A 72,089-nucleotide genomic window follows, 5' to 3' on the forward strand; every position below is an offset into this window, starting at 1 on the left:
CTTTAAACAGGCACTTCATCTCGGGGTGTGTGTGGGCTGCTCTCTCTCCCAACTGGCATCTGGCTTACTCTTAAATCCGTCTGCAACTCTCACTGTAATAACACACAGCTGTCATAGACAATCATTGCCAGGTAATGATCTTTACCGTTCTCATCTCCCGATCTTGCTCTCCATTCACAAGCCAGCACTCAACCATGCTCCCACCACCAAGTATTACTGATATTAATTTAAATATTAAATATTTCTATACAACAGTAATATTTTTCTGTCTTAAAGTCTTCAATTTCACACATACAGTTAAACAGAACTTTTATTTTGGCGGAGCTTTTATTTTGACGGACTTTTGAGATCCTCCTGTGTGGTAGTTTTTAATTAGGTCCATATTCTAAATAAAATGCTGAAATAATGAGATCTCAGGGCAGCACCGGTGGAGTTTGTGTGAGTGTTCAAAGCCGCTCAAACACTAAACACACCACATTATGTGCATCACGTTTGATCTGTTTGTGTATGTGTGTGTAAAGTATGACAGAGAGCACAGCGGCACCTCTCATTCATTCTGAAGCATGCAGTGTATGTAGACTTCATATTATTTAATTCAATGACATCCTTACGCTGTTTAATGATTACACTTGGCCATATCAAGATTTTAATTTGATTAATTGTCAAATTGTCATTGATTTCATCACAAAATGTCACATCCCATAAAATATCACACTGTATCACATTGTAGTATGGTACCAAATTACAGTTTTTAATTTTTTGGTGTTGCGATATTTCGTTAGTACCTACCGATATAACGCGCAACCGTAATATATATTAGAGCTGTCAAAATGAGCACATTAACACATGCGATTAATTTAAAAAAGTTTAACTCGTTCATTTTTCTTAATCACGACTAATACATTTACAGTTAATACAGCATAAACCAGCATAAAACACAGGTTGAAAGGACGGAACCTTTTCTAGCGTCCGCCCAGAGTCATTACACTAACGCACACACCACAACACACACACAGCAGTGATTCGTGTCAAAGTTAAATTGATGAGGAAAGGAGCTCTTAACGCTATTTGTTGTACAAAACAAGCCTAGATGGAACTTGTGACAGTATTTTTCAGCCTAAGAAAGGCACATTTTAATTACCACAGAAGCATGCCAAGTCTTAACTATCACCAAAACTTAGAATGAAATGTTTTTGTCTGCAAGCGCTTTTCATGTGGAGTTCAAAGTGATGCTGGTTATGATGCCCGGATGCCCTGATTTGAATCATGAACACGGCTTCACGATTGCTGTAACAAAGCGGATAGCCACAGTCTGCTGGCTGATTAATATTGTGGAAGAAGAAATTTTAAGATATTTAATGCCCATTGCAATGAATATGTAACCTACTGTATGTGGGGTTTAGTTCTTTCAATTAGTCAAACTCCCACTTAGACTTTGGGAACATTTACTGTTACTTCAATTGGTGATATTTTTGTGTATTTCTATCTTTATACAGTGGAAAGCTTTGTTTTGAAAATCTATTAAAGCATTATATTGTTAAATATTTTTGTTGTTGTTGTTGTTTTGTTTGTTTTTTACTTAGAAGGAAATAAATGCATTTTGATAAGAAAAGAAGTATATTTAGAGTCAAATTTCAGGACTTTCAAAATCTGCAATTAATCGCGATTAACTACGAAATATTATGTGATTAATCGCTATAAAACAAATCAATCTACTGACAGCAATTATATATATGCTTAATTAGAAAAACAACGACAACTCAGCCTGCCAAAAGAACAAACCTAAACATTCCAGTTGTTTTAGGCACAGTATAAAAAAAGAGGAACAGCTTTAGGCAGTTCTCCATAGATCCAAAGACCTCTACAGGCCTCTACCTGCAAAAGCATGTATTAGAGAGGCTATGTAAGCATGTGGTGGAAACATTACAAACTGTCCTCATAAATTAACACAACACCCCCATCTCATCTTTCTATACGCTGTCTTTATTTTGCCCTGAACTCTGATAAAGTAATGCTGTGTCAATTTTTGACATCTACGAGGTTGAAGTATATGATTAAAGGTGAATTGTGTAATTTTTTTGATATTAAAATACTTTCTAATCTAATATACAGAGAGGTTGAAAAAGGGTATATACTGTTGAGGTATCAAAACATTGCTCTGTTTGTTTGATCATCCAAACTAGCCCGACATAACAACATTGATCTCAAAGTGAAATCAGAAACAGCACGTTGACTTTTCTTTAAGTAAAATCGGTCTGTGCTTACTGAAATTTGAAATACTGCCCCCAGTGGCCAAAGAGTTGTTGGGGCATATGTGCTCGTGTGAGCTCCATTTTCCAGGTGTAATTTCCACATAGGAGAGCCAAAATTGAGTTGTGAATCGAGTTGTTTTAGGACAAAACTGAAAATCTGTTGTTATCAAACTTTGATCTCATCTCTTTTTACATGCATACATATCGGTCAAATTTGCAGAAAACAATTCCAGTTTATTAGTTGCTAATTTGCAATTACTTTGCTAACACATATTATCTCATAATAACGTAAGCAGCTGTGAACTCCTGAACCGAGACCCCCTGGTATAATCCAAAGAATTTCATGTAAAGAGCCAGTGCCAAACCAGTGCTCGTGACCCAAGAGAGAAAGCATATCCACAACAGCTGTTTTTTATGAGGACAGCATGCTGCTGTCAAGGTGAACAGTTTCTCTTGTGGAAATCAATTAGAGTCTCTGCTCTCCAGATGTAAAATCATTGGCAGGACCTATAGTGATTCTTCCTGAACTTCTATTAATAATCTAGAACTGTTCTAGAAACGGATTGGGGCATTGTGGTTTGGAACAAATGGTGATGGTGAAACAATTCCATCACACAGCAGTGAATTCATTTTAATTGTCTGGAATCATCTAGAGCCAAGGTCAAGATCAGTATAGATTGGGTCTGGCGAGATCAAGGTCAGTAACTACCTTGATCTAATGTATTTTTGGCCAATTATAGTTTTGCCATGTTTAATGCTGGCATTTGGTCTAATTGATGAACAAAGCACAGAGAGCACAAGTTGCTGTTCAAAATCAATTAGATCAACCACAGGACAGAAACTTTGGCAGAGACTTTGATATGACTCAAAGCCACCAAAAGGCAAAAATGCATTAAGGGCAGTGTGTTATACCACCATTGTCCTCAACATAACACAGCCATGACTCAGATTTTGCATTTAAAGAGCCATTAAGCTCAATTCACTCTCTAAATCCACAGCACACCTTCACTCGCACATACAGGATACAATGTACATACACAAATAAGCCTTATAAGTTCTCTACATGAAATAGCAACTTGGGGATAACTTGCTGTAATCTTCATTTCAAATTTTCTTTTATTAAATTCATTATGAAAAGTGAAGGGAATTTTTGAGGACTAAAAAGTATGATGAGTAAAACAGCATCACTCTTTCTACACCTGGCTCAATTACAAAACACAAATCTGTCTGTGTGATTTGTTGTGACAGAAAAATAAATTGACAATGGGGAAAAAATAATTTCAACAGCCTAACTGCACATTATTAAAAGTTATAGCTTTATTTTTCAAATATTTGCTGAGTCTCTAACAATAGTTAGTGAGTGTGTTTTGTTCAGGTTCATCCTTTTTTAAAGTGTGCATCTATTCTAAAACATTGGGTTGAATTCTATGGTTTGTTTGAAAATAAACAGAAAGAACACACAGTAAATGTCATTCTGTCTCGTCTTGCCTTAATATGCAATCACACCAAAACCAGACTTCAAGAAGTAGGTCAGTGCAGACGATGGAAACTTGAGTAAAAAAAAGCTTCAGGACAAAGATGCGAAGAAAACGCTAACTTGTCCACGAAGATTGTATGCATTCAAGGACAATCATTCACTTTGGGACATAAAACATTGCTTTTGGTGCATAATGAAATTCAGTTATAACATAAGTTGCACAAAATATAAAACTCTCTCACCTTACTGGAGAAGTAGTATTGGAATTCATTGATCGAAGGTCTGGGGTGATGCGTCCCGATGACAAAAGAGATCCTCTTTCAGACGGACGTCCTTCACTGTGCTTTATAAAGTTAATCTGTAAATAAATTTTGATGCTGAGTCTTACTCCCAAAGTGGTCGTTAAACTACTATGCGCGTAATCACTCGCTGTATAAACAATATGCACTGAAGAGCGCGCGACGGTGACAGAATGGCAAGACAATCGAGTCGCGGGTGTGAGAGGAGTGGGTGCGCGCTCATGCCTACTGTTTTCTTTCCCTCCCACTGTTTATGCCTTTGTATATTTGAAGAGTCTGTTTAACAGCTTGGAAACATAACTTTGTAAATAAGCTATTAACAAACATTATATAACACTTAACAGATAAGAAATTGGTGTAGGCTACAGCGAGGTAAAGTTGTTTGCAATTTCGATATTCGTTAGATATTCGCCTATGGTGTTTAAGGGACCGTCTGGAAACTCCACACACTGCGCTAAAACGTCACGGGCGTCTGAGCATTCATTGAAATTGACTTGCACGTTCTATCGTGAAAACACTGCTGTTGGACAGACTGATTTACTACAGATGAAATTATTACAGTATTACGTATCATATGAGGACAGTAATCAATTAATTTAGAAATAAAATAATAAAAATACAACAAAATTATATTTTCATTTTGAAAGGTTGTAGTAAGCTGCTATTGGACAGACTGACTTACTACAGATTAAATTATTACAGTATACCTTATCATATGAGTACAGAAATCAATTAATTTAGAAAAAAAATGATAAAATTCAACAAAATGATATTTTCACATTATAAAGGTTGTAGTAAGCTGCTATTGGACATACTTACTACAGGTGAAGTGGTGAAGTTATTACAGAATTTCCTATCATATGGATTGGAAAAAGATGAAAAACAGCTATAACAGTTCATGATTCCTGTACTACAGGCTCAACAGTAGAGGAGGTATACAAAATTCTGATCAAAGTGGACAGGAAAGATCTCAGGTATCACTTCCTAGAGCAATGTGCTCTAAGAAACATTGTTGTGCAGAGGATGCTGTAACAACCTCTTATCTTCCACTGACTCCAGTTAATTTAAAAGTCCAGTTGTGCAGTTGTCTTTCCTCATCATGTTCTTCACACATTCTGAATCATCTGCTCTGATGTACTGTTGCCTCCTGTGCCTGGCTAATAATCAGACTCAGGTTGTCCTTTTCCCTTCAAAATTTACCACCTGCACTTTTATGTTTGTGATATTCAGCTACCGGTGGTTCTCACTAAAACACTAGACATAGTAATCTATCTACCTTCTTTTTGTTTTCAGAGTCAGCTCCATTTTCAATCATGCATCCTGTTGAAGAATAATATTAATACAAGAACTTAATACAAGCGATTACTCTTTAATACAACAAACAAGTGTTGTTTTATGAGTAGTATCTCCGTTTCTGGAGATTTCACAGGACATTTAATTTTATTTCAAGTAAGATTTCACATAAAAGTTATTTTACTGTGAAAATGCCTAGTAATAAATAAAAAATATCACAGTTATGTTAATTAATGTTTGTATAGAGTAACTTGTAAAATGATTGAAGTTATCATGTTAATACTGTCATAAATTGTTTCAGAAATTCTCTCCTTTTCCCTTAATAAAATGTTCAAAATTTCCACCAACATGGCTTATCACACTTATTATGATTTTATTACTATTTAAAGACAATTTGAAATTCATTTGAGGTCTTTTTCAAAGAACATGTGGGACCAGTTTGGTGTTGTATGTAGTTTTGTTAGAGTAAATAACAGAATCAATTATTACAAATTAATGTTATTTGAGTGACATTATTTAAGGTGGTTACTGAAGAAATACAATGGCTGTTGTTTCAGTTAGGACTACTTCCATCAAGTGTATAACGTTATTGACAGCTGTAGCAATCTGTTGGATGTATGGTTCTGTTCTTGACCCTCCCTGTCCATCCATGCAGCCATGCAGGTTCTGTGTGAGGAGAGCAACCCCTCTGTCTCCACCCCCAGGGGTAACAGAACAGATCCAGCAGAATTATAGTACAACATGGTACAGATTGTTTCATTTGCATTTATGTACATTAATAAAAACAAAATTATCATTTGTTGACACTTCATATAACTCAGGTGCACATGGAGAGGGTACGCCAATTAACTACATGAATTTGTAGTGAAAGTCCAATCAGCAAGTGAAATGATGAAATCAGGGTAAGTAAAACATAGCAAGTGTCACAAAACAGGGGATATCACAGACTGAAATCATGACAAGATGTTAAAGGAATTTTGAATACACGTTAAGCTTAATCAACAGCATTTGTGTCATATTGTTGATTACCATAAAACATTATTTTGACTTGACACTCCTTTCCTTTAAAAAAATGATGAAATCACAGTGAGCCACTTAAAATGGAAGTGAAAGGAGGACAATTGGCAAACATTAAAAACTCACTGTTTCAAAGTTATAGCTATATATATGTAAAGAATATGCATGTTAACATGATTTTAGTGTGAGAAAATCGCTTACTTTGTGTGTGTGTGTGTGTGTGTGTGTGTGTGTGTGTGTGTGTGTGTGTGTGTGTGTGTGTGTGTGTGGTAAAGCAATATCCAATATAACACTGTTGCCATGAGGGCTTCATGCCGTAAACCCTAAAACCATGAAATTACCCAAACAATGACTGTTTAAACAACTTTATAGTTGTAAGAGCTTTCAAAAATGTTCAATCTTCACATTTTTGGAGCTCGACTTGATGCCATGCGAAGGGCAGACATGTGAGAGACAGCTCTGCGCACTTTGCTAGTTTTTTTTATTATTTTCATGATATAATCTGGTGAAATTCGATACACCCAGTTACACATTTGCTGTTTGATGTAAACATGGCAAAGAAGTCAAAATCATCGGGCTTTGGAGACATTAAAAGACACTTACGGGTTCAAGATGAAAGCCCAGACATGCCTGTGGACCGGGGACTCGATTTGGATGGCACAGCGGGAGAAGATTCCAGCGTCAACTGTCCAACATGTCGGTGATGTTGACGAAGAAACTTGCGGACTTGGAGGATCTCGCTGTAATACGTTGATCGATTACGGCGATGGAAAAAAAATTCTCTGAGTTAGTCACAAGAGTGACGGATGTTGAGAGACGAGACGATTGTTTGGAGTCACTGGAGAGGGAATTAGCCACTAATCCGCCCGTGACCAAAGTTGATTTGGAATGTGTTCTTGAAAAGCTTGAAGATTTTGAGAATAGAAGCCGCAGGAATAACATTTGAATTGTTGGAATTCCTGAGCATGAGGAGGGCAGAGATATGGTGAAATTCCTAGACGAGCTTTTCCCGAGTCTGCTCGACATAACAGGCCATAAACTGGAGGTCGAGCGAGCTCACAGAGTCCCGGCTCGCAGATCTGCTGAGGGAGACAGACCCCGATCGATCGTGGCCAAATTTCTGAGATCATCCGATAAAGATCTCGTGTTGCGCCAGGCGAGGAGCAAAGGAAAGCTTTTTTGGAAGAATCAAAATATTTTCTTGTTTCCGGACTTTGCGAACTCAACAAGAGTGAAACGCGATCGGTTCAAGGAATGCAAGAAACTCTTACATCAGCGGAAGATCGCTTTTGCACTGATGTTCCCTGCCAAACTGAGAATAAACATCAAGGACGGCTGCAAAGTATTTACATGTCCCAATCAGGCAATGTCTTTTATGGAAACAATGGGTGAGTAACCATTGGGTGTTTCTCTTGTGAGTGGATTGACTCATTGTACATACTCTGGCTTTCGGAGGAAGCTGGGTGCCACTTTTGTTTCTTTTTGCGTTGGCTCTGCCGAGCGGCTGGAGTTTGTTTTGTGGAATAACACTTTTCCTTAAAGAAACTTTTGCATTGACGGAAGATCACTTTTACAATGAAGTTCCCAGCCAGATTGAGAATAGACACTACGGATGACTGCAAAATATCTACATGCCCACACAAAGGATGTCTTTTATAAAGTTGGCGGACTGTGTAAGTCATGGGATATACTTTTATGCGGCCTCCGAGTGAATTGACTCTTGACCATCTGAGGGATGCGTGTTTCGTTTCCTTTTGTGCTGGTTCCGCTTAGGGGTTGGAGCTTGTTTTGTTAAATAACATTACTTCGGGACAGTTATGGATGAATCTGTCAGTTCCTTGTGCTTATGCCTCCTGCTGGCTGGAGTATGATTTGTGGAGTATTTTCATGAGACATTGGAATGATTATGTCATCTGCTGCACTCATCAGCTGGCTCACTGAAGATTTGTTTGTCTGACCGAGGAAACTGAACGGCTTTGTATCGGCTGGAATTTGTTTTGTGAAGGAACACACCTTTGAGACAGTTCTGTGAATTAGTCTACATGTTCTCTGTGTTTATTCTGCCTATTGGCTGGGGTTTGTTTTACAAAATATTTGGTGTTATGTAATTTTGCCTTACAAATTTGTGAGGCAAAATTGAGCAATCCGATGGCAAAGTTGTCGCGGGGGCTCTTGTAGGCGTACATGGATTCTTTGAGTTTAGAGGGATTGACGCTGGTTGGCGCTTTCATGCGTGGGGTTAATGCGCACGTTTTCTTTTTTTTTCCTTTTTTTTTTCAGGGGGAAGTTCGGGGTTCTATTGTTGAATTAATGTTGAAATGTGGTCTTCATAATTTTTTTTTTTGGCACACAGTTTATTTTTTCTATTATATCAAAATGCCAAATGTTAAAATGAGTGTACTATCTCTCTCCACATGGAATGTGAATGGGTTGGGGCACCCCATAAAAAGAAGGAAGGTTATTTCTTTTCTTAAACGTAAGAAATATGATATAGTGTTTCTTCAAGAAACGCACCTTTCCCCGCAAGATGCTGAAAAATTCGGGAAGATATGGGGTGGACATGTTTTCTTTAGTGCTGGCTCAAGTAAGAGCAGGGGAGTCATTAGATTGATAAGTAAACCTCTACAATTAAAATGTCTCAAACAGATTAAAGATATATTAGGGAGAGTCATTATTGTTTTAGCAGAAATTCAGGGGCAAAGTCTGATTTTGGCTAATATTTACGCACCTAACGCTGATGATCAGGGCTTTTTCATAGATCTTGAAGGGATGTTGCAAGCCGCTGGCACCCCTCATGATATAATATTGGGAGGAGACTTTAATCTATTGATGGACTCAGTCCTTGATCATAGTGAAGCAAAAAGTGTGTAAGCCCCCTAGAGCAACACTGATGCTTCACAGGATGTGTAAAAATCTTGGTCATACAGATATTTGAAGAATTTTTAACCCATCTGGTAGGGACTATACATTTTTTTCATCAGTCCATAAGATTTATTCTAGAATAGATTTTATATATATATATATATATATATATATATATATATATATATATATATATATATAAATCCCTCATTTCATCTGTTGTTGATTGCTCAATTGGAAACATTTTAGTCTCGGATCACGCCCTGGTGAGTTTAGAGGTGTTGCCACATATAGAGAAAAATAAATTATATAGCTGGCGCCTTACATTTAGATTAGATGCTTTTATCCAAATCAACTTACAGTGCACTTATTACAGGGACAATCCCCCTGGAGCAACCTGGAGTTAAGTGCCTTGCTCAAGGACACAATGGTGGTGGCTGTGGGGATTGAACCAGCAACTTTCTGATTACCAGTTATGTGCTTTAGCCCACTATGCTACCACCACCACACATATAGTTGGCACCTTAATGTTTCCCTTTTGCAAAATCCTGATTTCCAACAAATGTTAAAGACTTAAATCAGTGTTTATATGGAGACCAACTGGTCCTCAGTATCCTCTGTGGGCGTGGCTTGGGAGGCACTTAAGGCAATTCTTAGGGGCCGGATCATACAGTATGCCTCATTCACCAAAAAATCCAAGGCACGAGAACTCGTGGAGTTGGAAGGAAATACTAAAAGTGCAGAGGCAGAGCTGAAGCGCCATATGTCATCTGATGGCCTCAGAGAATTGACCTGATTGAAATACAGATATAATACTATTTTGTCATGGAAAGTGGAGTTTTGGTTATTCAGGGCAAGACAGTCATACTTGAGTTGGGGGACAAAGCAGGAAAGCTTTTGGCTAGATATATAAAGCAGAGAGAGAGTCTCTTTCTACCATTCCCTCAGTGAAATTTGCTGGTGGTGAAATTTTTACCTCGGCCATTGATATTAATAATGCCTTTAAAGAGTTCTACCTTGATCTTTACAGTTCCACGTCTTCGTCTGCTGATGAAGATATTAGAAACTTTGTGGAACCATTAGATCTTCCTAAACTGACAACTAAGCAAAAAAACTCTCTTGATTCTGAGATAACCTTGGAGGAACTTGACGAGGTAATTAAGTCCCTACCTACTGGCAAGGCTCTGGGGCCAGATGGTTTTGCCGCAGAATTTTTAAGATCCTGTGCTACAGAACTGGCTCCATTTTTGTTAGAAGTTTATACAGAATCACTAAAGAATGGAAAGCTTCCTCCAACCATGACACAAGCCCGGATCAGTCTGATTCTTAAAAAGGACAAAGATCCAAGCGAGTGTAAAAGTTACCGTCCAATTTCCCTGATCCAACTAGATGTAAAAATGTTGTCAAAACTTTTGGCTAACCGATTAAGTAAGGTTATGACATCTCTTATACATATAGATCAGGTGGGGTTGATTCGGGGCCGCAGCTCTTCTGATAACATCAGGCGTTTCATCAATATCATGTGGTCAGTAGCGAATGATCAGTCTCCGGTCGCTGCCATCTCACTTGATGCCGAAAAGGCGTTTGATTATGGTAGAATGGAATTATCTTTTTAAGATTTTGGAAATGTATGGGTTTGGGAGTACATTTATTGGTTGGATTAAGTTAATTTATAGACACCCTGTAGCAGCGGTACAAACAAATGGATTAATTTTAGATTATTTTACTCTGAACAGGGGCACTCGGCAGGGTTGCCCTCTTTCCCCATTATTGTGCTGTCTTGCCCTGGAGCCATTAGCAGCCATGATAAGAAAGGAGGATGATTTTCCAGGGGTGATTGCAGGAGGTGTGGCGCATAAGCTTCTGCTTTACGCAGATGATATTTTATTATTCATCTCCAACCCCACTTGATCTATGCCTTGCCTCCACAGAATTATTAATTCCTTTTCCAAGTTCTCAGGATACAAATTTAATTGGTCTAAATCTGAAGCTTTGGCTTTGACAGCGTACTGTCCAGTAACGGCCTTCCAGCTGGGCGCCTTCCAGTGGCCCAAACAGAGCATTGAGTATTTGGGAATTTTATTCCCAGCAAATTTGTCTGATGTAGTCAGAGTTAATTTTGATCCCTTAATAAAAAGGTTTTCGAATGATGTGGACAGGTGGGCTTCATTACACTTATCGATGATTGGGAAGGTTAATGTAATTAAAATGAACTGTATTCCAAAATTCAACTACCTGTTACAATCTCTCCCTATAGATGTCCCCCTCTCTTATTTCAAGCAATTTGATAGCATAGCGAAGTCCTTCATTTGGAATGGTAAGCGTGCCAGGTTAAATTTCAATAAGTTACATAGGCCGATTGACAAAGGTGGGTTAGGCCTACACAAGATTTTGTTTTATTATTATGCATTCGGTTTCAGACATTTGGCTCATTGGTCGCTTCCACCTGAGAGAGCCCCTCCCTGGTTTTGTATTGAAAAGGAAGCTCTTGCCCCTATCTTGCCTCTGCAAAGCCTTTCGATCAAATTAATTAGAGAAGTTAAGTCACACCCCATTATTTTGCATTTACACTCGATATGGACAAAAGTGTCCATAGTGTTTAATTTGGATATTTATTTAAACGTAACCTCGAGCTTATGGCAGAACCCTAAACTATGCATTAATCAGTCCCCTTTCTGTTGGTCAGAGTGGATTGTTAGGGGGGTTACTACACTCGGTGACCTATATGAGAGTGGAGTATTGAAACCTTTTGAAAATTTGGTTCAAAATTTTGGGATTCCCAGATCTTAATTTTATAAGTATTTACAACAGCGCCACCTACTCTGCACTGTTTTTGGGAGTGGCACGCACCCCCCTAGTGTGGCAGATACTCTGGGAGTGGTGATTACTGCTTTTGGAAAAGGTCATAAGGCATCAGTGTATTACTCCCTGCTAATTCAGAGTCTGGGGGATGGAGCTTTAAATTCCCTCAAAAGATTATGGGAGGAAGATTTAAATTTGTTTTTGGAGGAGGGAGTGTGGGCTAGGATTCTTAAAAACGTCAAGTCTGCATCTAGAAATGCAAGGGTGCGCCTTATGCAATTTAAGATTCTACACAGATTTTATTGGACCCCTTCTAAATTGTATAGGCTTGGTCTTAAGGACACACCCACCTGCTGACAATGCCATTCAGAAGATGGAGACACCACCCATGTTTTTGGGGGTATCGATACAGGACTTCTGGCTGAGGGTCCAGAATTTTATGGACGACGTATTGGATACTCGGATCTCCTTTTGCCCCAGGCTCTGTATTTTGGGTGACGGGGCAGTCATTGATGTAGGAGATAAGTACATGAAGAATTGGATCCTGGCCGGTGTTATGGTGGGCAGACAGGTTATCCTTAGAGGATGGAAGTTAGCTGGAGCCCCCTTGTTTCGTGAGTGGTGCGAGGAGATGGGCAGGGTGGCAGCTTGGAAAGAGTTGTCATATAGAAGGCTAGGCAACATGGATATGTTCATCAGGAGTTGGGGCAGCTATTTGGCCTTTTTGGAGGGCTCTCGGGAAGTGGCAGTGGAGGGAGACGTGTTGTTTTAAATTTGTATGTTGTAGCCTTTTTGTTTTTGAACATATACTTTTTTTAAACGTATTTCTAAATATTTTCTTCTGTTTTATTGTCTGTTTGTGTGTCTTTGTCAATTGTATTTGATCACTGGGGTATCTGTTTGTGCTGGGTGGTGGGGTGGTTAATGTTCGGGAGGAAGGGTTGTAAATAATATAATGTGATTCCAAATATTCTGTTATTTTTTATTATTATTTTTTTTATATATATGTTATATGGAATCAATAAAAACTTTTAATAAAAATAAATAAATAAATAAAAATCTTATACATAAATAACAAGTGAAAATCAATGTTTGTGGTAATTAATATTATGCCTCAAATGCTGTCAATTGATTTTAACTTGAATTGATAGGAAATACTGTAATAATTTTATCTGTAGTATGTCAGTCTGTCCTATAGCAACTTACTACAACCTTTGGACTGTAAAAATATAATTTTGTTGAATTTGTATGAATTTCTTTCTAAAATAATTGATTACTGTACTCATATCATAAGGCATACTGTAATAATGTAATTTTTAGTAAGTCAGTCTGTCCAATAGCAGCTTACCACAACCTTCATAATTTGAAAATAACATTTTGTTGATTTTTTGTGATTTTTTCCTAAAAGTAATTGATTACTGTACTCATATCATAAGGCATACTGTAATAATTTCACCTGTAGTAAGTCAGTCTGTCCAATAGCAGCTTACTACAACCTTAAGAATGTGAAAATAACATTTTGTTTATTTTTTTTTCTAAAATAATTAATTACTATACTCATTCTTTGGAATGTGAAAATGTGTTTTATTAGGTTTTTATGTATAGCTTGCACGTCAACGGAATGAATTTGCAGACGTTCCCTTACTATTGTTAAAGTTATCCCTTTACACCACAGACATCAACATTAGGGCATATTAGACACTTTCACAAAAGATTTTGCATTGGCTTTTAGACATTTTCTTTTCTATTTTATCATGATCTGGAAAGTTAAATTAAGGAATATTGCATATGTAAAAACCTTTTTATTCAAAACCCTTACAAAACTAGTCAGTTAAAAGTAATGAGGGAGTAAAATGGAATATTTAGGATTTGGAAAGTCAACAAAGAATCCCCCTCTCAAAATTACTATTCAGAATGTCATGCTCAAAAATAGAACTTAAGGCCAAAGAAAGATTAACAGCCATGATTGGTAAGCCATTGCATTGAAGGGTCTGTGAGAATGGTTTCCTGCTGCCTTTAATGATAAGTGACATACCAGGGCGTATTTCCCCTTCACATATCATATTTTTATTTTTTATTTTTCTCCCAATTTGGAATGCCCAATTCCCACTACTTAGTAGGTCCTCGTGGTGGCGTGGTTACTCACCTCAATCCGGGTGGTGGAGGACAAGTTTCAGATGCCTCCGCTTCTGAGACAGTCAATCTGCACATCTTATCATGTTGCTCGTTGTGCATGACACCGTGGAGACTCCCAGCATGTGGAGGCTCATGCTATTCTCTGCAATCAATGCACAACTTACCACGTGCCCCATTGAGAGCGAGAACCACTAATCGCAACCATGAGGAGGTTACCCCATGTGATTCTACCCTCTCTAACAACCGGGCCAATTTAGTTGCTTAGGAGACCTGGCTGGAGTCACTCAGCACACCCTGGATTCGAACTCATGACTCCAGGGGTGGTAGTCAGTGTCAATGCTCGCTGAGCTACTCAGGCCCCCCCGCCCCTTCACGTATCATATTATAAGATAACTCACTATAACATGGGAAATAATAGAGAATGAAGGAAAACAGAGTTTCCGTTTCACTCATACACTCAGCAAAAGATGGGCTGAGTCAGTTTTGGCATCAGCTTATCATTGGAACACAGGAGCTTCACTTGCACATTGCAGGTCTTGAAATTCCCCGGGTGATACAGTATATGTTTCCTTGTATAACTTCTTATTCTGAGAAAATCTTTGAAATAAAAATAAATCTTTCTTATGTGCCAAGCCTATTGCACTTCTCAAATGACTAAAAGGGCACTAAATGGCTTCTCTTTTACTAACAAGTAGGCCTTAGGGTAATTTGGGACATTTTTTTTTCACATTGTATTTTCGGCTTGCTTCTGAATTTTACTGTGATAGTCACCCGAACACTTTACATTCAAACCAACAAATGAGACTTCACAGAGTACCACATGACATTTTAGCTAGAATGTGGTAATGTTAACATAGACTTGTTTATGCTGGAGTTTTATATTATATTATATTATATTATATTATTGTGGCAGGGCGGAGGGCGGGGCCGGAGGGCGGGGCCGGGTCGTGATTCCGCACACCCGGCCCCTAATTAGGCTGATTAAGCCTGAGAGGGATAAGGCCAACCTGAGACGGCAGTGCAAGGGAGAGAGAGTTACGGACAGCTGTCCGACACCTGTGTGTGTGTTTGTCTTTTTGGTTAAGTTTATCATTAAACCTTTATTTATATTGTCAAGCCGGTTCTCGCCTCCTCCTTTCCATTTACCTTGTTACAATAATATTATATTATATATCTCTACATATATCATATATCACACAAGTCTTTAACTGTACATATGTCATACCCTGATTTCTTGCTTATTTGTGTGTATCTATTTATATTTATTTGTACGTAAGCAGCATCTGAGAATTGCTGTCCACTTCTTTCTTATTTTTTTATTTGATTTCTAATGTTATTGCTGAGTCAAATTCCAAAAGACAAAGGGCAATCTTAACTGGCAAATAAAACCTCCTCTGAATATAATCTTAAAGGGATAGTGCACCCAAAAATGAAAATTCTAAAGTCCTTTTTTACTCTAAATCTCCACATTCACTTTCACAACAGAAAGACACATGTGGCGTCTGCTTAGTTTCACTTTCACATCTGAAAGTGAAAGTGGAGATTTATAGCAACAAAGGACTTGAATATTGATCTGTTTCTTACCCACACCTATCATATCGCTTTTGAAGATATGGATTTAACCACTGGACACTGGATTACTTTTATGCTGCTTTTATCTGCTTTATTGACCTTCAGATTTCTGGCCACCATTCACTTGCATTGAAAGAACCAACAGACCTGAGATATTCTTCTAAAAATATTAGTTTGTGTTCTGCAGAAGAAAGAAAATCATACTCATCTAGCATGGCATGAATGCGAGAAAATTATGAGAGAATATAAATTTTTGGGTGAACTATCCCTTTAAATGTAATATGTAAATGTATATATTATGGTGACCTCTAGTGCTAAAACGAATTACTGCATTCCTCCATCTCTGTTGAATTTGTGAACAGAATGTGAAATAAAAAATCCCATCCTGTGTTGTAGCAGCAAGCGGAGATGTTTAAGCCTGTTTTGTTCCCTCAGTCTGTCTCCCCATTTATCAAACGCGAAGAACGGCGCATTTTCTGGACCTTCTGGCTGCCCATACATGTCCCTCAGCTCAGTAGCCCCTCGTGCTGCGGGGCCAACATCAGTTCAAGTTCACGCTCTTTCTCCCTTAATTAAGCTCATACCGGCCACCGACAAACGTCAAAATGCGCTTACCCTGGTCTTTCATTTTTCTAGTTTTTACTGCCTGCTGTTCGGAGGGCAGCGATGTGCTCGAGCTTGGAGATTCCGACTTTGATCAGGGCGCAGCCGGGCACGAGACTATGCTGGTGGAGTTCTTCGCTCCTTGGTATGTTCCAGTTACTACGTATTTGTATAATAAAATGTATTACAGTGTTCTTTTACCGTCAGGTGTGTTTAAGTTTTGCTGTCGTCAATGCCAGTGTTTTAATTGTATCTGACCGTCGGTAAAGCGTGAACCTGGTATATGTTGCATGGTTCTGTTGAGATGTGTGGATGTAAGTTGTGGTAAATTACCATAAGATGCATTGATTTAAGTTAGAATGCATGGTTGTGTTAAGGTAAATAAATCTAAATTATGGTGCACAATCCTCTGTAGAAAAACAAAACCCTAATATATATATATATATTTTTTCGTTTGCTCTTATAAGACACTATGTTTTGTAGTATGCTAAGGTTTTAAAACTAATACCTCACTTTAACCTGAAACTCTGTCTGCATTCGTGCAGTTTAGGCAGTTACATGGTAGAATGCTGTAATGCATCATTAACATCAGTCTTGTATGATGTTACCACAGGTGTGGACATTGCCAGAGGCTTGCTCCAGAATATGAGACTGCTGCCACAAAGCTGAAAGGGGCAGTACCTCTAGCAAAGGTGAGATGTGATACAGGTGATGGACCCATCAGTTCCTGTTACTCAGCTCAAGATCTGCAGTCTTCTTTAGAGTACATGAGTGAGATGTGAGATATTCCTAGTCCCAGACTTCTACTGTGTTAGTTCCTTGCTCTTGCGTTAGAATGCTTTTAACTGATGGTTGCTGAAGTAGATCAAGTACAATATAGTTGACTGCTGACAAAATGTACATTACTGTATAATGTGATATGACACATTACCTTACTTGTAAATAGTAAACATGTCTCTTTCCGTTTGTTCAGGTTGACTGCACAGTGAACTCTGAGACCTGTGAGCGTTTTGGAGTGAATGGATACCCCACCCTTAAAATCTTCCGCAATGGAGAGGAAGCTGAATCCTATGATGGCCCCAGAACAGCAGGTAGATGCTTTGTCTCCATAGGTTTTATTTGGTTGTTTTTTTTTTTGGCCTGTAAATATTTTAATAATTCACAGACTAATCTGTGTCTTGATCTGACACAGATGGAATTGTGAGCTATATGAAAAAGCAGGCAGGGCCAAGTTCTGTGGCTCTGCTCAGTGGAGCAGATTTGGATTCTTTTGTTGACAACTACGAGGCCAGTGTGGTGGGTGAGTTGAGTTTGCAATGCCTGCCAAAACATCTTTGCTTAAAGATCCCATGAAATCGTTTGACAAGTTCAGCTCCTTACCTGTGTTAACATATTTCCTATTACAGTACTTTGGGGTGTGGAGTTTATATCACTGCAATGAAAATGTTCAGCTACTTGCCATTGCTAGTCAGAAGTACTGGTATGGGGGGTGCATTGTAGAGTGCTTTATTTATTTATTTATTTATTTATTTTATTTGTGAGTATAATGTTTGAATCATCAGTGTATTTGTTGTTTACCCCAGAATAAAAGGACTGTAAATTTGAAATGTGTGAATCTGCTAACATTTTTGGAGTACACTAGCAAGTAGTCACAATGATCAGATCTTTCCTAAAGCAGATGATTCAAAACAAATCAGACTTTTCTTCTGAATGCATTCATCTTTGTCTCTTTGGGATGGAGGGTTTGGTTTGGAAAATATACTCAAATAGGCTTTCTTCTGTTCCCCTCTCTCTTTGTGCAAGTCAGGCTTTTTCTCTGGGGATGACAGTGCACAGCTTGCAGAGTTTCTGAACGTCTCCAGTGCCCTGAGGGACAGCTATCGATTTGCTCATTCCACTGATCTGAGAACAGGCCTGAAACATGGGGTAGATGGAGAGTATGTATTACAGAAGCCATGAAAGAAATGACAATTTGTGATCCTGAGCATCTACTTAAAAATATCAGTTTTCTGATTCATCATGATCTTAGTTTGAACTCTCTATATCGATTCTAAAGGGGGTCACGACATAAGGAATACAATTTTCCTTGATCTTTTGACATAGAAAAGGTCATTGTACTATAAAAACATATTCTAAGTTTCAGAACTCAAAACTTCCCCTTCACTGCAAAAAGAGCATTTGTTGAAACCAAGCTGCCCAAAACAACTCGTTCTCTACAGTGATGTCACACTGTGGATGACATTTGCATCTGACTGCCTCCATAACAGCACATCAACACCTACTTTTCCTTATCACTTCTGTAGCCCGCCCAGTAGCGGTGAGCAGTGAGATGGCAAGGAGAGAGCAGGTCAGTAGAGGAGAGCCGATCATAACAGTGGCCATTTACTGTCAAGTCTTAAAGGAGAAACAGCACCAAAACTGAGCGTTTCTGACAGAGGGTCAAAATAAGGGTAGAAAATGGTAATGTTTTACAAATATATTACTGTTTTGTGTGCAAAAAAGCTTACTAATATTATAAGTGAACCTCATGGAGAATATTAAATAATACAAAAAGGCATGTCATGAACCCTTTAAATCCCAAGACTGATCTTTTACTCCCCTGCTACATCGACCTGCTACAGAGTGATTAAATCACTTGCATATGCGACCAAATTTCGTGCCACATGAGTAAAAATGTGTGAGATTAGCCACTGGCTCATAAACTTTTAGATTTTAACTTGCCAGTTTTTTAGTATAGTGGTGAAGTTCAACAGTGAGTCTCTTCTATGTCTCTTTTAATACCCTTTCTGGTCTTTACAGTCAGTACTAAAAAAAAAAAGCAACAACAAAAAAAGAGAAGTAATTCTAATCACACATAGCATGGATGCGCTAAAGAAACATATCCTCTCTCGTTAATATTGCCTCACTGGCTGATGCCAGTAGTCTTAAAGAGACAGTACTGATTTAGCGCATGATTTACATATCAATGAAAATACTTGTAAATAGTACAAATTATGCATGTAAAATAAACATTTAACAAAAAATATACACTAGTTGCCAAAAGTTTGGAATAATGTACAAATTTTGCTCTTATGGAAAGAATTGATACTTTTATTCACCAAAGTGACATTCAACTGATCACAATGTATAGTCAGGACATTAATAATGTGAAAAAATACTATTACAATTTGAAAACAATTTTCAGAACTTTTTTTAACTACAAAGCGTTCTCATCAAAAAATCCTCCACATGCAGCAATGACAACTTTGCAGATCCTTGGCATTCTAGCTGTCAGTTTGTCCAGATACTCGGCTGCATTTCACCCCACACTTCCTGTAGCGCTTGCCATAAATGTGGTGGTCTTGTCGGCACTTTTCACGCACCTTACAGTCTAGCTGATCCCACAAAAGCTCAATAGGGTTAAAATCCATAACACTCTTTTCCAATTATCTGTTTCTTTGCCCTCTCTAACCTTTTATTTTTGTTTTTCTGTTTCAAAAGTGGCTTTTTCTTTGCAATTTTTCTCATAAGGCCTGCACCCCTGAGTCTTCTCTTTACTGTTGTATATGAAACTGGTGTTGAGCGGGTAGAATTCAATGAAGCTGTCAGCTGAGGACATGTGAGGTGTCTATTTCTCAAACTAGAGACTCTGATGTACTTATCCTCTTGTTTAGTTGTATGTCTGGCCTTACACATCTCTTTCTGTCCTTGTTAGAGCCAATTGTCCTTTGTCTTTGAAGACTGTAGTGTACACCTTTGTATGAAATCTTCAGTTTTTTTTGGCAATTTCAAGCATTGTGTAGCTTTCATTCCTCAAAACAATGATTGACTGACGAGTTTCTAGAGAAAACTGTTTCTTTTTTTGCCATATCTGATGTAATATTGACCTTAAGACATGCCAGTCTATTGCATATTGTGGCAACTCAAAAACAAACACAAAGACAAGGTTAAGCTTCATTTAATGAACCAAATAGCTTTCAACTGTGTTTGATATAATGGCAATTGATTTTCTAGTACCAAATTAGCAATTTTGCCTGATTACTCAAGGATTGGAGTGATGGCTGCTGGAAATGGGGCCTGTCTAGATTTGATCAAAAATTACTTTTTCCAAATAGTGATGGTGCTGTTTTTTACATCAGTAATGTCCTGACTATACTTTGTGATCAGTTGAATGCCACTGTGGTGAATTAAAGTACCAATTTCCTTCCGAAACTGCAAAATCTGTACATTATTCCAAACTTTTGGCCGCCCGTGTATATGCAATATAATAAATGCAATTTCTTGATGGAATACACTGAATTCAAAAGCTTAAATGTGACCAATATGGTAAAAACTAGTGAAAAATACAATTTGTAAAATGTATATTTCTAGTACCTAGAAGGTTAGAATTAGAGCCTGACCGATATGGGATTTTTGAGACCAATACTGATTTTAGAGGGGGTAAATTCACCGATTGCTGATATGGTGGTCGATATAGTGAATTTTTGAGCTGGAATGAAAACAGACCTTTTTGCACCAATATGACTATAAAAAGGTACTCAAAAGGCTGCTTTCTTAAACAGATATTTTTATCAAAGAACATTTGACATTATTATTATACATTGTCAACATCGGAAAAAGTACAATATTTCCCTCTGAAAGTAGTGGAGTGGAAGTATAAAGTAATAAAAAATGCCATGGTAATACTCAAGTAAAGTGTAAGTACCTCTAAATTGTACTAAAGTACAGTTTTCTTGCTTAAACATCATCAGCAATATTTCACTGTTAATGTATAACAAAACAGTCACAAACTATAACACATGGTTCGCTGCTGCCGAGTCAAGAGATGAACAGCGGCAGCTGTGTTACACTGTATTCCGGTGGAAAACCAGACTTTTAAATATTACATTTTGTAAATGCAACAACTGGAATTGTTCGATTGAAGAGGGTGCCAAACTGTGAATCCTGAACAAAACAGTTTGGTGAATACATGTTTACACATTAGCTTCCACTCAGCTGACAAGGTATGAAAGTAGCTACATGGTTAGCTAGTTAGCTATAAGCTCGTTGTAACGGAGAGTAAAAGATGGACATTGTTTATTTACTTTCCACCATTGCACTGACAAAATATAGCTGGCTAACAGCAAACAGATGTGATAAACATGAGTGACATGGTTGTCAGGGACAGTGTTAACGTTATATTAGTTATATTGAAAAGGGAAAATGGAGTCATTGTTTATTAACTTTCCAGTATGTATTTCACAAGGTAGTTAGCAACTTACCGAGAAGACACCGCTTAACTCTGCACCGCTTAACTCCACCCTGTCTGCAGAATCACCGTCAGCTCAGCTCTGTAAACAATGGAGTCGGAGCATTCTCTGCTGGACAAACTATGCTATGACACCAATTCTAAATCACCCAAGCATTGTTTTCTGCATTATATGTTCTGAAAAAAAAGTTTTAATATCTGCACATATCAGAAAACATATACGCCGATACCAATATATCTGTGAAAGGCTAATATCGGCCGATTATATTGGGCACTAGTTAGAAGGTCCTTTTTATAATTAACAGCATTAGCTGAGTGATTTTTTTTACTTTATATGTAAACCAGATGGATGAAATATACTCTTATGAATCGAAATTTAATCGAACCGAATTCAGAGCTTGTTAATTGGAATCAAATTGAATCTTGAAATCTGTATCAATTCCCAGCCCTAATAAGTATTCCATGTTTATTTATGTCATTAATGTCCCTTTTCCACATGCTGTTATTCTAATATGGGTATACTTTCTCTGTTTTCCATTCAGATGTGTTCTGTTGTTCCGTCCCCCACACCTAAACAGCAAGTTTGAGGACAGTATGGTGAAATATACAGAATCTGTTTTGATTCCCTCTTTCCGTACATTCATCCGAGATAATGTGTATGTTTGCAAAAGGCACTAAATAGTATTTTATTGTGGTTTGTTTCCCCATATGTTCCCACTTTTGATGTTGTTTTCTTGCTCTCCCCTTAGATTTGGTCTCTGTCCACATCTAACCACTGACAATAGGGACCATCTGAAAGGAAGTGACCTGCTTACTGCGTATTACAATGTTGATTACATACGAAATGTAAAAGGCACCAACTACTGGAGGAACAGGTGAGGGCCCACTCGGTGGAACATTAGATAAACATAGAGCTGCAGTGAAGTTTAGTGTTCTTTCTCTATATTCCTTCTGTTTCTCTCCTTCAGAATAATGAAGGTGGCGACTCAGTTCCAGGATCGAGGTCTGAGTTTTGCAGTGGCAGATCGGCATGAGTTCCAGGATGAGCTCGAGGAGGAGTTTGGTTTGGGTCTGTCTGAGGGAGGAGAGATTCCCATCGTCACCATACGGACCAGAGCAGGACATAAGTACTCCATGCAGGAAGAATTCACGTGAGTCTTGCAGAAATCTCTCTGGTGACCCATAACGTGTCTTTATTTCTTTAGGCTCTGTGCCTGCTTAAAATTCTGTGTAAAAAGACAATGCAACATAAAATCTGTTTCTTTATGACCAGCTCTGACCCACCTCCACTCCTTAGTATATGATGCTGCTTTGATTATGTATAAATGAAATGCAGAATCAGTACAGATTTAAACTTTGATGTTGTCATGATGGAGCATGTTTTTTTATCTAAATTATTATTATTTTTTTTATTTGTGTTAGTTTTATTCATCATTTCATGTTTCTGTATTCATTGTTTCATACTTAAAACATCTATATTCACAATATACACTCACTGAGCACTTTATTAGGAACACTCTCTGCCTAATAAATTACCTGATGTGGTCTTCAGCTGTTGTAGCTCATCTGCCTCAAGGATCGATGTGTTGTGCATTCTGAGATGGTATTCTGCTCACTACAACTGTACAGAGTGGTTATCTGAGTAACCGTAGACTTTATCAGTTCGAACCAGTCTGGCCATTCTCCGTTGACCTCTCTCATCAACATGGCGTTTCCGTCCACAGAACTGCCGCTCACTGGATGTTTTTTGTTTTTGGCACCATTCTGAGTAATCTCTAGAGACTGTTGTGCGTAAAATCCTAGTAGATCAGCAGTTACAGAAATACTCAGACCAATCATGCCATGGTCGAAAGCACTGGGATCACATTTTTCCCCCATTCTGATGTTTGATGTGAACATTAACTGAAGCTCCTGATCCGTATCTGCATGATTTTATGCATTGCACTGCTGCCACACAATTGGCTGATTAGATAATCACATTAATAAGTGCTCAGTGAGTGGATACAGTATTTTACTATTGACAATGAAAAACACACTGCACTCTGTTGTTTGCACTCTTCATGCTGTTTGAGAAATCTACGAAGAAATAAACTGTATATTTGAGAAAGTCCAAAAGTTTTCACAACTTCAGCCAATGTTTGATATGTTCCTCTGTGTGTATTGTAGGAGAGATGGCAAGTCTTTAGAGAGGTTCTTGGAGGATTACTTTGCCAACAGGTTGAAAAGATATGTAAAATCGGAGCCTGTTCCAGAGTCCAACGATGGCCCCGTCAAGGTACATGCACTCACAAACACTATGTATTTCACATTTTAAGATTATTTTATTTTCTGCCATACCTCACTCATGTGGTTGCACAGGTCGTGGTGGCTGACACGTTTGAGGAGATTGTGAATGATCCAGAGAAGGATGTATTGGTTGAATTTTACGCTCCCTGGTGCGGCCATTGCAAGAACCTGGAGCCCAAATACAAGGAGCTTGGAGAAAAGGTTTGTCAGACAGATCTGTTGTTCTATTGCCTTGTGAAATATGCATTACGTCTTTTTGCATTAACAAGTGAAACTAAAAGGAAATTAATACAATTACCCAGTTTTTATATCAGGCATATGTAAATAAATAAAAAAAGCTCAAAATGTCTTTTGTGTATCAGCTATCTGGGGACCCGAACATTATCATTGGCAAAATGGACGCCACTGTGAATGATGTCCCTCCAAATTATGACGTCCAAGGGTAACATTTTGTCTTTCTTATTGTCTCTGGTCTACTTCTGGTTCAATACAACAGACCTTCAGTGACATTCTTCCATTTGCTTTGTTTACTCATCACCTGTTTTCTCTGAACTAGATTTCCAACCATTTACTTTGTACCCTCTGGACAAAAAGACCAGCCACGCCGATATGAGGTGAATCTCATCATTCATCATGCACACAGATTGTTTAAAGACATATTGACTAATACAATGCTACTTATACATGTTTTCTCCTCCAGGGTGGTCGTGATATTAGTGACTTCATCAGCTACCTGAAGAAAGAGGCCACAAATCCGCTCATCTTAAATGACTCAAGGGATGAACTGTAAAAAAGCATAAAGACACTGAATTTAACAGTGGAGAAATGCACAGAACGACACTGAAGTGATCAACTGATATTCAGCCAGACAATTCATTCACAGCTGAAAAGCAGCTATTCTGTATTACATTAAATGGGATCATCACAGCAAATTAGCCCCACTGCTATACCAAATATTCCCTTGTTAAATATCAATCCCTATGGACTGTAAATGGACACATGCTAAGGAATGGAGTTTAAAATGTTTGTTGAAATATTTTTCTTTTCATCAGTTATTGTTCAACAATCTGCCACTTTTTGTAAGTTGCCACAATTTTCTTTCATTCTCAATTTACAAAATGCACTGCTAGTGAGAAAGAGGTTGTGTTAATAGGTCATTTATTGCACACATGAACATTAATGTAGCACCCTAAAGAGTAACTGATGCTAATGTTATTTTTATTTTGGTAATGGAGTATATTACATTTGTAACACTAACAATAAGAATACTGTACAGGTCAAATAGTTGACGTGCTGAGATCACAGATATTTCTTATCATTTTGAATGAATGCACCTGTTTAAATTAAGAAAATGTTTTACCTCATTACAAACTTTTTGCTCATGTTTAGTTTACAACATTTAGGTTTTGGTGTTGATACATTATAATTTAAATATTGCAAAGTCTGTTTATGGTCTGTTCAGATATTACCATAAAACTTTAACATTTCGAATCCATAGGATGTGTTATAGAGATTCTGTAAGTTTTAAATGGGGCACCTTTACTTCCTCCTCATGTCTGTCATGCCAAATCAAATGTCTGTCAGGGCTTATTTTGGATCAGTTGCTCCGTCCATATATGTGAGGACATGAGACAACTGCTCCCAGGCAAGTTTGATATTTGCAGAAATAATAAAGGAATGGACAGACACTTTATCTGACTCTGTGTAGAGCATATTTTTTCAAGCACATTTTGTATTATATTTTACCATACAACAAAAACTGCCTCAGGCGCCTGTGTAAAATGTATAGTTTTATATAATATCATAAAATATTTATAATTATGTACAGTTTTTATATCTGTAATTGCGTGTTTAATTATTTGTATTTGAAGTTCAATTTCTATCTTAGAAAAACTGAAACTGTAGACTTGGTTGCGGCTCTGCTCGTAGCTCTAGGGAGCTTCTTTCGAGAACTTTTCAGCTCTGCTCCACTCTAGACCCGTCTCTAAAGGTTGTGCTGAGCTCATTTTGATTGGTCGAGGTGGGTGTATGTCAAATGACTCTCGATTGTTGATTGGCCTGTAGCTGAGGATCCAGTCACACCTCGTGCATCCTCTCCTCTTGCAGTTGTGCTTGTTGTCCGGTACCGGTGAGCTAAACCACGCCGCAAACATGATGGGTCGACCGGTTCTTGTGCTTAGTGAGTGTTGCTTTCATTATTCCATCTATTAATATGCAATAGTACATCTCATACGGGACTCTTCCGGACTCGGAAACTGTTAAAATAAGAGTTTTATTCAAGCTGTAGTGATCGAATGCTAAGCTAACTGGGGTGGCACGGGGGCCTCGCGTGGCTGACATGCTTATGACATTTTCAGATTAGTCATTGTGTTAGCTTCAAAGCTAACACTGCTTTTTAATAGTAAGATTACCAGTAACAAATAATCAAAAATTACACATTCGGTAATGATATTAACGCTGTTTAATTTTCAGTAATCTGCTGGCTTTATGGGGGCAGTCGGTTCTGGCTAACGAGAGTAAGCCTATTCAAATGAGCTAGCAGCAGGCTAACTGCGCAGAGATTGAGGGTGTGCTGACCAGAGCTGCACCTTGTTCATATGTTTGGGTTGAAAGAAAATAATGTTCATATTTACCAACTAAGCATGTATATAGTTATTGATTTTGTGCTAGATTTTAAAGCCTCTTGCTTTCTGTAAATTATCTTGTCCTAATGAATGAAAAACATGTGTTTATCATAGTAGGAAGTTGATTTTATGTACAATGGTTCTGTTTCTGCACATAAAAGGTCAGAACATAAAGAGAGAGTCTGGACGAAAGGTCCAGATTGGAAACATCACTGCGGCTAAGGTGGGTCCGTTAATTTTTTCCTGAGAGATATCTGACAGACTTGTCAAATGACACAAAATCACTAGCCTGGTTTTTCCTCCTCTTTTTTTCAGACCATTGCAGATGTCATCAGGACATGTCTGGGACCAAGAGCTATGATGAAGGTATGTTTCTGTTTTTTTAGCCTACACTAATATATTTTGATGCATTGTCTATTACTAGATTAAACATTGAGAATAGCTCTGAATCATGCAGTACATGTATCCCCTCACATGGAAAAGGCAGTTTGCTTTGAGAGAGGGTGTTGCTCTAGAATAAGGTTTGATGGCCTGATTTGTTGTCTATGTGCAGATGCTTCTGGATCCCATGGGTGGTATTGTCATGACCAATGATGGCAATGCAATTCTGAGAGAGGTAACCTAGAGTCCCATTATTCCTCCCAGTAGTTTATGAAGTTTTATATCGGATTTGTTTGTGCTTAATTGAATGTTTAAAATAAAGGCCTGTTCACACCAAATCCGTGACGATTTTGTGAGATGAAAATCTGACGGAAGGTCTATTCACACTGAGTTTGTAAAAAAATTAAACTAAAAACTATTTTATTCCTGTACAGTAGGCGGCTGTTGCGGTGCTATTGTTATACCAGTCTCCTGTCCTTACCCTTCAACTATTAGAGATTCATATGATAAACGCTGTTAAAGCATTTATTTACCCAAATCGGCATAACTGTTTCATTATGTCCTTTCTATGATGTTGATGCATTTTGAGGAGTATATAATCTGTTTTTTATGCGAGTGAGATGTGTAAAGAGGGCTGTTTCATATTTATTTGCACATGTATTTTACTACAATTAGGTCTATATTCCAGACTCCCGTACTCTACTTCTCTTTTTATAATGCCTGGATAATATAACACAAGGTACAGTGATATAAATACATGGAATAATGTACACTGAGAATAACAGTATAGTAAAAAAATATGATGCATATATTAAGAATAATAATATAAAAGAAAACTCTGCTCACGGTATTTCCTTTTATTTAAATTATTGCAATACTTTGTTATATTGTGCTTGCAATAAAAATAACAGTTTGGTTCTGCAATTTGTTTGTCTAAAACTTTGCAAGTAAAAAAATCTTTTTATATACAGGGACATTGATATACATTTTAAATAATGTATATTAAGACAAAAAAAAAACAAAAAAAAAAAAACAAGAAAACTTTCAAAAACAGACCAGGTTTATGTTTGCCGTTCAAAGGGTTTATGAACTGCAACTATAAGTATATAATTTTCTGGGTGTTTATCAGCTGCACATCCAATGCCTGTGTTTACCAGTTGATTAGTGCCACCAACACGCTGGATTGAGCAGCTGCAGCGACTCAAAAAATGACAAAAAGCTTTTTTCTCATTGGTCAGTCAGTTTTCATTGCAGTTCAAAGAAAAAAATATCAGAACACTCTGTTTAAAAAAAAAAAAAAAAAAACTCTGGATTGTTGTCGGAAGATTTGTCGGACCTGCTGTTAATAGTGCCATCTGAATCCATTGTTACCATTCAAAAGCTTGTTCAGAACGAACAATCGTGCTGAAAAAACGGGTTTGGTGTGAACAGGCCTAACAGTCTCCTATATGCTCTCTGCCACATTCAGATCCAAGTCCAGCACCCTGCTGCCAAGTCCATGATTGAGATCAGTCGTACACAGGATGAGGAGGTTGGAGATGGAACCACCTCTGTTATTATTCTGGGTGAGGGTCTTTTTATCTATACTGTACAAAAAGAAAACAGAAATTGTAAAAAATTTTCATAAACTATTTTGTTACAGCTATTTTGTTTGATCTGAAAGAATCACCTTATCACTTATAACTGCAGTTTGTTGGGAAAAGTTGAAAAGAGCAAAGAGTGTAACATTAAATGCCCAGTTACTACTAGAGACTGCTTGTTTATTGTGTCTTTGCAGCGGGTGAGATGCTTTCAGTGGCTGAGCAGTTTCTGGAACAGCAGATGCATCCTACCGTGGTGATCAGTGCATACAGACAGGCTCTTGATGACATGTTGAACATACTCAAAGACATCAGGTAATCACACAGAAATACAATGTTAGAAATTTCTGTATGTGATCTCGGGCATTAACCCTTTAAAGCTGCACGACGTGACTTTGTGCTCTCTAGTGACATCTGTGGTTGAAAGTTAAAATTGTAAGCAATTTGCAGAAGAACACGTTATGTCAGTCGTGTTTCGGCACTGCTCTTCTGGTGGATGAATCTCATGATTTAAGCTTACGTGGACATCACCTTTGTGTGATCAAGTCTGGAGATATTCAGAGCCTGAGTCATAAAGTGTATATTCATGTTGATATTACGTTATACAGTTAAACATTTAAAACTGAAATATTACTTTCTTTGATGAAGATAAAATATACTCTTATTTATATATTTAGAATGAATGAATTTTACACTTAGCCCTTTTCTGACACTACACTCAAAGCGCTTTTACATAGAGAACATTGGACTCGATCACCTCAACCACCAACAGTTACCAGTATATTTGAATAGGATTATTCTAGTGTTTTAACTACTATTAATGTTTGTATTGTACTACACACAAATTTAAGAGGTGAAACTCATGATATTGCTTATACGTGTTTAATGGAAGACTTTATTATTTTTCTATTATATTATACAGCCTCAGCTGATAATGCTAGTAACCCGTAATACTACAATAGCATGTCTATGCATGCAATGCACACAATAACCCAAAAATAAAATGAGGATTCAGTTATGATGGGGATAAAATATACTTTAAGCATGAAAATAATATGGTTAAATATGCAATATAACAATGACAAGAAGTCAATTTCAGAAGTCATACATAAATATGTCACACACCAAGCACAACGTGCACAATATGCAGCATCTGGCATCTTGCAATCTGGCTGAAAACATGTTAGCTTTCCTGGATTAGATGACATCATCAGAAATGATGTAGCATCATGGAATGCTAAACCAATCAGATTGGATTCATATTGGTGCAAAAATCAGCCATATTTGGGCAGAAAGATGTGATTGTTGACTGTTACATATGACCACCAGGAGATGGCACCATGTACATGACACAGACTCAATTACTGTGATTAAGTCAAATGGCACTCATTCTGTTAATCTTATTATCATTAAAATATATCTGTATGTTATGCATACCTTCAGTCATTGTTATGTTTGCATGTGTAATTCGTTTTTATGTACAATTATTACATTTCATTTGTTTGGAAAGGCTTCTGGACACGTGGTGACATTTTTGTTCACTAGGATAAATTATATTTGTAATGCTATAAATTTTGATTGCTTTGTATAAACACACATTGTTTTTCAGTTACAGGTGACATGATTGGGAACAAAACAACATCAGTTTTTTGGAGCCACCTTATTTACACACAGAGATATATATAATGTCAAGTCAGAAAAATAAGAACATGTACATTTTTGGCTCACGTTTTTCAGCAGTTTCTTAGGCTGAGAGTCTCAGAATTCATCATAATCTATATCATTAAAAAATCTGAAACGTTTTCTTTATAATGATACCAAACACTTGACCCTCTTTATTTGTTTGTTTGGTTTTTTTTTTTTGTTTAATAATACTTTAATTTTGGGTTTGCCACTGAAACAGGAAATCTTTAAAAACACCTTCAGAGCTTAAAGGGTTAGGCACCTTAGGTTTATTATCAGTGGATGGGCAATGTGAAAACCCTTTAGGAAGGGGCTAATAATCAAACAACTACACACTGCTGTGATCATGCTCTTGAGTCTGATAGTCTCTTCTGGCCTCTATAGCACCCCAGTTGATGTAAGTAATCGGGATATGATGCTGAAGATAATAAACTCAGCCATCAACACCAAAGCTCTCAGCCGCTGGTCCACCCTGGCCTGTAACATCGCTCTTGATGCTGTCCGTACTGTTGAGCTGGAGGAGAATGGACGCAAGGAGATTGACATTAAGAAATATGCCAAAGTCGAAAAGGTAGGAGAGAACTGGAGGGATTTTCCTTATGAAAATCGATGCTGGTTAAGGAATAGTTAGCCAAAAAATGATAACTCTCATTTACTCACCCTTAAGCCATCTCAAACTCATATAACATTCTTCTGTGGAACACAAACAAACATTTTTTGATGGATATATGATGTTTCTCCATACAATGCAAGTCAATAGGGTCCTTCAAATAGAACCTAAAGGCAGCATAGAGGTAATCCATACCACTCGAGTGGTTTAATTAAAAATGCTTTCTGAAGTGATACAATGGGTTTTGGGTGAGAAACAGGCCAAAATATAACTCCTTTTTCCTGGCCTGATCATGAAACGAGCTTAATTACACTTCCGCGCTCCTGACCCATGTGCAAAGCAGCTTTTATGTCCTTTTTGTAGCTTGAAAGATTTGGACCCTGTTTACTTGCATTGTATGGCGAAACAGATGTCATATGCATTAAAAAAATCTTTGAATGTTTTTCGCAGAAGAAAGTAAGTCTTACGTGTTTGAGACTGCATGAGGGTGAGTAAATGATTAGAGAATAAAAATTTGAGGGTAAACTGTTTCTTTAAACGTTTTTTTTTTTTTTTTAAACCTTCACACTAGCGCCATCTTTGATGTTTAATGGGAATGACAACGAGGCTGTGAGGGATAGACTTACCATCTCTTCAGTGGGTTGTACTGCGGTTTAAAGTGTTTTTGGATCTTTCTACGGACAAAACATTGATGAAATATCTGTCATTGATAAACTCCAGACAACATGAGTTGTGGAAAATGAGATGTGATCTAGGAGCTTTATACAGCTTTATACCATTTGTGCCATTGAAGAGACAGTAAGTCTATCCCTCACAGCCTCGTTGTCATTCCCATTAAAAATCAAAGATGGCACTAGTGTGAATAAGGTCTATCTGTACCTATCTGCACTTCCCATGTTTTAGTAATGGTCTCTTCAAAAAATTACATTTGATGGAATTTTTCTAAACTCAAATAATTACTGTGTTGTGTAGGTGCCTGGTGGCTTCATTGAGGACTCATGTGTGCTAAGGGGGGTTATGGTAAATAAGGATGTAACTCACCCCCGTATGAGAAGACTCATCAAGAACCCTAGAATTGTTTTGCTTGATTGCTCTCTGGAGTACAAGAAGGGTGAGAGCCAGGTGAGGTGTTATCTGAATCCAAAATCTTTGAATGCTTGATTTATAGACCTTTAAAAACTCTGACCTTTGCCTGCCACTTTCCTCTCAGACGGATATTGAGATTACTCGTGAGGAAGACTTTTCCCGAATCCTGCAGATGGAGGAAGAGTACATTCAGCAGATCTGTGAGGACGTCATCCGTCTCAAACCCGACCTGATCTTTACTGAAAAGGGAATTTCAGGTACAAATGTGCTCCCAATGCAATTATATGCTTATTAGGATGGATAATGGTAAGATCAGAATCCAAGTTTCATATTTGTAAATGGTTTGTCCCCTCTCTAGATCTGGCTCAGCACTATTTGATGAAAGCAAACATCACTGCAATCCGTCGCGTCAGAAAGACGGACAACAACCGCATTGCAAGGTGTGGAAATATCTGCATTTGTCAATATACTGTTCCAGGCAAAAATTTGGACGTACACTAACTATTTTCCAGATTTTAGAATAATAGTAATCAAAACTATGAAATAACACAAATGGAAGTATGGGTGTAATGTTTTGGCCAAAAATGTTAAATCAAAATTACTTTTATATTTTAGATTATTTAAAATGGACACCCTTTGCCTACAGCTCTGCACATGGAGTATTCTTGTAAGAAACTTTGTGGTGTATCCAGTCCACCAGGGTTGATTTATTGAATCATTATTGGAGTTCCCCTGTATGCTTTGGAATTGCTGGCTGCTTGTCCTTCACTATCCAGTCCAACTTATTTTAGTTTTGTAAATTAAATTCATATACAATTTCTACTAGTCTACAAAACCACTTTCAAGCAAACGCCTTTAAATCAAGAGAAACAAAAAATGAATATCAGAAAATAAATTCACTTGTGTGTCCAAACTTCTAAATGGTAGTGTATACTTTTATTTATTAGGGATGTGCTACGGTGGTTGACTAGTCATCTAACAACTGACTAGTCTATTAGTGGGGTCGACTACTAACATTAATATTTTTAGTGATGGTGGCTTAATGGGAGACACAATTCAGAAATTAATTGAGAGACGCAACTTCTCGGAGTGTTTTTGTGTGATTAGAGCTTGCTTAAAAGTGAATAATAGTCAGCACTGTTAAACCCTCTGCAAGAAGTTTAGTCATTTTAATGTTTTATGTGTAGTCCATTTATGCACCACTGCTGTTACAACAATCAAAGCGCTGCATCAACCACACGTTACAGGATGATCACTGTCAGACGTTAAATCCTCTACTATGAGTAATGTTCCCATATTTTTAGGTGCTTTGGGGAGATTAATGTCTTTCGCTGATTCTGTCTGACACAGCTTAAATAAATAGTTGCAGTTAGAAAGGTTAAACTGCTTGATGTCGTGAACTAGATGTGTACATGCAATATTATCTTGCAGTTTTGCACTTTTGTATGTGAATTAAGGATCACCTTGAGACTCCCAAGCTCTCTGTTTACATTGAACCATGTCATTACGGATGCACATAAGTGGTTTCTAGGGTTCCCACGTGCCCTGGAAAACCTGGAATTTTACAATGCAGTTTTCCAGTCATTGAAAAGTTATGGAAAATGAAGAAAATTTGTAAATGTCACTGCTGGTGGCAAAGCATGCTACCACGTTGATGCAGCCTTTACACTTGTGAATTAATTTTCAATAATTCAACGATCCACTTAAACTGTGGTTACAACATTTTCAGTCTGAATCCAGTCATAAAAATGGCATTAACTATAAAACACTATGTCATGGAATTTGACAAATTGTACTAGAAATTAATGTTTGAATGCATAATTAATGAAATTAAAATCACAATATGTCCTAGTTTGATTATTAAACCACAGAAAGTGGAGATTTAATTAAATATATAATCTGCATGTGCTGCGTGCTTCAAAATGAATGTGTGAAGCCGGCTGCTCATACGCTGACAACAAACACAGAGTCATGAGCATCTTGGCGCTATGTGTGTGTTTGTAGTAGATGCGGGTCTGTACAATGCGACAGTTTTGCTCACTTAAACTGTCGAATACGGAATTCAGAAAAAATAACCATCCAATAACAACAATATACACTACCGGTCAAAAGTTTAGGGTCACTTTCTCATTCTTTAATTTTTTTTTTTTTTTCACATTTTAGAATAAAGTAATCAAAACTATGGAATAACATAAATGGAACTATGAAAATTATGTTGTGACTAAAAAAAAATCCAAAATAAGTCTCACAATTTTAGCATCTTCAAAGTAGTCACCCTTTGCCTAGATTTTGCAGACATGTACTCTTGACATTTCTTCTTGAGGTATCACCCTGGGATGCTTTTTAAACAGTATTGAAGGAGTTCCCATCTATATGCTGGGCACTTTATTATTCGGTCCAAGTCATCCATTAAAAAAAAAATATATATATATATTTTTTAAATAAAATCTTTGTAATAAACTTTTGTAATGAATTAAATGTTGGCACAATTATATTTTTGTCTACAAACTAATTTCAAACAATTAAGCATACGTCTTCAGATCAAAAGATTTTTAAGATCATGAGAAACATTTCAGTCATGTGACCCCAAACTTTTGAACGGCAGTGTACATCATGATGTCTTGTTTATTTGCTTAAATATTAGACACGATGAGTACATAAAAATGTCCTGGAAATATCCTGGAAAACTGTGCCGTGAAAAGAGTGGGAACCCTGAGTTTTGTGCTGTTCTTTATTGGAGCTTCTCTTATTTCTTTCTTTGATAGTTTTGTGCAGTAAGATGTTAGTTATTTAGCCTATATTTTTTGTTGAATATCCATTAGTTACCATGTTGAATTGCTATGCTTAGCGTCAGTATTTCCCTCTGAAACATGTCTGATCAGGGTCACATGATCATAACAGAGCCCAATTATACATAATTATCCTTAACACTGACTAGTCGTTCAAACAACCGACCGATTAGTTGATTATGAGAATTGGTAGTTTTGCACATCGCAACTGCATGTATTTTACCAGAGTTTAAAAATCATGCCCAAAATGTGTTTTGCTAATTTGTCTTTATATTTCTGCTTGTATCTCAGAGCATGTGGGGCTCGCATTGCCAGTAGAACAGATGAGCTCCGTGAAGAGGATGTTGGAACAGGAGCTGGCCTGTTTGAAGTGAAGAAGATCGGTGATGAGTATTTCACCTTTGTCACAGAGTGTAAAGACCCCAAAGCCTGTACCATCCTGCTGAGAGGAGCCAGCAAAGAGATCTTGGCGGTGAGAGAAGACAGGAGTGGGTGTCGGAAAGGGACAAGAGACATTGTTACATTTGTTATTCTTAGTTGGAGATTAGTGAGAATGTGTTTTAGTAATTACAGAAGAAAAAAAAAAAAACATTAGGAAGAGGTGCTCTGGAGTTTCAACAGAACCCTTGTTAAATGTTTGTTCAGTTTAGCCAGAGTTTGCTGTGGCTTTGAATTGATATATATGAGGGCATTTTGCCCAGATTAACTCATTACAGTTTGACTGATAAATCTGTTTCTGCTTTTTTAGGAAGTGGAGCGAAACCTTCAGGATGCCATGCAGGTATGTCGCAACGTTCTGTTGGAACCATATCTGTTGCCTGGCGGTGGTGCAGTTGAGATGGCAGTGTCTCACCGGCTGACAGAGCGTTCACGAGCACTGACCGGTGTTGAGCAGTGGCCGTACCGGGCAGTGGCTCAGGCCCTGGAGGTCATCCCGCGTACACTTATCCAGAACTGTGGAGCCTCTGCAATACGTGTGCTCACGGCTCTCAGGGTAAGCTTTTTATCAACAAGGTGATATTAAAAATACTTTTAAAAAATATTGCAGTTAATCTGATTGTGTGTCCGCTACTCACTTTCTCCTGAGTAATGGACATTCAGTTTGTGTTAAAGTGTCTCTTCACCCCTTTTCCAGGCTAAGCACACCCAGGAGGGCAATGCTTCATGGGGAGTCAATGGAGAGACGGGAACCTTGGCTGAAATGGAGCAGCTGGGGATCTGTGAACCTCTGGCAGTTAAAGCGCAGACATACAAGACTGCAGTGGAGGTAAAAGTCTGATGCCAAATGAGTTCATTATCGCTGAATAGTAGTGCAGTAAAAAAATGTTAAGAGTATTTTACTACAGCCTTTAATTTTGTAAATATCTCAGTTTCTCCCCCAAAAAACAAATTCTGACATGACTGTTTATTGGTTTTTGTTGTCTTTTAATTTTTTTAGACGGCTATACTGTTACTGCGCATTGATGACATTGTTTCTGGTCACAAGAAGAAGGGAGATGAACAGAGGGGTGGCGCACCTATGGAGGACAAGGAATAAAGGAACAAGAGATACAGGCAAAACAAAGGATGAAGGAAAAAAAGAGTACAGAAAGGACAGTTGAGAGACCAACCAATCTGATTGCAAATAGTGAATGGAATGCAGCTAATGAAGAGCGCATATATATACAAGCATTTATGTGTGCAAAACACTTCTCAAACAGAATGTGTTCTTATCAAAAAGCCAATTGCACCATTGCTTTGTGTTGTATCGTTAGGCTAAAAGCTCTTCTCCCCTCATTTAGTTCTTCCTCTGGCAAATGATACAAACCTGGAATGGATTAAGATGTGTTTGTGCTAGTATCTCTGTGGTTCACTTTACTGGTATCGTTAAGTTTTATTTCCTACTGGTGATAAATTTCAATATCCAATTGTTGTATTTTGCCTCTTTTTTTTTTTTTTGCCTTTTGGGTAAATTTGTTGCAAGGACAGGATGGGATTAAAAGGTTCGTTCACCCAAAAATGAAAATCCTCTCATCATTTACCCTCATGCCATCCCAGATGTGTATGACTTTCTTTTGCAGAACACAAATGAATATCTCAGCTCTGTAGGTCCATACAATGCAAGTGAATAGTGATCAGGCCTTTGAAGCTCCAAAAAGGAGATGAAGTCAGCATAAACATATTCCATCAGAGTCCAAAGTGCTTTTGAAGCGTTCCTGATGGTTTTGGGTGAGAACAGACCAAAATGTAACTCCTTTTTCACCGTACATCTTGACAGCAGTCTCCTTGGCGATCATGATTTCAGGCTCGATTACATTTCCTATAGTGCCATCTAGCGCTCTGCCAGAGATTCTAATATTTACTGAGATCACAACCTCCACGCTTTTACCATAGCAGAGAGCGTAACTCAACTAGTGTGTTACGATAGTGAGTCACAGTATACTGATACCATACAAATGAATGGGGAGAGCCGTAAACTGACACCTACCATGTCTTCTCTTTAAAAACAGCAATTTTATCGTAGTAAACTCCACATATAGTTCACTCCAAAAGGATTGTTTAGTGTACACGTTGATTGGCGGACAGGTGGTCTCACAAAAGCAAGTTTATTCAGCACACCAAAGTATCTCCTCCACAGACATCCATTAAAAAAAATGGTATCTTGTCTCCTTGCCAGCGTACCGCCCAGAGAATGTCTATGGGACTGCTGCGTTATGCTATTTTATACTAAGCTTGAAGGGTTCTGGCTCTGCACATGCGACAAGCACTAGGAAATGTAATTGAGCTTGAAATCATGGTCATGCCTAGAGACTGCTATGGCAAGATGTATGGTGAAAAAGGAGTTATATTTTGATCTGTCTGCACAGAAAACTAGCTGAATCACTTCAGAAGACATTGATTAAACCAAGGGAGTCTTATTGATTACTTTTATGCTGACTTTATCTCCTTTTTTGAGCTTCAAAGGCCTTATCACCATTCACTTGCATTGTTTGGACCTACAGAGCTGAGATAATCTTCTAAAAGTCTTTGTGTTCAGCAAAAGAAAGAGTCATACACATCTCATATGGCATGAGGGTTAATGAGATAATTGTTATCTTTGGTTGAACTATCCCTTTAAGTCCTTAGATCATTAGCACATTAGTGATGGAGCAATAACTGGTTTCTGGATCACCTTGCATTGGGATTGAAGCCTTATGTTTTCTAGATTCCTAACCATTACTCAATCACTGCCTAAAAGTAGTCACACTGAAAAGTCCTAATATTAATAGTTAAACATTTATTACAATCATAATGTCCAGGTTATTAATTATTAAAAGTATTGCAATTTGTAGAAGAAAAAAATTAATTTTCCACCAGAAAAAGTTTTAAAGTATTTAATACAGATATTTTGCCAACAAATGTTGAAGCACTAGACATTGACACATTACCCTGATTTCAAACACATTTACAGTATATACAAAAGTGGTTGTCAAAAATTGGACTTAAATGCATTGAAACAGCATTGTTTCAAAAAAAAGTTTATGTAAAGCACCACCTGCTGAAGATTTTATTATGAGGGTTTTGTACTCATGATGCTCTGATAAAGAAACCGTGCCGTTTTACTTTGCTATTTTCCCTCCGTCCTTGTTCGCTACTTACCTGTCATGATTTTATTTTTATCCATCAACGTGATTGGCAACGAGAGTCTCGTGACTCCCGTCAAATCAAAACACCGATAGAAAACTTGAAGGTTGAGTGGCGCCATAATATCTGGTGGCTCCAACTGCTATCATGGATGTGGAGGATGCCTCAAGCAGCAGTTCAACACTTGAATATCCACGGCCGAACCTGAAATGGCTTTTCGCAGTGAAGAAGGCCAATTACTTGATCGTGTCTTGTGAGTTTAGCTTGTGCAATCCAGTCGAGATATCAGCAAATATTCTACGTCTAATTTGAAGAAACATATTGAGTTAAATTTCATGTTTCTGTTTGAGATTTTCTATATCTATAACACCTGCAAATTAGCTATCTATAACTGAGATTATTGGGCTGCTGTGAGAGATTTATAATGTTAGCTAAGCTGTAGTAGTGATGGGTCGTTCATGAACGATTAACGAATCTTTTATGTGACTCAGAAGAACGAGTAGTTTCAGAGAGTGATTCGTTCATTTTGTGTTGACCGCGCATGTGCATTGAGCAACCTCCGTTCGTTTGTTACGTGAAAAAGGTGAACTAATCATTTGTTTCTCATAATTTGTCCTTGGCTGCGTTATACATTTTTCCTTATTGGAACTATAATCAAAGTTTGCGTAAGTAGACGTGTTGGGGGATTTGGCTATTGAAAATGTAACATTTTAATTCTGCTCAAATGAACTAAATGACTTGGAAAAAGATTCGTTCATTTTGCTGAACAAGACTCAAAGATTCAAGTCAGTAAAATGATCCGATCTTCCCATCACTAGGTTGTAGGGCTGGTGGATAAAACGGGAGAAAAATCCTCAATATTGATGATAAACTTTTGAGTAGTTTTCTATATTTAGCTTATGTTCTACATCTAGACCAAGGGTGCTCATTACATTGATCGTGATAGCAAGACAACCACTGGTTGATCTCGATAAAATCTAAAAGACTGACTTTTTATTTAGTCGCTTCTGTAGTGACTAAAAGGTCCGTTTGACTGACAGGCAGTGTGCGCGCGCCTGCTTTACATGTGAGTGTGTTCCGAGTGCGCAAATGCGGGTATGTGCCACACTTCTGCCAAAATGCCGGTCTTGGCGAGGTATTAAACAGGTAAGGTAAACACAGTCAGTTATGTGTAAAGTTAATGTAAACAGTGGTGTAAAATTTGATTTGTATCAAATAGTCGGACTTGAAATGTACGTATAACCAAATAGACCACTGTCTAAAAAAGCTATTAATCAAACAAGAAAACCACTCACTGCTTTTTCGCTGAATAACTTTAGTAGCTTTAAAAGTATTCATGTAATATGTGACATTTTTTAAATAATAGCCTATTGTTAATTTTTGTAATAATACCAACCCCTGATATAGTGTATGTGTTTTTTTAATAACAAATGACCAGGGAAGTAGAGATGATCAAATAATTTATAATTAAGCTCAGCCTTTATCAAGTTTTTCTAATGCCTGACAGAAAAGTATCTACCTTTGTAGACCAATATGTAATGGCAAAATATTCCACCAGTCACAAATACACTTCAGAAAATTGTGCATCATGCATTAGAATGAGAACACAACTATTTCTGCGCTTAAAAGATACAAGAACTAAAACAAAGCGGAACATTGTATCTCAAAATGAATATAATGTGGCCACCCATGTACTACTTAAAGCCCGATGTGGTCCTTGTACCAAAAACAATTTGTCCACCCCTGTTCTATACCCCCTCTATTGTGCAGGACTTGACATGTCAACTGCCAAGTGACAGTCTTTTTCTTCTTTTTTAGTTGTTTTTGCATTCTTTGCATTGTTTTGAACATTGTTTTATGCGCAACAATAATGCACTCTGTCGGCATTAAGGAAAATGTAGACCCTACACATAAACTAATTTTAATGTTATTGTTTTATACAATGCGACACATTACGATTTAAAATAGTGATCAGTGTATTGAAAATAACTTTTCATCTCTGTAATCATGTCTCCCTTAAATTTTTTTTTTTTTTTTTTGAATCAGATACATGTAGTGTATATGTAGTCATAGATAACTGATATAAATTAAAAGTTGGCAGTCAAAACTACCTATAAAATATCTATATTTTTCATTCTTTCTGGCAAACATCCATAAAAGGGAATGTAAATTACGGTGTTTGCTACATTTTGAAACTGCAGCATGCATTGTTTATTATAAGTCATCACATTCGCAACCCAATATTCAGTACTCACTACTCATGAGTACTTTTAAATGAGCTACTCTTTTACTCGTACTTAAGTAGTTTTTAGGACAGATACTTTTACTCAACTACATTTTTTGTGAAATAACAGTACTTGAGTATGATTTTGCGGTACTCTTTCCACCCCTGCTGCTTACACACATACACATTTACTTTAAAGATGTGTATTAGGGAGTATTGTCTACAGCCACAGCCTTGGCCTCTGAGCATCTCCTCTTACCCATGCTGGTGTCACAGGAGGAGAGGCGGCGTTGCTGGTTAATGAGGCTAAAGTTGGCTGGTCCTGCAGCACCTGACACCATGTAACTCTGCAAAGTTGTTGAAGAATCCATATCTGTGTCCATGGCTGTTCAGATAGAAGGGAAAATATGTTTAACAATTTAATAATACAGTTTGCATAAGCTATATATGAATGAATGAATGAATGATACATTTATATAGCGCTTTTCTGACACTACACTCAAAGCGCTTTACATAGACAACATAAGACCCTCCTCAACAACCACCAGTGTGCAGCATCCACCTGGATGATGCAACAGCAGCCATAGTGTGCCAGTACGCTCACCACACACCATCCATTGACCAGTGATGTCACTTTTACCCCCGCAGCCACCATATTTGTAACCAGCAGTGGGAAGAAGCAATGGCGGTGAATGGAAAAACACCCATAAAAGGAGTATCAAGAAAAACATCAAAAAACGCTTTTGATCCATGCTAAGTCCCAGGAAAGGTGTATTCAGATCTGAGGTCTGCACAAATATTGCCAAATTTGACTTTGCAGACATTTAAATATATTTTATCCATGATTCATCTCCGTACGGCGGTGAGTCTGTGTGACCGGCGAGTGCACACGCCTCTCGGTACATCACCATAAACATCTCTCATTCAGAAGTCATTCATGTTTGTGTTGTTTTCTGTTCTGATTTGGTAAAAATATTACAAAATGTCTGTGATAATCCTGTCTGTATGAACGTCAGGGCTGCTTTTAACTTAAAGAATACACAGAAAGCAACCGAGGCATTTTAGTGAATAAGACTAATAGGTTTACATTGTGGTGTGAATAAAGCCTGTGCTTCATAATCTTATGATGTGTTGAATATTGACTAACATTAGTATATACACATTCAAATATACAATATATTCACATTATAATGTGTATAAATAGATTTGACATGATAACTGAAATGTCTGAATAAATTAACAAAGACCCAAAAGTGTTTTTATCTGTGCGTTCCACCTTTGTCACTGCTTGTCTTTGGGCAAAATGAAATGTCACTTAAAAAATAAAACTTTATAGAAAGAAAAATTACATTTTGGCTCAGGTAATTAATCACCTTTTCAAGATTTATAAATAGAAACAAAAATTTTGCAGACTTTCTTCGCATCTCACAGCGCAGCACAACAAAGGTAAATGGAATTTTGTTCAGAAACATGGCGGCGCGGTCATGCAGTGACATCACATGAAACAGGTCAATTGGTGGAGAGGAGAGAGTAGAGTGATGGAGCCAATTCAGGGATGGGGATTATTAGGATGCCATAGGGGAATTTGGCGAGGACACCAGTTTACAACCCTATTCTTTACGAGAAGTGCCCTGGGATTTTTAATGACCACATAGAGTCAGGACCTCGGTTTAACATCTCATCTAAAGGATGGTGCCTCTTTACAGTATAGTGTCCCCGTCACTATACTGGGGTGTTAGGACCCACAAAGGCTGCAGGTATATATACAGTATATACACTATATTGCCAAAAGTATTCGCTCATCTGCCTTTAGACGCATATGAACTTAAGTGACATCCCATTCTTAATCCATAGGGTTTAATATGACGTCGGCCCACCCTTTGCAGCTATAACAGCTTCAACTCTTCTGGGAAGGCTTTCCACAAGGTTTAGGAGTGTGTTTATGGGAATTTTTGACCATTCTTCCAGAAGCGCATTTGTGAGGTCAGACACTGATGTTGGACGAGAAGGCCTGGCTCACAGTCTTCGCTCTAATTCATCCCAAATGTGCTCTATCGGGTTGAGGTCAGGACTCTGTGCAGGCCAGTCAAGTTCTTCCACACCAAACTTGCTCATCCATGTCTTTATGGACCTTGCTTTGTGCACTGGTGCGCAGTCATGTTGGAACAGGAAGGGGCCATCCCCAAACTGTTCCCACAATGTTGGGAGCATGGAATTGTCCAAAATCTCTTGGTATGCTGAAGCATTCAGAGTTCCTTTCACTGGAACTAAGGGGCCAAGCCCAGCTCCTGAAAAACAACCCCACACCATAATCCCCCTCCACCAAACTTCACAGTTGGCACAATACAGTCAGACAAGTACCGTTCTCCTGGCAACCGCCAAACCCAGACTCGTCCATCAGATTGCCAGATGGAGAAGCGTGATTCGTCACTCCAGAGAACGCGTCTCCACTGCTCTAGAGTCCAGTGGCGGCGTGCTTTACACCACTGCATCCGACACTTTGCATTGCACTTGGTGATGTATGGCTTGGATGCAGCGGCTCGGCCATGGAAACCCATTCCATGAAGCTCTCTACGCACTGTTCTTGAGCTAATCTGAAGGTCACATGAACTTTGGAGGTCTGTAGCGATTGACTCTGCAGAAAGTTGGCGACCTCTGTGCATTATGCGCCTCAGCATCCGCTGACCCCGCTCTGTCATTTTACATGGCCTACCACTTCGTGGCTGAGTTGCTGTCATTCCCAGTCAATTCCACTTTGTTATAATACCACTGACAGTTGACTGTGGAATATTTAGTAGCGAGGAAATTTCATGACTGGACTTGTTGCACAGGTGGCATCCTATCACAGTACCACGCTGGAATTCTCTGAGCTCCTGAGAGCGGCCCATTCTTTCACAAATGTTTATAGAAGCAGTCTGCATGCCTAGGTGCTTCATTTTATACACCTGTGGCCATGGAAGCGACTGGAACACCTGAATTCAATTATTTGGATGGGTGAGCGAATACTTTTGGCAATATAGTGTGTATATATATATATATGTGTAAATATAGTATATATATATATATATATATATATATATATATATATATATATATATATATAAAGTTGAAGTCAGAAGTTTACATACACCTTAGCCTAACACATTTAAACTCAGTTTTTCACAATTCCTGACATTTCATCGTAGAAAACATTCCCTGTCTTAGGTCAGTTAGAATGTGAAATGTCAGAATAATAGTAGAGAGAATGATTTATTTCAGCTTTTATTTCTTTCATCACATTCCCAGTGGGTCAGAAGTTTACATGCACTTTGTTAGTATTTGGTAGCATTGCCTTTAAATTGTTTAACTTGGGTCAAATATTTTAGGTAGCCTTCCACAAGCTTCTCACAATAAGTTTCTGGAATTTTGGCCCATTCCTCCAGACAGAACTGGTGTAACTAAGTAGGTTTGTAGGCCTCCTTACTTGCACACGCTTTTTCAGTTCTGCCCACAAAAAAAAATCGTATTGATGGCCACTCCAATATCTTGACTTGGTTGTCCTTAAGCCATTTTGCCACAACTTTGGAGGTATACTTGGGGTCACTGTCCATTTGGAAAACCCATTTGCAACTGAGCTATAACTTCCTGGCTGATGTCTTGAGATGTTGCTTCAATATATCTACATAATTCAGGCTCCCCGGAAGTGGGCAGGAACCCTGCCCAAACCCCTCCCCCGTTTCACCTTGTCTGTGTTCCCCTTTCCCCTGGGGGGAGGTTTGGCAGGCCGTACGGTTCCCTGGCCTGAGTGGGTGGTGGGGGTATTTGGGCATGGGGGTGTGGTTGTGTGTCTGTCTGCAGGAGAGAGCGGTGAGGCTCGTCACCTGGGTTTTCATTATCTCTAACACCTGTTTCTTGTTATAGTGATGGTGGAGGGAAACCTGAAAAGCGCACGAATGCGTCAGAGTGGGAGAATGACAGAGGAGAGTGTTTTCTGCATGTTCACCTCGTATTGTAGCAAGAAACACCAAGACTCTTCTGTTTATGTTTGGCCACTAAGAGCCCTTTTATGTTGAAAACTATGTGTATCTGAAAGGGTAAATAAATAGTTATGTTAATAGTTCGCTGCCTCCTGACTCCTCCATTGCCCAGAAACCACGAACTTGTCACATGTACTATTGTTTGTAAGATGAACATGGTACATTCAGGTGTTTAGAAATTGCTCCCAAGGATGAACCAGACTTGTGGAGGTCCACAATTTTTTTTCTGAGGTCTTGGCAGATTTCTTTTGATTTTCCCATGATGTCAAGCAAAGAGGCACTGAGTTTGAAAGTAGGCCTTAAAATACATCCACAGGTACACCTCCAATTGACTCCAATTAGCATATCAGAAGCTAAATTAGGCTTGACATAATTTTCTGTAATTTTTCAAGCTGCTTAAAGGCACAGTTAACTTAATGTATGTAAACTTCTGACCCATTGGAATTGTGATATAGTCAATATAAAAAAAAAATCTGTCTTTAAACAATTGTTGGAAAAATTGCTCATGTCATGCAGAAAGCAGATGTCCTAAACGACTTGCCAAAACTATAGTTTACTAATATGAAATCTGTAGAGTGGTTAAAAAATTAGTTTAATGACTTCAACCTAAGTGTATGTAAACTTATATGTATATATATACAGTTGTGCTCAAAAGTTTGCATACCCTGGCAGAAATTGTGAAATTTTGGCATTGATTTTGAAAATATGACTTATCATATTTTGACTGGTTTTTATTTAAGGATAGTGATCATATGAAGCCATTTATTATCACATAATTGTTTGGCTCCTTTTTAAATCATAATGATAACAGAAATCACCCAAATGGCCCTGATCAAATGTTTACATACCCTTGAATGTTTGGCCTTGTAACAGACACACAAGGTGACACACAGTTTTAAATGGCAATTAAAGGTTAATTTCCCACACCTGTAGGCACGCGGAATCTTGTGAAAATTGATGGCAAGATGAATGCAACATATTATCAGAAAATACTGGTAGACAATTTGCATTCTTCTGCACGAAAGCTGCGCATGGGACGCTCTTGGACTTTCCAGCATGACAATGACCCAAAGCACAAAGCCAAGTTGACCCTCCAGTGGTTACAGCAGAAAAAGGTGAAGATTCTGGAGTGGCCATCACAGTTTCCTGACCTTAATATCATCGAGCCACTCTGGGGAGATCTCAAATGTGCGGTTCATGTAAGACGACCAAAGACTTTGCATGACCTGGAGGCATTTTGACCAGACAAATGGGCAGCTATACCACCTGCAAGAATTTGGGGACTCATAGACAACTATTACAAAAGACTGCATGCTGTCATTGATGCTAAAGGGGGCAATACACAGTATTAAGAACTAAGGGTATGCAGACTTTTGAACAGGGGTCATTTGATTTTTTTCTTTGTTGCCATGTTTTGTTTTATGATTGTGCCATTCTGTTATAACCTACAGTTGAATATGAATCCCATAAGAAATAAAAGAAATGTGTTTTGCCTGCTCACTCATGTTTTCTTTAAAAATGGTACATATATTACCAATTCTCCAAGGGTATGCAAACTTTTGAGCATAACTGTATAATATACATATGTATATGTGTGTGTGTGTGTGTATGTATAGTGAAGTTTTCATACATTTAGGTTGAAGTCATTAAAACTCATTTTTTAACCACTCCACAGATTTCATATTAGTAAACTGTAGTTTTGGCAAGTCGTTTAGGACATCTACTTTCTGCATGACATGAGTAATTTTTCCAACAATTGTTGGAAAAAGCCCAGATAGGACTTGTAAGGCACATTTTAATTACCACAGAAGCAAACCAAATCTTAACTATCACCAAAACCAACCTATGGTAAAACTAGTTCTTTCAATTAGTCAACCTCCCATTTAAACTTTGGAAAATGTTAAATGTTACGCGAATTTTAGTGCATTTATTGTGGAAGGCTTTGTAGAATGTTAATAAAGCATTATATTGTTACATATTATTTTGTTTTCTTTCCTAAGATGGAAAAAAATGCATTTTGACAAGAAAATAAGTATATATAGTGCCAAATTTCAGCACTTTTAAAATCTGATTAATCGCAATTAACTACAAAACAATTATGCGATTAATCGACTGACAGCACTAATGAATACAATTGCATTACAAAATACCAAAAGTGGCCTTTTAACATAAGATAGCACTAGCACACATTTAGAATATAAAAAATATGAAAATTATGAAACAATAGATACAGTTAAAAATCTGGACACTTTCTAGTTGTCAAAATGTGGAGCAGTTCCATATAAAATGTGATGAACTACACATGTGGTTACTCTGTTAGGGCTGCGTGTAACTGGATTACAAAGTAATAAGTACATTTTAAATTCTTGTAATCAGACTACAGTTACTGACCTTCAATGAAAGTACTTACTTGGGTTACAAATATATATATATAAATAAAATGTGTATTACAAATAGAATATGAATTCATATGTACATCTGTTTACGTTTATGTGACAGCTGAAGGGTCTGCGACAATGAAAAAGGAGAAAATAGACATTATTTTGCATTTGTTGAGCAGAAAAACAAAAATGTTTTGAGACAAATGTTTCAGAAAGTAACTTTATCGTATAGTAATTAGTAATGTGATACCTTTTTCAATTAATTAATCAGTAGAGTAATCTGATTATAATTTTAGAGGAGTAGTTAGTATTTTGTAGTGGATTACATTTTTTTAGTAATTTACCCAATGAGAAAGACCCATTTAGACCTGCCTCAACAACATTACTCAACAAATGGCCTGAATTGGGGGCGGGACTATCTCTTTGTTTGACCAATGGCAGGCAGAGGTCGTATTCAGAATGTTGTTTTGAAAACAATGTTTATTTTTGCGATTCCATTTGGTGGCACTAGTCGCAGAAATTACATACTTTAGCTTTAAATTGTAAAGTATTTACAGATCATAGTAGTACTGCCGTCGAACTGTCTTTCATTTGATTTTGATAAAAAATAATCACTTTACAACAGCATCTTTTTACTGTAATACATAGCCGCTTAGGGCCCATGAGCAGCTAATGGGCCCGCAAAGCGAGGTCGTTTTTCTTTTTCTTTTCTTTCTTTATTATTTTTTTAACCATTTGGTTTGATTTTCTGTTATCAAATAAAAAAAAGTTCATACATTGTAACTGTTGGTTGTGTCAAAACACTTTTGGAGCCAAAAGCGCGTTACAAACATGGTTACATTGTTAAATAATAAATGTATAAAAATGAAACATTTGAAAACGGCCTAAAAAAAAAAAATAATTTTAAAAATAAATAAATAAAAAAACCTTGCTCAGGTTAATAGTAAATGGCCAGTTTTTGGCTTTATTTGACATTCAGCCTCACCTGAAAATTCCTCCTGGGCGTGAGAAGCAGAATGAAGACTCGGCAGGAGTATCGAGAACGTCTCGATGCTGACAACTCTGTTAATGTTGCTGTTTGACACGGAAGCTCCTGCCACCTGCTGAGTTTGAGACGTTCCCCACTGTCCTCCAGCGGGCACGCGCGAGCTCTTTGAGTCTGAACAATGTGATTGATAAAAAAATCAGTATTACATAACTATTTCCGACTGGCAGCTGGCACTATAAACCGATTAAACTACACGTAGGCAATTCAGCATAAAACAACTAAACACCCTCACGGGTCAAAATGATCGTGTAATTCTTCGGGAAAATGCATTGTTTTAAGATGTGTATGTCAAAAAAATGTTTTAAACATTCATTGTTCAAGAATGCTGAGCATCACATTTTACATATCTCATTTATTTTGAGGATATGGACACTTCAGCTAACCTTTGCGTATTGGAATTGTTTGCACCCATTAAAAGGTTAATAAGGTCTATAACCCATCAGTTAAACATGACATCGTCCTGCTTCTTACCATTGTACATGTTTCTTCTCAGTTTTCGAAATGGGCAGTTCTCCCTTAACCGAAACAGACAAGCACTGTGTTTCCTTCTACCTTGAGATGTCATCCTGCCTCAGATTTATAAAGTAACTAATATTTTCAAAGTATAATCAAAGTCTTTAAGGTCTACCGTCGATTTTCCTTGGATTTCTGCAGTCAAATGACAGCAGACAACAGGAAATACTTTTTGCCCTCCGACAAAAATGTATTTGGTAACTCGTTGAACTGGTTTATCTCAAACAGACCACCGTCTATCCCATGTGATGAGATGCGTTTTTAAATAAGGAAAATAAGGAATTAAAACAAAAGACAGTTTAAAATTTAGCTATTAAAAATATGTTTATGACAATTTAACATAACAGGAATTGATTCCAGCTTTATATTCAAGTGCCCCAAACAGATTTCTATTATCTCTTAGATTCGCATATTTAATAAATATTTTAGTTTACAAGCTCCTCTTGGAGATAGTTATACATTTGTATACCTTTTACAAATCTATTAAAAGTTCTAAATTCTACATTTTGCACACTGTAAACAGCACATTGCCTTAAAGTACAAGCCATGAAGGAGTGGCCTTGAAAAAGCTCAGACAGGCCACAAGCTTTACAAATCACACAATAGTTTAGAAGTCTTGAATTAGCAAACAATGCATCATAACCAAATTAATATATAAATACTTGGAATTCTGCTATCTTGTTGATGACATTCTAAGTACATCTTTAAATAGTTGAAATTGCTCTTTTGAGTGATTTAGAAGCTTTTACTGCATCTGCTTTGTGTTCAAGTTTGGCTTCACTACAGGGTACATTTAATGTAGTTAATTTACAATGTTTAATGTTTCATAACACAACTTTAGTTCACAAGTTTGTTCTGAAAAAGAGGTTTCCCCTCCCTGCCCTTTATTTAACCCCCATCTCTCGATTCTTCTCTTCTCCTTGGCAGTTTGTCCGGAGTTCTGACAGTTTTAACCTCTGGTCAAGACACAGAAATACTCAAAAAGGAAAATAGGAGGAGAGAAAATTAAATCACAGTTGGATTAAACCTAATTGGACAAAAGTCTCACAGTCCAATGCAAATTTAAGACTGCTCAGACCCTAAAGAGATCTGATCTACATTTGGCAGTTGAAGAAGCCTCAGATGTGGCCTATCTAGCCCCAGAACCTCTGCTTGACTGAAGGAACAGGTGTTTCTGAATCTGGGATGTCCGGGGCGAAGATAGAACCTGCAGAATCGGAGATGAAGAGGAAGTAGATGTTGGCCACCAGCATGGCCAGCATCGGCAGAAATGAGAATCCAAAGCCAACACCTCTCACACTGCTGTCACATGCTGCTGCGATCCAGTACAACAGTCTATGATGCACACAATACACAAACACAATTTTAATAATATACTGTAACTGTCTGCCAAACACACAAACATATAATAGCACAGTGTCCTAAAGAGGCACAACACAACAAGTTATTTGTCCATCCAAAATACATAACGTGAAAAAATCACATTCAAAGAGAAAATTTTCAAGATAATATTGATTTGAGGGATTCATTTTACTGATTGTACTTTTATTGCATAGTATCTGTTTAGGTGTTAGGGGCCATTCAGACTGAATACGTTCTTGCACTAAAAAAGCTACATGCAGAGCAACAAATCAAACAATGCATTCTTCTGAAGACGCATTTTTATAAGCTTTAACAGTTATTTTTAACTTGACACAGCTTCTAAAAAATGATACTGCGCAACAAAAACAGCAAGACTCAATGCAACGGTGAAAGACTTCCATCTAGTGTATTTTTACATAGAAAAACAATTGAAAAAAGCACAAATGGCCACAAAAATGCGTTCAGTGTGAACGGCCCCATAGGTGTCATTTTCAAGCAGTAGCAATGCAATTTTATTTCACCCAAAAATGAAAATTCGGTCATATTTATTATTTCCTTCATAAAATATAAACCGTTAATAACATTAATAACAAACCTCATTAGTGCTTGCTAAGGTTTGATGTTGTGGATGTATCGCCATATTTGATATATTTATGGAAGATGATCAAATTAATTAATTTGAGAGTGAATAACTTAAATTTTTATCTGTTCATCACACAAAGTGATCATATAGCTTCAAAAGGATTGAAAAATAGTGCATGAGTCACATCAGCTACTTAAACTGTGGAATTATGGTGTTTTTTGTTGTTGTTGTCCTTTATGGATCTTGACAGCCAGGGGTCCCCATTCACTTTCATTATAAGGCGAAAAGATGTGGAGATTTTATAATTTTTTTCCTTTAGTGTTATATGAATGAAAGAAATTTGGGTTTGTAACAACATGAAGTGGAGTAAATAATGACAAATGTAATTTTTTGGCGAAATATCCCTTTAATAGGAAAAATGAATGAATTGGTCCTTGCCAATTAACATATTGATGTTTAGCTCAGCCTAAGGTATTCCTCATGCAAGTTAAAGGGATTCTGTACCTGCCAAGGGCGAAGACGATGGTGAGAAGAGGAACTAGTTTAAGCCAATCCTGACTCAGGTAAGCAGACATCACAGCCAGCTGAAGGAAGAAAAGGAGAAAGAGAGAGATGGAATCCTCCACATAGCGCTGGTGGACGGCTACCTGCTTAACCTCCCTCTCCCCCTCAAATCGCGGCCTCAGTGAACGATACCTCAGACGGGATATGCCCAGTACCAACATACCTAAAAGAGAGAGAGAAAAAAATAACAGAATGAAAGTTTCAAAAAAATTAATGATGTCCTTAATTTCATTCTTTTTAATGTGGTTTTCAAGATCAGTTGACAATTCCAGGATTGAATGAACACAGACACTTGTCTTTTCAGAGTATATAGAGCAAATCACCACCACAGACCCCTATTCAATTAGGAACCTCCTGCTTACCGAGCACAATGGGTATAACTGCAAAAACAGAACAGCGCAATGTGTAGACCAGCCTTAAGGGGGTGCTATCAAGCAAAGGGGCATCAAAAGGCAGGAAGATATATCCACCCCACACCAACAGGGGGAAGATCAAGGCAGAAGTGAACATGGATGCACCCAGTTTAAGGGCATCACGATTAGTTTCACCACAGCAACCTGGAAGAAGAAAGAGAGGTCAGACCTTTTATACTCCTATAAAAGTAAAGTCACTTTGAGCTGTTAGGTGCAGGATTCAGAAAATAAATCCACTGCCTTCTAGTATGACTCTTAAAGGAATAGTTAACCCAAAAAGTAAAATACTGCCATCATTTACTCACCCACAGCAACTTTGAATATGCACAAGTGCAAATGAGAGCTACAGTGGAAAGGATGATTTTCAGTGAATAACTTAAATTTCATGCTGTTTCTCACACAAGGCTACTGTATGGCTTCAGAGTACTTTGAACATAGCGCACAATGTTCACAAAGGCGTATTAATTTTATGGCAATTTTGGAGCGTTTTTCTGTCCTTTTGAAGCTTAAGAGCAGTAATGTAGTCTAGGGCATACACCGTATAGCCACCTATCTTTCTTAGGATTTTGCATATGCCCACCTAAAATAAGTTATTATACGTATGGCTGCCAGAACAACAAGTAGTATTTTGACCTGGAACTTTTTCAATTTACTAACGTGATGCAGCAGCACCGTTAAGTGAAATGTGTTTATTTTTTATTTATTATTTAAAAAAAAGTGTACAGTGATTCTCTCTAAACCCGAACGAAGCAGTGGGAGGCGGGAGCACAACTGATGGCACAGGCAAGACAGACAGTCCGACAAAGCTGATCGACCAATCAGAACGTTCAATTTAGACACGACTGGATATTTGCTAACCAATCACATTTTCCGTTTCAGTAAGGGACGGGACATTTCCACATTTAATGCTGAGGCACAAGCATCCCTGGAGTAACCATAATTTGCGCTGTAAATATATTTCGGTGGTGCCTTTTTGTAGTGATATCAAATCATTTAAATGTATATTTCTAAGTAGGAAAACAATGTAACTATACACAGAAAAGCACATTATAGTACACATATAAAACAAATAATCATAAATTTGTATGTAGGCAATATATCGTTATACAAGATAACATGTTAAGGTGAACATTACTAGACTCATATAAGCTACAATGCTTATCAATTTATTGCATATTATGTATGTATTGGTTTATTAATTTAATTTAGATGTTTAGTAATTGTGAAGTATTAAACATTTTCAAAGTAGCCTAATGAAAGCAACATCCTTCATAAATGTACAGTATGCCCACCTCTTCAGACACTACTACACCATGGTCACTGCATGCTTTCATCTTTATGAGGGTAACAATGAGAGCATTTTTATTTTGGGGGGTGAACTATCCCTTTAAGAACAAGCTAAAGGGCCTTAAGAAAAGGTATCTCACATCAGGGAATGAGATTGATTGGTAGTGAGATCAGGAAACTTTAATATAACCTATGGGATTAAGCTGATACTGTCATAGCAAAATGTCTCACAATGATTTAAACAACAAAGCTTCTCTTACAACCTTCCTCAGGCCGACGACGCACCTGCCTACAACCAACCAGGTAAGTTTGTGTGTATAACAAATGAAAAATGTTATTGTTAATTTTAATACATTTAATTAAAATAAAATTCAATTTGTGATTTTTTTTGCCTGAATAAGATAAAGATTAAAAACATGATTTCTTCAGTGGTATATGTGATGGTATGTATGGATAAATTAAGGTACAGTATGTCTTATATTGGTATTATTTATTAGTGAATAATGTATTGTCTGATTTAGTTGTATGAGTTGGCTTGAATGTGAAAAGTTAATCACAAAAAAAAAAAAAAAAAAAAAAAGAGCCAGTGCTCATTCTCTACTCACAGCAGCTCGATTTGCTTTCAATGGGCCAGTCATGGTCATAGTCTTCAAGCGGTGTTCCATGTGTCTCATGTGACCCCAGAAAGGGGCTTTTCTCTTCTTCGCCATCTCTCCAGTCATCTCCAGTCTCCCGAGGAAACTCTGGCTGACTGGTGGAGCGCAGAATGGTGATGCTGGGACTAAAAACTCTGGCAGCCTTCTCTGGCATAACATTCAACTCCTCCACCTCAATCTCCGAAAGCCTCCCTTTCCCTGTCTCCATCCATCCTTCACCCATCTTTCTTTTCTCATTCATTCCAAGCTCCTCCCTCTCACTCTCCGTCCGGCTCAATCCACATCGGAGTGAGATGCAATCAGATCTTATGCTTGTGCTCTCTCCATCATTGCCTGCCAGAATCTGTGGTTCAGGTTTATTCTCAGGCCACTGTAGGGTACTGGGTTCCATATGTGCAGACCTGATCATGTCCTCATCCAACCGCTCAGTGGTGTTCATGTCTTTTCTTTCCTTGGCTCCATCTGATACCCATTCAGGGGTTTGGGGCTCTGCTGATGGTCCAAGAGAGCCTTTATCCATTGCCCCTGGGCCTGGAGACAGACATTTTGGCAATGAAAGAAGTGGAGAAGCTGGCAACAGTATGTCTGAGTATTGCTTTAAGAGGTTTACATTTTGTGAAAGGTCACTTCTCACTGGAACCCACATTTTATGAATTCTAATATTTTCTTAAATTTCATCAGTCTCCCTATGTTGTAGGGAAACAGAACAAGAATTTACTCTAATTTAGATTTACCTGCACTTAGGCCCACTGTCAGCGAAATACAAAAAGTTCATTTTCAGTACAGTTTAATTGTGCTCACTGTGGTTAAGACAATAGACACCACAGGTAAAATCCAAGAACATTTTTACGGTCAGATTAAAGTAACTTTGGTTTCTAAAAAAAAAAAAAAGACAGTTGTATTTGTCTGGAAAAATAGAAGCCTAGACATTTAAAAACTACACAAACTAAACAAAATACAACCCCCCTGATTGTAATAAAAATAGATTCCCCCAATACCATTAAGCCTGGAACAACAACATATAAAAGGTGTTACTGTAGTACAACTATGGTACATTTTCATAATGGTGGACTTAAAAAATACGCGCGATCAGTTCGTTGACGCAGAATTGACTCCGCGAGGCCGCAGAACAACATCAGCACGAGATCAAATAAACAGACCGACAGCAAAAAACAAAACAAAACAAAACAAAACAAAAAAGCTAATAATAACTACTATACAACATTTAGTCTTATTCTGTTACAGCTCTGAGTGGTACATCTGATCTTCACAGTGTCCTTACTTTAGGGTTATTGGAGATTCCTTAACCAGGCCGAAATTATCTTTATAACGTGATATGTCAAAAACACTAAAACACGTGTGAACGACACGTACTATGCAACGCTAAGTATAAAAGTAAAACTTTCCAATGTGCTTACCCAGATATCAGCGCAGGATGTTGAATTTTCACGATTGTTTTCCCAGTTTTCTGAAGTGAAACTCCTGTAGTGGAAGTTCAGGTGTGTCCAGGACAGGTGAATTTTGTTAAAGGGACAGACTCTTAAAGGGGAAGTTGGTGAATACTTCGGTCTCATGTCATCATGGCGCCTTTGCACTTGTGCCACTTTCCATGCATAAGGTCGTTACCCCTCAGTAGGGGCAGATTATGACTAGCAAGGGCCTCCAGGGCCAATTATTATTCTAATTACTAGAATGTAGAAATGGTACATTTTAAGAAGCTAAAATTACTTCAGGCTTTTACATTTTCAGACAAGGCTTTGTCAAAATAACATTCAGGGTTGGGAGGGTTACATTTAATGTATTTCACTACAGATTACATGCTGTAAAATGCCATTTTAATGTATTCCGTTAGATTATTTAAAGTTAGTAACAATCTGAATATTTTGGATTACTTCTGCACTGGCAGATTTTTTTCTCTTGTTGTGACTCTAAACAAGTTAATAACCAGTGAAAAAACATCTGCCAGTACAGTCAGACAAAATACACTTATGTTAAAATACATTTTCTGAAAAAAGAAAAAGAAAAAAAAAGCCAAATATCGTAAATGTATCTTCTTCTTTTTTTTCTTTTTTATTATTATTATTATTTTTTGTTATAGATATTAAGATGTTTTTTTTTGTTTGTTTTTTTTTTTTTACAGGAAAACAATTCAAAATTGTCATCAAGAATAAGATTTTTGCAGTAGGTTATATCTTTGCCCTAATATCAAAGGTCTTACTAGACAAAAAGAAAGAGGATTTTCTTGATAAAAAAAAAAAAAAAAGAAAAAAGAAAAGAAACTGTGGCTGGTAACATGCATGTAAAAAGGCTAGAAATAGCATTTTAGCTTAGCATAAATCTAAACATTCATAAATAGCTAAATGTACACAAGATTAACTATTTCTGCTGCTCCATTTCAAAACCCCACATAGTGAACACAACCACATCTTTTTCCTCAATGCCATCATATCCACCTTTTCACTCATAACAGTGTTTCTTAGGGTTAAGATGGGCTAATACTCACATAATGGGTACACAGAGAATGTTACTATTTTGTACTAATGTTATTAGTATTATTTATTAATTTCATAGATACAATTTTAATAGATAAAATATAGAAAATAGGTAATTTAATGTGGAAAAATAGGCTGCCGAGAGGTTTTGGCATATGTGTGTGTTTTGGTGTTATTATAATATTTATGCTATAGCAGCATACTACACTACATGTAAATAGTTTTTTGGTAAGTTCAGTACAATTGCAACAATTTCTCAAATATGCAATAGCTTATAAATCTAGATGTTTTTTGTAATAGATAGATTTTATCTAATCTTTATTCCCAAAGCAAATAATACAGTTTTTACAGATGGAATCCTCATAAAGTTGTCTTAGTAGGCCTATCTGAAGGTTTTTTTTTTTTTTTTTTTTTTTTTTTGCCTCCATCTACAGGATGTCACAAAATGTTACCAAGGCATAAGTCACATTGATAATCCGGCATCTGCAAAGAAAATAAATATATAAATTATGACACTGCAAAAACAAAAGTGACTGAATAATATGCAACATTACTATAGCATTATATCAAATAAAATCTTGACCGTAAATGGCACAACATGTAGTTTTAAAAAAAGTAGCATTCCCCTCTATAAAATACATGTCTCATTACCTTTCCTTGTACAACAGGCCTAATTCATTTTGCTCCACAGTGTGCTGTTATGAGCTCAAAGAGCCCCTCTGTGGGACATGGCACTGTAAAATGGAGCTGTCAGTGCTGTCCTGAGGTTGAGTGAAAGCACATCTGTATACAGTGGCATGAGAAGATGAAGACAGATGACTTTGAAATGTTTTCTTGCCACACACTCACTCCTGTGAAAGCTTCTGCCAGCATGCATGCCTGCTGGTACTGTAATGCTAATGAAGGGGTTAAGGCTGTTTGCATGCTGCTCTGGAGGCAGACTCTGATGTCTTTCTCAGCAGGAGGAGATGCTTTTGGACCAGAAAAAGTCAGAGTGAAGAGATGAGTGTTCCCTGCCATCTGATCAGGCCCTTTAACTGTCTCTAAATTATGTTTCATTTGTGGCTTGTCAGGTTGTGTTGTTTTAGGAAGTAGATTTAAAGAAAAATAGAATACAATTACATGAATCAATAAACAATTGCATGGCTTTCAGAATCAGTGTTATTAGCGTTAACATAACCAAAACCAAAATTAAATAAAAATAGAAAGTACCATAACTGTGTGAGACTAAACTATAATACTTTTCCATGACTCCAAAACTAACTAATATTACCTTTGAAACCTTCACAACCAACCTTCAATAAACATTAAAATGCCACTAGATAGCGATAAAACTAGATGGTCCTGAGAAATGTAATGTAGTTAAACATGTTTAAATGATATCAGTAAATGCATTAACTTTGGCAGCTAAACTATTAAAAATAAAACATAAATTAGTTATACTATACAAAAATAGCAAACACTGAAAACACCAAAACTAAACTGAAACTAGTATTCATAGAGTGAAAATTAAAATTAAAATAAACTTAAAAGGACAAATTTAAAATCTAGAATCCTTTTTAATAACCATCAATGATCTTGTTTCACTAATAATCATCCTCATTCAAAAAAAGTGATATTAATTACAACACTCAATAAGGTGAGGTGTAAACATGTCTTTTTTTATTTGGAAACAAATATAAAAGCACATTAAAATGCAAAAGCCACTTGTAAACTACATGGCACATTTTTCTCTTTGAATAAAGTCACCAGGATCTCTCTGCAATTAAAGGCTCAAAACTATTGGACACAGCACTCAGCTAAGACACAATGTGCATTGTGAGAACAGCAGATCAGTGTCCTGGGGAAATAACAACCCCCAGATAAACACCACAGCATCAGAATTGCTGACTTTAAAGAAATAACTAAGTTTCAACTAAATGGCAATATTGACCTCCTCTGCACACTAGACATATATTGCACCTGCTTGTTTCAGCTTTGTTTCTTTTGAACATGTAAGTTAAGCAAATTACAGGTGAACCAGACTCTGATAAAAACACTGTGCCGATAACCCGGGCAGAACAGCAAACATCTGAAAGAACAGTCCATTTCAGCAATACTGGAGAACAATAAAGAGAAAAACAGACTCTTCCTATTAAGAACACCGCAGTAGAGACAGGTGGGAGAGAAAGGACTTGTCAAACCAAAAACATTCAGATTGCCCACAGAGATTGGTAGGTCAGTACACTGATTGACATTTAGCTGAATAACATCAAGGCCAGTTTCTCTGGCTGTTCTGTAAACACACGGATTTATAAGGCGCAAAGTTCCTCAAAGAGTCCCCAGCCAAAGAGCTTAGAGGATTTAATCATCCAAGAACCAATGCACTGTGTTTCTATGATAAGTGTGGAATGATTCATTTGGAAATGGATTAACCTAATTTTTCAAATATTCTTCCTTGGACATAGAAAAGAATTAACCATACATTATAAAGGTATTTAGATGGTTTTTGAAAATAAATGAGTCATCGCTAAGACTTTTCAGCTGTGCTGAATGTGACATCAGTGGACAAGCCGTGAGTTTATGATTTGCCATTAAAAAACCCTGTAAGAACATATGAGAGATGCAAGTATGTTTAAGTGCAGTTTTAAAATGGAAAAACCAGACCACCAACGACACTAAACCACCGTCACGGAACAACAGGACTTGAGGGATGCAGTGAGCTCTGAGGTGGTGTGTGTGTTGTGGTGGTAGTGCGTGTATGGGTGTGTGAGGTAACCATTGCTGGCTAGCAGCTCAGGCAATGCGGTAGTCAAATGTGTCTTTTTCCATATAGTCTGTCCACGTGGAACTCGGCATGCTACTGTAGGGATCCAGGAGGATTCGAAAGCAGCGCACGATCAGCAGCCCCAGAAAGATGAAGAGGAGGAGAACAAAGACGAAGGCAGCCTTCTGCTCCAGCGTGAGGAAAGGGATGGGCTGGTTGGCCCCAGACGCAGACAGCGTGCTGCTGTGGAGATGCTCGGCCATTATCCTCTCCAGTTTGTCGGCTCAGGTCAGGGGCACGTAGCCGTTTTTGTCACAATCACAATCAACAGGTTCCTGTTAAGAGCCATTCTGGAAACACTCAAGATTATTAGAATGATCGCTACAAAACAACAAGAAAATACATTTTTAAACATGAGATACTTTACTAATGCATTTAAAAATGTTAGGAAAGGAAGCAAAATGTTAACAAGGAGGTCTCCACATATATCACGATTAGGTATTGGGGGGGGAATCAAAGATAATTATTAAGAATGTCCCATTGAAAAATGCATATTGATCGACCAATTTTCTAAATTGGGAGGATACATGTCCCTCTAAATGCCTATGGTGGTTACAGCCCTGCTAACGATATTGACGATGATTTAAGGGGGCAGCTGAGGATTCACAACAAGTGCAGGCCTCACGTTTAATCCATGTTACATAAGATTACTATCACTGTGTCCATCTTTAAGCAGTAAAGCAGAAATTCACTCAGAATCCACCAGCATATATTACTGATGCACATCAGTGAATATGATTCATCTCGCTGAGGACAATTAGCAGCCTTGAGTAAATTATCTTTCTCATCTTAAGCTGCCAATACGGCAGGTAAATGTGGTTAAATCCATTTCAATATCAAAACATGACTCTGATCTCTTGTGGCATTAAAATGCCCAATGATTCATTCTTGGAAACTGCTTCTGTTTCTGTAGTAGTCGGTGACCCTTTAATGGTTCACTTCTTTGATGCTAGCATTCACGATCAGCCAGACACTCCCTGTGAAATCTGGCTCAATTTACTTAAATGTAACAAGGATTTTGTGTGAACCACAGATGTGAAGATTTCTCTCAAATAAAACATCGCTCAGATGCATTCTGGCAATCTGTTGCTCAAAAATCAACAACACACGCATAGGGTTTTAGATTACAGAAACAAAGTGCCCGACATAACACGTCTCGATTTCTAATTTTATCAGATTTCATTGTAGCAGTGTGTGTGTATTTATCAGATCATTCCCCAATTAAAATCCTTAAATTGCATTCTGACAGCACTGACAGTTTAACCAGTGACGTCTGTGAACATACACAGGTCTGTAAATACCATGAAAGCATTAGTTTCTCACCTGTTGTTCCTGAAGAGGATTCATCAGTGGGAGGGTGATGGAGACCCAAAATAACCAGAGAGAGAGAGACTTCCATCACGACTGTTCGCCTAGAGACTGCTGCTTTTCACAACTTTTCAATCCAGCTTGTCGATTTGTTCAGGAAATGAAAATAAAATGTGCTGCTCTCTGCTTCCATTCCTCTCCTCTATGGTCCAACTCCCTTTTCCCTCACCAAGATGAGCATGTAGTGGTGTCACATCACCCATAGCAACCAGTTGCCATAGCAATCCCTCTAAGTGTGTTCAGTAAAGCTGGGCTGATGAGAGACAAGTGTGATCCAGCCAAAGCACAGTGTAAACGTGTGTTTCTGTGAAGGCGGAGGGTTTAATACAGACCCACTGATGTGTGATAACAACACCGGCTAAAAATAGTCACCGCTTTTAACTTTGCTGCATTAACACCTTTTAATATGGTCTTTACTACAACGGCTGTTGATGTGTCCACACAAGCTGTTTGTGAATGTCAGCCAATCAGCTGAAATGGGGATTGTCATGCTTTCAGACAGACTGTTGTCATCTGATATGTCTGTGAGAACAGTGTATACATTTAGTCTCCATATTTTCAGGGCTGTCATTGGAAGCTGAATGTAAACCACAGTTTGTGCTTCCCTGCAGTTCCATAAATGCATGTGTATATATTAAAACATGCAGGTATGTAATAACTGAAGGATCCGCTGACTAACTGATTTATTGTTTGATTTGTTTTAGAAGTGACAGTGAAGTCTGAATAATAATATCCACTCATGGAGGGTGCAGGGAAGGCATCTCCATCATATTGAAGTGGTTTATAATATATACAAATATATATTTAATTCCATTTCAAATGTTTTGGATGTTTTTAAGATTGAAAGATATTATTACTTCACACATTCTCTTAAACATTAAGCAGTATTTGTAAAGAAATGGGGATTAAAGCACTACTTCAAATTCATGTAGTTTTTGACTATAGGGCTAAAATTGCTAAAATATGTACAAATATTAATATTAATTTTTGCAATGTAGATTATTTTATTTTTATTCAATGAATTTCATTAAATAAAAAGTTAATTTGTACCTTGTATAGTCTGATATACTTTTGGTATTTAAGTTTTCTAACAAATAGTAATACTGTTAATGTTAATATTCTATTAATATTACTGATGAATACTTATTGTCGTTATATGTTTAGATGATTACATGAGAATATTTCTCATTATTTATTCATTTAAATACACTTTTGGATATTTTCTACAAATTGATTATGCTGATTCTGATGATCTCATTTTTCATGAATGTATATTTGAGAATAAAAGTTTTGACAAAAAAAGTCAAAAACAATTATAATGACAATTTTAATGGTATAGAAATATTGATTAATTTATTATGTATAATTATAATCATTTTACAAAATCATGCATAACGATCCAAAATTTGCTTTACAGTAATATTATAAGATTCTTTTTTAGTCATAGTTTTTTAATATGCATGCTAAAAGGCTAAAATAATCTAAAATGTAAAAACTAAAAATGCTATATGGTTAATATGGTATTACATTAATGGCAACATTCATTTTAATTATGTTTGCTCCATTTAAAAATATTTTTAGTAAATTATTATTTAGTAATTATTTATCCTACAAGTCATATATTCTCTACAGTTCTATAACTAATTATATAATCAAAAAATTACTTCAAACACTTTTATTTACCTGAGTCTTTTCTGTTAACTTTGCTGCAGATGGTCATCTCAAAAATCATTCTGTGTTGAAATCGGTTTGTTGTCATCTCAATCAGCTGAAATAGCGCCACCTCAAATATTTGCTCTCCAGCAATGGTGGTCCCTTTTTCCTGAGGTTTTGTCCATATTAAGTGAGAAACTGTAAACACCTAAACAATATATGATTCTGTTTAGTGTTTTGTAGCATATTTCTGTACGCCTATTTAAATTAAAGGTGCTATAAGCGATTTTAGCCGTTTTGGAACTTCCACTCGACTGAGTCGTTAAATAAGACACGCCCCCTCTTTTCCAAAAAACAGCACTTCAAAAGTAGCGTTAAGACCGACACTGAACAGTAGAAAGTGGGTCTTCTCATGGTTGGCAAACAACAGTAGCAAAACAGAGCCCTCAGTTGACAACTGTTATGAATCTGAATATGACATTAATCATGAATCAACTGCTTCAACTTCTACACTATGAGAACTTGCAAAATGATTGACAGGCAGAAGGCACATCAAAGTCTTCTGATTGGCTGATCAAAGAATGTGTCCGCGGCCCGCGGTCACATTTTCGTTTGCTGTTAACACAGTCTGGTGCTGTCACGGAGACCTCAGGACAGAGATATCTCAAGACGCCTACTGTATTCCAGTGATATGCAACCAGAGATGCAAATTAGCATGTGCTATAATCTCTATGTACAATGCATCTCTTTTAGTTTTTGTTCTGAAAACATGTTTTTGTACTGTCCCTATACAAATAAACCAATATTTTTCAGGGGTCTCCGATAACAATGCTACAGCCAGTATATTCTACTTTTAAGTTTCCATTCCAGGCCGGAATTTCTGTTTATGTTTTGTCCTGTGTGATCCCGCCCACTGCCCACTCACCAATAGTATTTCGTCACCGCCGGGTTGCCAGATTTGAACAAGTTTGCAGGCAAACAACACTGCGTGCTGCAGCCATGGAAGCCAGCAAACGAACTGGATCAGAGATAACAGATTCCACCCGACCTAAAAAGCCTCGCCATCAGTCTAAAAACCACCATGACCAGAGATGTAGTAAAACAAGGATAAATACTGGAGATGCCTTTGGAAGATGGAAACAGCTTAAAGCCCAGAAATCCTTTAAAACGGATGATGATTGGCTAATTTGCGTGTCAACATTCAGGCAACCCGCATGAGTTTCGAGTCTGGGGCGGAGCAGACAATTCTTCAATATTTTGAATTTGGACTGCAGTACCCATTTCAAACGCTTGTTGTCAATCTTACATATAGCACCTTTAAACAACTTTACAGCTAAAATAATACATGAGTTTTAACAGAAGATTTAATGTAAGTGCTTTTATAAAATTACGATCTTTACATTTGTGCCTTTAAACACTCCAAAAATTGGCCCCATTCACTTCCATTGGTAGTGCCCCACATAACCTCAATTTTTGCTTTTTCTTAAAGAAATTCTTTTTTGTGGTAATCAACATAATACCACAAATGCTGTCATTTGAGCTAAACTTGTATTGAACCCGGAACATTCCTTTAATTATCACTATCATCTACCATCATATTTAATCACAGATATCAGTAAGATTGGTTACAAATGGCGGGAAATCTGGTATTAAACTGAGTTCATATACAGCTTGAATTAGGTATATTCAACAAAAATGAGACGTCATAAATGGGAGTTTCACAAACATTGCCTGACCTTTCCTCTTCTGACCACTGGGTTACAGCAGCGCACCACTCTTCATCGTTTCTTATTTTTTTCCACGTTGATTTATAAATGTATCTGTAGATGGCGCTTTTGAAGCGTTCTCCTGGTCATGGACAAAAGGAACCCTCTAAATGAAAACAGAAGGCTGAAAAACAGACTTGTGTTTCAGATTTGATGAGAAGCACATATGTTTCTATATATAGCTATATATAAATAAGAAATAAACATATTAGAACGCTAGACACTATTTGTCAGAATCAAGATTAGCTTGATTAGCTTGACTTGCACATAACCTTTATCTTGCAAATAACCATTACAATAACCATTCAACAACATGTAAGGGGTCATTATTCTGCTTAACCTGCAGCAAACTCATCTTGTTATGACTTACTGATGAAAAAGCATCATTAACCACCATTAATCAACATCCTCCCACTTCCAGACCAGTCAAAAACAACATCAACAAAACCAGTAATCTTTTCATTCTTGCTTCTCTCTCTCTCTCTCTCTCTCGGCTTGAACCATGAACATTGTGAGACTGCTGCTGTATCCTGAAATATTACTGTAATGAAACATTTGACTTATTCATTCCCATTTATACTAATATGAATGCAAATGGAAGCACAGTGGTAAGCTCACAGATATGTGATCATATTTTCCAAAGATTAATTATCTTATCGATCGTTATTATTCAGCTGAGACTGATGCTTGAATTAATGAGGTGTGAGGCATTCAAAGGAACATTTAACACCTTAATGTGCTGCATCCGAAGACCTTAACATTTATCTTTTTTAGTGTTATAATGTACATAATATTTTCAAGACCTCTGGCTTAAATGGCTTTTTTGTAGTTGCTTACAAATTCTTCTTCCTCTTGTTCTCCATAGCTCTTTGTCTTTGTATCAACCCACAACCTCAGCCAAATGTTCATGTTGTGGAAGCATGCTTTGACACAGGCCTAGAGTGACTTTTGATGAATTTCTTCACAGAAAACTTGAGAATGTTTCAACTCTAAACATCTCTGATATTTGGCACTCTTGTTTATAGCAATCAACTGTCCTAAACACTTCTTCCTCAGCATCAAATCTCTGCATAAATTGTGTGTTTATAGACAGAGATTCAAATGCTGCTCTCTTTTGAAGAAAAGTGTTTGAATCACTTTGAAATATTTAATCAGAGAAAACTCTTTTGACAGAAGAAAGACAGAAAAAGCTGCAGACAGCAAGAAAAGAAAATCATCTTTGCGCTCTTACGCTGACTGTGATGACCCGCGGGCCATTTTTTTGCCCTCCATTTTGAGACAAGTGATTTAATTGAAAAAAGGAAAGAAATGATACCTGTGGAAGATTGTGGTTCCGAGTCATTAGCTGCGAGGAGGTGCGTTGGTTAGAGGACTAAATGAATGTCAGCATAAGCTATTGAAAAAGAGCTCAGGTGCCATGTCAGCAAAATCAGGTGGGCGGTTGACGGGGGAAAAGTTAGGAAAATTAAGCTTCGGTGGAAGAATATTCAGAAGGGTTTAATAATGGCTTTACCTGCTGATTCTGTACCTTATTAAAGTGGCTCAGTTCTACATGTGCAGATATGCAGCTAGAGAAACTGTCTTGAGTTGGATCAACTGTAGCTTTAAAGTCCTTATGAGCTCACTTGACCCAACATGATCAGACGAGAAGTCGACATGTTGCTACTGAATGTTCCAGTACCCTAACATCGAACACATTCTGGTAAGTTACTGACAATTGCCAAGGTGCAATTGATTGCATCAGCAACTTTGAAGATCTGGGTTTTTATCCCATGCTGCAACCAGGAAAAGATTGCGTCTGCGTAATCAATGACGAGCGTGATTCGGAGGTTCCGTTTTCCCTTTAAGACTGCATTTTTACTCCACTGATGGTTAAGTTTAGGGTTGAGGTTGGGAATTGCAAAATATGCATTCCTCTTCACTGTATTACATTTGCATTTAGTCATTTAGCAGATGCTTTTATCCAAAGCGACTTACAAATGTAGAACATATTAAGCAATTTGTCATACAAAAGCCGATTACATAATTTACAACTAAAAACAACTTGCTTAACAATTCACTTTTGGCAACCCTCTGTGGACATTTCACCAGAAAACTGGAGCTCACAGGTGCCCATATGTTCAAAAACACTTTCTCCTTGGGCCTCTGGGGGCAGTAGTTCAAATTTTGAAAAGCACAGAACTTTCAACCTACTGTCACCATATTCACTGTGGCTGCATCCGAAAACGTAGGCAGCTGATTTGCTGCCTAATCAGTTAATGGCCTAACTGATAGCATTTTTGAATGAACAGAACTCCTAAGGAAACTGGTCTCAGAACAGTTTGAAAAGCACCATATTTTCATCCTACTTCCGTATACAGCCTCCGAAGGCAGCATTTTCCAGTTTTCGGACACAGCCAGTGAGATCTCTATGACAAGTGCAGTTTTCTTTTGTTGACGTTTTTCCTATTAAAACTTTTAAAATATAGCCTATAGCCTTTTGTTTACATCACAGCTATGAACATGATTTGCTACTTGTTATTGCTAGTAAAAAGTAGAAAATATTATGGGGAAGGACATTCTCATTCTAGAGAGCATTTGATTAAACAAAATGAGTGAGTGCAGCATGAGTCATCAATATTTTTGGTCCATAGCCCTGGAAGAGAGAGACTGAAAATTTTAAATGCGTGTTTATCTGCATTTAGAAGTCATCAAAGCTTACAGACATGGATTAGAATTCTTAAAACTCCAATTTTGATTTAATGTGGTCTTTAAATGCAAAAACAATAATTAGAGAGAAATGTGAACTATTGCTCTCTCATATACAAAAATGATCTCACTCTGTCTGGACCTTCTTCCACATTTCACTGGCAATCTATCCAGCATTGTCCACATATACGCAAAGGGAGTCTCAGGGCAGTATCTACTCTGCTTTATGCCTTTCCTGTGCTATGTTCTTGGCGCTGTTCCATCATTACACACGCACAGCAGGAAGTGAAAAGAGAACTCTTCTCCAGATGCTCTGCTTCCTAAAGCTCATCTTTCACAGAGAGTCCCATTTCATATTCAAGAATACATTCCCCGATTATTCCATTTAGTGTTAGCCAATTACAATTTCTAGTTAATTGGGTGCAAAAAGACAGAACTCTAGAAATTCCCAATCTGGTTCTACTGCAGTTTAATCTGTGGAGACCAGGCACCTGGTGTTTTCAGAGCCTCCTTAACATGGCCCGCCTCTGGGACCACCGCACTGCAGACAGCCTCTAAAAGCCTGTGATAGGAACACTCAATCTGTCTGCTCTTGTTTCATCAGATCACTCTTTTATTTCCATCCCCCTCCCTTCCAGTCTGAACTTTAATGGGAATGTGGAGAAAGACAAACAGTGATTACAGGTATCAGAAGTTAACGGTGGACCTGGAGTGTAAGATAGGGCCCTGCGTGAATCAACAACACTTTGGCGCAGAGGCCTTTACTCACTTTATGTTTGGACTCCAAACAGATACTCTTTAATTTTGCTGTCTTATCACATTTTGTAAACATACAGTGTCCCAAAAAACTATTTGGACACTAAAGTCACACTTAAAAATGTGTAAATGTTGCATAAGATACAAAATTTCAAACCAAGTTGCTCATACATTTTCTCATAACTAACTTCACTTTTCTTAGCCCCCCGACCTATTGGTGTCATGGTGATTTATAGTGGATGTATGAAGTCAGTTTCCCTCAAGTACACACAGGTGTCCTAGCACAGTGATTCTCAGCCTTTTTGACTCCAAGTCTCCCTATTGTCCAAGACACTATTCCAAGCCTCCCCCCTCCCCAAGTAAGCTAAAATATTTCCTATGGCACTTCTGCTGCAATGATGAAATTGCTGCTTGTTTTCCAGACTTTATTCAAATAAACTAGAAATGTCATTAGATTAAAAAAATAATAATAATAATTAAAAGTTTTGAAGGGGTTGTTGAGTAAAAAAATAAAAATATGATATCAGTTCACATGTTGTACATCTTGAATTTGTGCATTTTTTAGCATTTTTAGATTTATTATAGCAAGTTAGATATATCTTGTTAACTTATTTTTAGTAATTTAAATCATCTTCAGGCCTGCTTGAAAGTTTGCAGAGGCCCCCTGGTTGTGAACCACCGTTCTAGCAGAGTAACCACAGGCATAGTCACATAAATTATGGACATGTAGTACATAGTTTGATAACCAGAAAATCTCTGAATACTCTGAATGGATACACCTATGGATGGATACATTTTTTAAAATATTTTGCTTGAAAATGTTTTCTATATTTCTTTAAAATAGATGCCACTTAGTTTGATAGTTTGTTATAGCCTTTATTTAATGCAATACTTTTAAGTGTGGCTTAAGTGTCCAAATACATTTTGGGTTAAAAAAAAAAGGGGATGGTCCACACACAAAAGGATAATTTATTAAATTTCCTTTGACCAAATACATTGAGAAAAACAGATATACGCACCAACTGGATATAAAAGGACTATAAGATGAGAAAGCATATTGTAAAAAAATTCTTATGGAACTCAGATACGTTTTGGGGACACTTTAAATCAACACCAGTCAAAATAGTATATAAATAAGGTAAATGCTTGGAAAGGGATTTTTGCATAACCAAGAGTCTGTTTTACTTGAACCCAAAATCAGGTGAGCAGATTTCCTGTGACAGCTGGTAATGTGTGTGAGTCCTGCAGAAGTTGTTTAGATGGTCTGGGCCTTGACTGATGCCAGTCTGTGGCAAGCTGTGAGTATGTGTGTGTTGGCCAGGATGGGGGCATGATTTGTAGGTCAATTAGGAATGGGTAGAGAGATGAAGAATGCATATGCGTATGTGTGTGGGCTGTGTATTTGCTCTTTAATAAGGGTGGGAATCATTAACGTTTCTTGGGGACAGATGCAGGGTGTAAATGGTGAGCAGGTTGGGGCAAGCAGGCAGGGAAGGCTGCCAATTTAGTGTGAGACGGTCAGGAAGATAATTTGTGTGTGTGGGAGGCAGAGTGTGTGATGGGCAGAGGCAGGTGTGTTGCTATGTCTCTATGTGAAATTGTTAAAAGCGCTGAGTAAAGGGTCCTGTGCACCAGAGAAAACTGGATAAAACCAGCCCTGACTGTAATGGGGGTGTACCACAGCTGTCTGGCATACTGGACATGCCAGCCATAACACATAATTCTTCACTGACCTAACAGTTACTGTACAACTACTGCCCGGGACAGCCCCACATGCTTACTCGGCTATCTAAATGGTGATAGCTGACTTTTTTTCTACAGCTAATTATAATTTCTAACCCCACACTCGAACTCTACCCCTAAAATAAATCTTTGTATACCATCCCAAGCACGTGTGACTTTCTTTCTTTTGTGGAACAAAAAGAAGATATTTTGAAGGATGTATGATGTGTTTTTGTTAATATAACATAAGTCAATTGGATCCAAAACATAGCTGCATAAAGGTAATCTATTTCACTCGAGTGGTTTAATAAAAATGTCTTCTGAAGCGATATGATCACTTTGGGTGAGAAACAGACCAAAAGTTAAGTTCTTATTTATCATAAATTAGGGTTGCATGATAATGGTTAAAATGATAATTACAATTGGGGGGGGGGGGGGGGTTGCTGACTGCACTTCTTAACACAGTCAGTGCACGTTAGCGCTATTGAGCACAGAACCGATGTAACACCGCTCTGCAACCTAAGTTTATTGAGCTTACTTACTGCGCAGTCAGTTATTGGCTAAAATAAACAGACAGCATTGTTGAATGAATGGGATGCTTAAGGAAACTGGTCTCAGAATAGTTTGAAAGGCACCTGATTTTCATCCTACCTCCGTATACAGTCTTCGAAGGCAGCATGTTCCAGCTTTTTTATGCAAGCCTTGTGTAATCACTAAAACAGCCACATACGAGACATAATACTTGTTAACATCTGCAACTCCGTATTTTAAGTGCGTGCTCGCGCAAATAGTGATTAGTCAGTGGTGAACTTCTGAAGAAAGCGTGAAGGGTCAGTTGAGTTAAAGGGATCATGACATACTCTTTAAAAAAAATATTTATTCATACTGTATATAATAATTTTCCACTCTGTCTCTGGCCCTCTGTCTGAAATGCTCGGTTTTAAGATGTCTGGCCCTTTAAGACTTCAATGTAAACGCCCAACGTTTTGATTGGCTTACATCATGCAGCCCTTATTTGAAACACAATCCAAAGAAAATGAATAAACTCCACAAGACCACAACATTTATAATACTAAATTTCAGGATTAACATATAACCCACATCCAACACATTTCATCTGAAAATATGGCGGCTGCTGTCACATCGTCCAGGTGGATGCTGCTCACTGGTGGTGGTTGAGGAGAATTATATTATATTAAGAATTAGAATTATATTAAACTGTTCAATCAAGCAGCACCATAAACTATCAAAGAGTGATTACATATGAAATATTCATGAATTAAATTGTTTACTTACAGATTTCCAGTCCAATAGTGTTTTAACTGCACCATCCTTCAATAACAATCTCTGTGACTGATTCCCAAGCAATCACGCTCATAATATGAGCAGAAAACATACAATCCTCACTGAGATATTCTGAATACACGAACGTAAACAGTACATGATGGTGGCGTTGGGCTACTTCAACCGGCTTCAACAGGCCAAAGCAGAGACGCTGGTCTTCAAATCTCTCATCTTCCGTGTTTGTTTACATACAGGACTGCGTGTTTCTCCCAGTCAGTGGCAGCAGCAGAATGACACGCATTTTTGAAAGGTGTGTTTGTACCACTCTTAAAATGCAGCGCACATTGGCAAAATGCACCAAAATGATCAAAGACGTCCAACGAGTGCATGTTTACAAAAGACCACCAATTAAAAATAGCACAGATGGGTGAAAAACCAGTCCAGGATGCCTTCAAAACAGCACAACAGCAAGACAGTGTAGCTGAATGAAACACAATGGGAGTCTCCATTTTAGAGGTATAACTTGACATCGCATCTTTAAAAAGTGGCGCGAGATGTATGATAATGGTCAAAGCTGTGCATGTTTATGAAGAAAAACATTTAAATCCAGACAGGCACATGAAGATGTCCTGTGTAATCCACTTTGGATGAATCTCCCATGATAGGCCCATCTCTCTGCTCTTCACCTGTGTGACTGACTCTGAGCACAAATGGGCGGGGCCAAGGGTGCAATGACGGAAAAATAGGCGTTGCATATACAGATGTATTTGGTCCTTGTGACATCACAAGTTCCACGAATTCCAAATGAGCTGTTTTTGCAGCTTGGTTTAAATAAATGCTCTTTTTCTATTAAGGAGGGAGTTTTCAGTTCTGAAACTTACAGTATGTTTTTATAATACAATGACCTTTTATATGTCAAAAGATCAAGGAAAATTGTATTTCTCATGTCATGACCCCTTTAGAAAAAGGCTTCAAAAGAACTTGTGATTTGGTCTATCATCTGTAGACACAGCCTATAATAAAAATAAGCAACTATATTTTCATTCGCATATAATTTGCTAGCTCTTCAGATGATAATGCTTAATTAACTGTGAGAGGCAGAAATCGTGATTGCGATTAAAATACAATTAATTGTGCAGCCCTACTATAAATCTTGACATCCACAGTCTCCTTGGCGCATACATGAGAGAAGCTCGTTTACACACTTTTATGCACTTAAACGCATGTGCAGAGCGCTGTACACGAACCAGACACAGTCTTGCCAAGTTCACGGTTTTCACCCCCAGTTGGGTTATTTTGAAAATACAGACCAGAGTCACTGGTTGTGTTTTTTTTGGATATAGTGAATAAGAACATAAATGTTGGTCAGTTGCTCACCAAAAATGATCGTAATTCTTCAGAAGACATGGATTAAACAAGTTGAGTGGTATGGATTACCTTTATGCAGCCTTTATATCCTTTTTGGAGCCTGAATTTTTTTTACCCCATCAACGAAAACACATTATACATCCTTCAGAATATCTTCATTTGTGTTCTGCAGAAGAAAGAAAGCCATATGAGTTTGAGACGGCATGAGTGTGAGTAAATGATCAGGCAATTTTCATTTTTTGGGGGTTAGGTTTAGGGTTAGGCCTGGAGCTGGGGTTTTCAACAATATTTTTATCAATCTATCATTTCCTCTGATTTTAGGGGAAGATTATTGTTAGGAAAAGAAATAGGAATATTTGGCCTATGATTATTAAACAGGAATGTTGTTGCAGGCCCAGCATAGGATGTTGCTCCAGAACATGTCCTACTTGGCTAAATCATGTTGTGCAAATTTTCTAGTCATTCAGTTTTCAATGTCAGTTCTGGAATCCCTTAGTTCTGGTCGAAATCCATCTGGCTTTAAGAGATAGACTGAAAAATCCCTGAGCATCACTGCAGAGAGAAGAGAGGTATGTTATAGAGGGCAAAGAAGTACATTTGTTGATTTTAAAAAGGCTTTCCTCAGCCATGTTTGGTCACCGTGTCTCAGGACAGAGGCATAGTGGGACAAGGTTACCATGACAACAAATCTGTGGTGCTCCACCTTTGGGAGAAGGTACACAACAGCCTGACAACAATTCACTCATAAGGTTATTTAGTCTATCTCATGCATATTTGATTTAACTTCATCCAAAGTGAACCAGAAGAGGTGATGGCTCTTTTGACTTGAACTAATAAAATATAAATGGGGCAAACAGCAGTGAGTGAAGAGACTTATAACATAACTTCAGATTGTAGCTGCAGTTCTGAAGAGCCATTTACACTTGGGAGACACCACATAACAAGGACACAGTCCAC

General features: G+C 37.5%; 4 protein-coding genes across 6 annotated transcripts in view; 2 read left to right on the forward strand and 2 right to left on the reverse strand.

Moving 5' to 3' along the window:
* Nucleotides 1-4,213, reverse strand: part of pear1 (platelet endothelial aggregation receptor 1) — a 73,612-nt gene extending 69,399 nt beyond the window's left edge. For 2 of the 3 annotated variants that reach the window (XM_051721795.1, XM_051721793.1), the window contains exon 1: nt 3,972-4,213. In XM_051721795.1, coding sequence (XP_051577755.1) covers nt 3,972-4,000 — 29 coding nt within the window. In that variant the 5' untranslated portion in view covers nt 4,001-4,213. The remainder of the gene's footprint in view (nt 1-3,971) is intronic. The other variant, XM_051721796.1, reaches the window with a different exon arrangement.
* An 11,972-nt stretch (nt 4,214-16,185) lies between these two features.
* Nucleotides 16,186-25,519, forward strand: pdia7 (protein disulfide isomerase family A, member 7). The gene is made up of 13 exons (XM_051721805.1): nt 16,186-16,458; nt 16,927-17,005; nt 17,287-17,404; nt 17,506-17,613; nt 18,121-18,250; nt 22,083-22,196; nt 22,290-22,415; nt 22,509-22,691; nt 23,707-23,815; nt 23,899-24,027; nt 24,189-24,268; nt 24,383-24,440; nt 24,527-25,519. Exons 1-13 carry the CDS (start codon nt 16,316-16,318, stop codon nt 24,614-24,616), a joined length of 1,467 nt encoding a protein of 488 aa, XP_051577765.1. The 5' UTR covers nt 16,186-16,315; the 3' UTR covers nt 24,617-25,519.
* Nucleotides 25,520-25,879: 360 nt separating this feature from the next.
* Nucleotides 25,880-36,486, forward strand: LOC127454512 (T-complex protein 1 subunit gamma-like). Its single transcript, XM_051721804.1, has 14 exons — nt 25,880-26,005; nt 26,612-26,673; nt 26,766-26,816; nt 27,004-27,066; nt 28,300-28,396; nt 28,609-28,726; nt 30,479-30,665; nt 31,677-31,826; nt 31,915-32,047; nt 32,149-32,230; nt 34,871-35,051; nt 35,328-35,573; nt 35,715-35,846; nt 36,018-36,486. The coding sequence occupies exons 1-14, from the start codon at nt 25,978-25,980 to the stop codon at nt 36,114-36,116; spliced, it is 1,629 nt and encodes a 542-aa protein (XP_051577764.1). The 5' UTR covers nt 25,880-25,977; the 3' UTR covers nt 36,117-36,486.
* A 12,190-nt stretch (nt 36,487-48,676) lies between these two features.
* tmem79b (transmembrane protein 79b) lies at nt 48,677-54,753 on the reverse strand. The gene is made up of 5 exons (XM_051721806.1): nt 54,648-54,753; nt 53,179-53,760; nt 51,236-51,430; nt 50,814-51,036; nt 48,677-49,699 (listed from the first exon to the last, which is right to left on the reverse strand). The coding sequence occupies exons 2-5, from the start codon at nt 53,747-53,749 to the stop codon at nt 49,498-49,500; spliced, it is 1,191 nt and encodes a 396-aa protein (XP_051577766.1). The 5' UTR covers nt 53,750-53,760; nt 54,648-54,753; the 3' UTR covers nt 48,677-49,497.
* Nucleotides 54,754-72,089: the final 17,336 nt, after the last annotated feature.

This window comes from Myxocyprinus asiaticus, chromosome 16 (genome assembly GCF_019703515.2).
Source record: "Myxocyprinus asiaticus isolate MX2 ecotype Aquarium Trade chromosome 16, UBuf_Myxa_2, whole genome shotgun sequence".
Classification (NCBI taxonomy): Eukaryota; Metazoa; Chordata; class Actinopteri; order Cypriniformes; family Catostomidae; genus Myxocyprinus; species Myxocyprinus asiaticus.

What these genes read in the sequence shown, in the direction of transcription:
- LOC127454512 (XM_051721804.1), top strand. Translation starts at nt 25,978, where the DNA reads ATGATGGGTCGACCGGTTCTTGTGCTTA. An exon ending in CACCTCTGTTATTATTCTGG is followed by an intron (nt 28,397 to 28,608) that starts GTGAGGGTCTTT and finishes GTGTCTTTGCAG; the next exon opens with CGGGTGAGATGCTTTCAGTG. An exon ending in GACAACAACCGCATTGCAAG is followed by an intron (nt 32,231 to 34,870) that starts GTGTGGAAATAT and finishes CTTGTATCTCAG; the next exon opens with AGCATGTGGGGCTCGCATTG.
- pdia7 (XM_051721805.1), top strand. Translation starts at nt 16,316, where the DNA reads ATGCGCTTACCCTGGTCTTTCATTTTTCTAGTTTTTACTGCCTGCTGT. An exon ending in AAACATGGGGTAGATGGAGA is followed by an intron (nt 18,251 to 22,082) that starts GTATGTATTACA and finishes TTTTCCATTCAG; the next exon opens with ATGTGTTCTGTTGTTCCGTC. An exon ending in ACATTCATCCGAGATAATGT is followed by an intron (nt 22,197 to 22,289) that starts GTATGTTTGCAA and finishes CTCTCCCCTTAG; the next exon opens with ATTTGGTCTCTGTCCACATC.
- tmem79b (XM_051721806.1), bottom strand. Translation starts at nt 53,749, where the DNA reads ATGGATAAAGGCTCTCTTGGACCATCAGCAGAGCCCCAAACCCCTGAA. An exon ending in TGAAAGCAAATCGAGCTGCT is followed by an intron (nt 51,431 to 53,178) that starts GTGAGTAGAGAA and finishes TTCTTCTTCCAG; the next exon opens with GTTGCTGTGGTGAAACTAAT. An exon ending in ATCGTCTTCGCCCTTGGCAG is followed by an intron (nt 49,700 to 50,813) that starts GTACAGAATCCC and finishes TGTGCATCATAG; the next exon opens with ACTGTTGTACTGGATCGCAG.